The following is a 72,089-nucleotide window of genomic DNA, read 5'->3' as shown; positions in this document are numbered from 1 at the left end:
GCAAGCTAATGAACTTCCCTAACTAACTTCTTCTAATCATCTTTAACGTGAGCAACACTACCCATAGACAATCTACTTAGGGTATCGGCTACTACATTGGCCTTGCTCGAATGGTACAAAAAACTCATATCATAATCTTTCAACAATTCTCATTACAAAAAATTGATCAAATTGTGGGGGTTGATTTTACGATTTGCGGGGGTTTTAAACCCTCACAAAATGTAATTTCAGCGGTTCCCAAAACCACCACAAAATGAGTCGTCACAAACACTTTGTGGTGGTTTTTTCTGACCCCCATAATTAATTTATGGCGGTTATTTTGCGGGGGTTAACCCCCGTTACTCTAAATTTAATCATTTGTATAATAAATTTTTATTTAAAAGTTGTGGGGGTTTAAAACCTCTGTAATTTTTTTAAGAAAAAATTTGTAGGCCCATCAATTTTCAATAATTAATTATAGATTCTAATTTTAGCTCAAATTTAATTATTTTTTAGACATAATCTACAATCCAATATTTGTTCAATTCATATATCATTAATATAACATGAGTAATTAAACATTCTAATTAACAAGCATATGAAAAATACATTGTGCATTAAACTTCAAAATTAAATTTTCAACATTAACATCTTCAAACTCCAAAATCAAATTTAAACACAAAAACATCAATATTCTAAGATCCACTCCAACCACACAATTACATCATCATAATTGAATATCCAAGACAAATGCAACAAAATCAAAGAATATCATTAGGATCATTATCACGTGATCTCTTTGCATGCATGAGCTAAATAGGTCCACTAGCCGCATCACTTGGCTACATAAAAATGCAAAGTATAAAAATCAATCGATAAACCGCTTTTAATATAAATGAAGAGAACATTAAGCGAGTCAGACTTAGCAATCTGAATAAATATATTATGCAAACAATATAATTATTTATAAGAAATTCCAAAATAACACCAAGAAAAATCTTTATCAGCCACCACAATATGGACAACAAGACGGATCCTTTATGGTTAGTTATCTCACAAATTTTATAGAAAAAAACTATATGTTAAAGCAATGAGTTAAAACATTCCTAATTTGCGGCTAAATGGATAAAACATAGGGAACATCAAAGATGGAAAGCATGGGACAGAAAATCTAGATGCAAAGGTACAAATAGAGGGAAAAGAAGACCTATTGCATTAGTACAGGCACTTTAAGGAACCTTTCTTTCTAGGTAAAGATGCCAAAGTTTGATATCAAGATATATACAATCTTCTCCATAAGAAATAAAAACCCTGCCATTAAATATTATTTTTTATAAAAAGAAGCCCCAAAGATGACGACAAGAAGGTGAAAAGGATGAGAAGGAGGCGATCTAACCTAATTGAAGGAGAGAATTTGGGCAGACAACAACAATAATCACATATAAGTTGAGACAGTCCTTGTTTGTTAGTTGAAATTAAAAAAAAAAAGTCACTCATTAAAGGTCCAAGAAAAATGACAAAATGTTTCTACTGTTTTTTGTCCATGTTCTTCTCTTGGTATCAAACTACCTAGTACTCCACTTACTATGTTTTTGTTTTTGTAAAATGTTTGTTGGCTGCAAGGGTAGTTTGTAGTATCTGTCCCTGATTGTATGTAGTTCTTGTCTTCTTAGTTGTTATCTAAATGCAAATGAAGTTATTTTGCTCTAAGTGAACTGTTGAGTTCCTCTTTCTGCAAAGTTGCGTGAATCTTTTTTTTCTATCAAGCTTATCCATTGATGAATAAACTGTCCAACACATGTCACAACAAGCATAAAAAAATCACCATTAGCTAGTTAAAATTAATTCATTTGACATAAAAAGTATTGAAGTTAAATTCCAAACAAAATACTACAGGAACACCACCAAACTAGTTAACTAAAGGATGTATACTTCGTTCTTTGGTCATGGTCAAGACTAAGACTCCTAACAACTCACACCAATAGTGTCATTGAGTGGTCGGAGATAGATGAAAAGGTAGCCACACCCATCCGACCCGAGTAGTTCAAACAAAATAGTACATAGAAACTGATACCAATCCTTTTCAAAAAGAAAAGTCATAGCATATCTTGTTCTACCTATTTCAAACTACCCTCAAGTTCATGTATTGTGTGTCCAAATTAGTTAAGATTGCATCAGTGTGAATTAATAACCAAAACTTGGAGTTCAATTCACTAAAGCCTAAGTATCTTTTGTTGAAAGAAACATAGTGTTTAAATAAATTAAAGATGAACAATAATTATCAGTGTGGTTAAATTTCACTCTTCTAAATAACAACTTGGTTATTTTTAGTCTGAATGGATAACCCTCAGTAAAATACTAACTTAATACTGAATTCAATAGCATAATATTACAATTAAACTATGACTATACATGTAAATTAACAGTAGGGAGATACTGTGAAAAGGTTAAAATCAAGAGATCTAACCTATTTCTTTTTCTAAATAAAAGGTTGAGATGTCCAAATAAACTCATTGTTTTCTACTTGAACTATGATTCAGATCATGTTCATTTCCAAAGGCCTATTTAGAGTGATTCCCAGGAAAATATATATCAGAAGCTAGGAATTTTGCTATTAAAGTTGCTCTTCAATCAACCTACCTACCAGAGAATTAGTGGCATGAGTAATAAGGTTAAGAAAGTTAATGAAAGAACTGATGCAATACTAGAACATATTATTATCTCCGATAATAGTAAGAAAAATCCATTGACGCATGACAATATCAAAGCAGTCCTCATGGTATGCACGTTCATCTGTACGCGAATCCAAAATTTAAACTTGTATCTTTTGCAACATCCAAGACTAGATTTTTATGTTTGTTATCTATCTTTTAGGACATTTTTCCTCAGTAGCAACTACTGTTGGACTTTTACCCAAAAAAGAGAGGGCCTTTTCTAAATTACCTTTAACAGGCATCTTCGTCGCCTTAACTGCTTGTGGTGAAAGTGATTAATCAGCATGCGCTCCTCCCATAATTTCCACAGCTAGCTCAAAAGAGGACAAGTTTAGATGGGAAAGTTAATCTTTATTATTTTCTTTCATGCTGATATTTGACAACTCAAAAGTTGGGTGCTATTCTTCTGTATTTTGTTTTGAAAATAAATTATTGGTCTCCTCCTCGGCATCTGACAAAGATGCAGGGAGTATTTCTTGAATAAACTCTGAAAAGAATTATTTTAGATTTGCACCCGCCATCTGGAATTGGTTTCCAATAAAATCAAGTTATTCCTTCCAACACACAATTAACGAACTAATCAAAAGAATATCAAGGAACACTAAAAGCTGACAGAAACTTAATTTTAATAGCCAGAACTAAAACAAAAACTAGAGGTTCACCATTTTTAATCGAGAAAAAAGAAAGCTAAAAGAAGTAACAGGCTATAACAGCCAAAGAAACAAAATGGCACTTGAGATATATAAAAGGCCAGCTAATGATATATAGAAAAAGTTGCAAAGAATGTTACCAGCTTCAGAGTTCACTACTCAGCTAACTTCATAGCTTCATGAGTAAAATGCATTTTCATATTAGATAAATTAAATGGACTTGAATGTTGAATAAAGAATTGAACAAGAAATAAACACTTATCGGATTGAAAGTTCTTGTTGAAGTTGCCAGACTCCTTGTAGAGCTGCTAAAAAAGAGGCTTGCAACACAGAACACCTTCTATTGACGAGTAATTGCTCAGCTAAGTAAAGATCACAAATACATTAACATCAGTTAGTATGCACCAAAACACCATAATCTTTCCACGTTTGAACTATACACATACTACATACACCAAGACAACAATAACATATCTAGTGTAATTCATAATTGGGGTTTGGGAAGGACAGTGTGTACGCAGACCTTACCCCTACCTTGGAAAGTAGAGGCTACTTCTGATAGACCCTCATCTCAAGAAAAACATACACTAAGACAATTATTCTAAATTATTGAGCCGGTAGTGACTCAAACTACAACTCGTATTCCATCATGCTCCAACATCAGAAACAATAGAAGATTACCCTTTTACCAATTTTCCAACTCAAATAAGAAAAATACTAGGATTAGCTCCTACAGCAAGTTCCCTTAGTATAAATTATTCTATAAAAAAACAAGACTTGACCTAATTGCCTAGTTTCTAAACAGTTTCACAAAGCGCAAACAATTGTAACACAACAAGACTGAAATAAAAAATCAAGGCACAAAACATACAAGGCCCAATTAGCAAGTCTCTACCAGTTCACAACTATCTAAAATATGCATCCAATCAAAAACACTGACAGATTGGTAAACAAACACCAAAACATACAACATGTAAATCTCCTTCCAAAAGATAAGCCATCGTGTAATCCACTGACAGAACATACTTATCCTAATAAGTTTAACCGTTGTATAGATTAAAACCCCAATATAGCCTAGCTCTTAGTTGCCATAACTAACAACAAAGTGTAATCTACAAACGTGATCGGGAAGGGTAGTGTGTACACAAATCTTAGCCTACCCTTGACTCTTGGCTCAAAAAAAACATTGTAAAAGAAGTTATTAGCAAAAAATAGGAACAATAACATGACAAAACAGCAATCGAAGCTAACGAAACAATAGGTAGTAATAAAAATCTAAGATTAAATAATCAATTTCTTGGTAGACAAAGCTATAATAACAAAATTAACATAGTAAACCTAGAAACCAAGCCAAAAAATTTTGCAATACCAGTGACCGCAGTAGGTTATTCGAAGGGAAACAAACTTTCCAATTCCAACAAATAATGACTGCAACACCAGTGACCGCAAATAAGGATCAAAAAAATTTCCAAAGAAAGAAGGGAAAAATTGTCAGTAAGTTCTTCCAAGATGCCTCATTTGGGGGAAAAATGAAAGAAGGGTCAATTTGGGGGAAAAAATAAGAGGAAGGGTCAGTCACCCTATACAAATAATGCCTCCAAATCTTTAAGGCAAACACAACATCTGCTAACTCAAGATCGTGAGTTGGGTAACTTTTCTCATGGGGCTTAAGTTGTCTAGAGGCATACGCCACAACCTTACCCTTCTGCATCAAAACACACCCCCAAACCAACTCTGGAAGCATCACAGTAATCAACAAATCCATCTGAATCATCTAGCAATGTCAAAACTAGAGCTATGGTGAGTCGAGTCTTCAACTCCTGAAAACTCTTCTCACAAGAATCTAACCACTGAAACTTAACTTTCTTCTAAGTCAATCTGTACATAGGGGATGCAATAGATGAAAATCCTTTAATAAACCACTGGTAATAGCCAGACAAACCCAAGAAACCCTTGATATCTAATGGAGAGATAGGTTTGGGCTAGTTTTTTACCACCTTGATCTTTTGAAGATCCACTCTAATGTCATCACCAGAAATAATATGGCCAAGAAAAGCTACTGATCTTAGCCAAAATTTGCACTTGCTAAATTTAGCGAACAACTGATGGGCTCTAAGAGTCTACAATACTATTTTGAGGCGGTTCACATGATCATTTTTGTTACGGGAGTAGACAAGAATGTCATCAATGTAGACTATGACAAACATGTCCAAGTACTGCTTGAACACTCGGTTCATCAAGTCCATGAAGACTACTGGAGCATTAGTGAAGCCGAAGGACATGACTAGAAACTCAAAGTGACCATGCCGAGTTCTAAAAGTTATTTTTAGAATGTCACATTCTCTGACTCTGAGCTGATGATAGACGCATCTGAGCTCTATCTTAGAGAAATAATTGGCACCCTGAAGTTGGTCGAACAAGTCATCAATTCTGGGAAGTGGATATTTGTTTTTGATTGACTTTGTTCAACTGACAGTAGTCGATACACATCCTAAAAGAATCATTTTTCTTTCACATGAATAGAACTGGTGCGCCCACGGGGAAACAGTGGGCTTGATAAATCCGTTATCTAGGAAATCTTTCAATTATTCCTTTAATTCTTTGAGTTCAACTAGGGCCATTCTATAAAGGAGAATAGAGATAGGCTGAGTATCTAGAAGAAGGTCTATTCCAAAGTCAATTTTCCTTTTGGGAGGAACTCTGAGAAGATATTTAAGGAACACATCTGGAAACTCCCTCACTACTGAAACTAACCCAAGATTAGGAGTCTCAAAATTTGAGTTTTTGACTCAGAAAAGATGGTAAATACACCCCTAGAATATCATTCTTCTCGCTCTAAGATATGAAATAAGTTGAACCTTAAGTGTTGTGGTACTACCCCTCCATTCAAGGACTCGTTTATTTGGAAACTAAAAATGAACTACTCTATTTCTACAATCAACTGAAGCATAGAATGAATGGAGCCAATCCATGTCGAGAATGATGTCAAAATCTATCATCTCAAGCTCTACAAGATCTACTAAAGTAACTTTTTGAGACACCATAATCGGACAGTTCCTATAGACTCGTTGGGCTATGATAGACTTACCCACTGGGGTAGAGACTGAGAAAGGCTCTACTAAGATTTTGGGACTTACTCCAAAGTTGACAGCTATATAAGGAGTTACGAAAGACAGAGAAGCTCCAGGATCTAACATAGTATAAATATGTAAATGATAGATTTGTAATATACCAGTAACCACATCAGGAAAACTCTCCTGATCTTGCCGGGACTAAAGTGCATAGAGCCTATTTGGGCACTGCCCACTGGTGGCACTGGAAGTGGCACCTTACTGAGACGAACGACCTAACTGAACTAGGGGACGATTATACTAACTCTTTGAACCCACCTGAGGACACTCCCTAATTCTATGGCCTGACTTACCGCACCTAAAATGTATATTACTATCGGCTCTGCAAACACCCTGATAGTTTTACCATATTTCTGACAAAGAGGATTTCTTCGGGTACTGTTTACACTACCTTGAGTTTTAGAGCCTGGCTCCCTATCCTTATTATTATTCCTGAACTTGGGCATCAGCACACTAGATGAAGAAGGAGCTGGGACTAAAGATTATAGGCAAAACTGAGAAAGGTTACCTCCTTCTGACTTCGGCTGAGGGAAACTAAAACTACCTGTTCTAGCTCTCTTGCTCTCCCTCTCTTTTTCCTTAGTCTTCTGTTCCTTAATCTATTAAGCATAGACCATAAACCTAGACAAGTCCATCTCCTTAATCAGCATTGTGGTCCTACACTCCTTGACCACACTATCAGATACGCCCAACACGAACTTACTTATCTTAGACCTGCTGTCAGTTACCATATGAGGAGCTTACCTAGAAACCTGAGAAAACTTAAGGAAATATTTTTTCACACTCATGTTGCCCTACTTTAGGTTGATAAACTCTAATAGTTTAGCCTCTCTCAACTCTAACAGATAGAACCTATCTAAGAAAGTAGTAGCAAACTCTTACCACTCTATAGGTCCTGTATCTGTGCCTTTCTCTACCTTCCACTACTTAAACCATGTATGAGCCACATTATCCAACTGATAGGCATTTAACTCCGCACTCTCACTAGTGGTTACCCCCATAATGTCTATTACCTTTTGCACTATGTCAAGGAATTCTGATAGGTTCTCCTTAGACTTAGACCCTGAAAATGAAGGAGGCTTCATTCGGGTGAAGTCCCAAATTCTAGCTGCAGCAGTATTGGCTACTAGGTTAGCCTGAACAGCAGTTGGTCAAACATTTTAAGCTACCATAAAATAGGCTAGGGTGGTGAATGCAGCTCTAAATTCTACGTGAAAAACGTGCTCATTTAGGGGATTTTCCTGAACAGGCGGAGGTGTTGGATGGTTCCCAGTTCTTCTTTCGTTAGTCTTTCTGGGATGCATGTTCTATAAATGGAAGGGAAAGTTGACAGAGAGTTCAACTTGAGCTCATGATCACTCTCACGATATGAATACTTAAAAAAAGGCACTTTTCCTAAAATTCCTCATAGCCTCTTGCCCATAAGTGTGGTGTGCTACACACCCATGCATAAGACTCTACTTGACGTGGATTTCAGACTTCCTAGGATAGTTTAGAACCTTAGGCTCTGATACAAAGTTTTTAATGCCCCAAGACTACACCTTGGGCGTCATATGGTGCTTATGGCTATAAAGGACCACAAGCTAGCCCATGACTGGTACCTACTGTGAGCACTGAATAATATTCATGAAACATATAATGAAGTAAAACTAATAATGCCATAAGGTTCATAATACTGAATCAAAACTAAATATATCTGTAGAATGACTGCTAATTGATAATGTCTGAAAAGCCTCTAAACATCTTAAATAAAAGAGTTGATGGGGACAGGCCTACAGCTAACTCACAACTACTATCTAAAATAACTTAAATAATGTAATGGCTAAATAAATATCATGTCCTCGATGGATGAGGACTCACTACTGTAGCTGAGACTGATCTGGCTAAGTACGGTCAGGAACCCGAGCATTTGAACCTATGATATAAGACATTATAGCGTAAAGAGAGAGTATAAGTTAGTACTTTAAATATACTGGTATGCTAGGTGAGGTTATGCTGATACGCATGGGCTCATGGGCATGAGATGATAACTGACTGAATGAGTATTATGAAGTAACTAGATGAGAATACATGCAAAACTGTAACTACTAAACATACTAAATATTTAACACTGCGTCTATAGGTATACATTATGTATCTAAGGTTATACTAAGACTGAGTACTAAATTCTAATGGCTGAGTAATCGATAACTGATAGCCATGGTCCTGTATAACTGACTGAGTTCTTTACTGATTACTGAGACTGAAACTTTAACTGATAGCCTCCCTTTCCTCAAGAATAAATCCTAACCCATTCTTAAGCAATTAAGGAATTCAAGCTCCAAACCTCAAGAAAATCCCAAGAATCTTCAGGAATTTATCTAGTAAGGTATGTGTGATGTTCATCCATAGGTTCCTTTCACCCATGGACTCCAAGAATTCCTTTTTGGTTTTAAATTATGAGTTTTCATGTTTAAGTTGAAATATCTCCATGAATATCTTGTTAATTCAATTACAAGTTATGTTTATAAGTGTTTTCAAGTGGAGTGAGACATTACATATTTTAAATGTTTTAATCTTCACATTAAAAAATATTTATATATAAAGAGAGATAAATATAAAAGTGGATTAAAATTGATTATTTTTTATCCGTCTGGTCATTTAATAGAACAGACTAAACATAACAATAAAAAAAATAAATAGATGAATAAATAAATACAAATAATTAAATATATAGAGCAGATATATACATATAAATTATAGGGTTGAAAACTTCAAATTTTGGGTTAAAAATAAATTGACCGGCTAGATTGATGGATGTCAGTTGAATGAAAAAAGGCGGAGTGGATAGGGAAATTATACTGAATTTCGGGCTCTTGTTTGAAATTTATAAAGTAAGAGTTGGTTTCAAAAACTGAGATTGGATTATTGTTGGCCCAAATTCTCTTTTCTACTGAAATTAATTTTACCGATGCTTCCTAATATCCTAAAAATTATTTTTAAGTTTAAAGTATATAAATTACAGACATAATTTGTATACGCGTCCACTTTGATATCTTTTTTGTGATTTAATATTAACAATATATATATGTGTGTGTAAAAAAAAAAGAATATAATAAAATATATGTAAAAAATAAGAATAAAATATTTGTTTTATATAACAAAATATATATGGTCACAATATTGCCTAAAAATAAAATTAGAAAAATATGAATGCGAGTATCAAAAGATATTATGTGATTTTGATGTTAAAATATTTAATTATATTTAATTAAAATATTTTATAATATGATAGAAAAATAGATTCCCCTTTATTATTGAAAAATTTGTAGAAATATAGATAAAAATATGAATCTTATTTTTTATTTAATTTTCAAAAATTATTTAGGGCCATGAAACATCGAAAAAGTAATTAAAGGAAAAAGGGTGAGCCAAAATTAGGTGTCAACAGCTGCCCCTAAGTGACCGAAGATTTGTATGAAAATCCTTGGGCACTCACGTTGACGTAACCAATTTTGTCTCAAAAAAAATAAAATGTTTGCAAGATTATGGTCGGGCTCCGATTTTTGAGCTGCCTATATATCTCGGGCATCACGAGAAATCAGGTCATTTATAGTTTGAATTGTAGCTAAGATTTTGGCAAACACCAAAATTTATCCTAGTGTAGAATTATGGTGACACTAGGTTTCTTCGAGGATGATAATAAAATTTCAGCACGAATGAAATGGGTACGGGTGCAAGTCTCGAAATTGGCTATTTGGAATAGCTGGGGATGAAGAGACATTGGATAGCAATATCTACTGAGGATCTTGAGCGAAAAGGAGATTGTGGATTTTCAAAACTTTTCCAGTGTCAGGTTAAGACGGCACTAGGTGGTGACACTAAAAATTGTAAAAATGAAAACTTTGAGTCGAGTTGGGTTGAGTTTCTTTGCCGAAATCCTTGACGTGGCTAAGGATACTTGAAATTCTGCTAGCTTACCCCAATTTGCTGCTAAGAGAGTAGTTCCACATTGTATTGTATGTTCCTATAAAACAGGTAAAAGGGTGAAAAGAACCTATTGTTCAAAACTTGTAAATTGAAATTGTAATGTAAAAAGTAAAGTTCAGATATTCAAACTAGTATTGTCTCCATTTGTAGAGGCTTCCGACTGGCTGGGCAGTAACTGAAATGTAAATTGCCTCCATCGGCTGAGTAGTTGCTTGAAAGTAAAAGCCTCCATCAGCTGAACAATAATGAAATGTAATCCTCCGTTGGATGAAATATAAATAGCCTCCGTCGGCTGAGCAACAATGAAATGTAAATAGCCTCTGTCAGCTGAAATGTTGTTTGCTATGGTGTGGGCCTCTAATTGGCAGGTTGTGCTCTATTTGCTGAAATGTGATTCTTCGATATGGCGGAGTATTTCTTTGCTTATGTACATTTTTTGATTTGTGGAGGGGCGTCCTCCTTGCTGGTACATAACTCCCGATATGGCGGAGAGTCATATTGATCATTTATATCCTCCGATATGGCAGAGGATCGTTTTGCTTGCTTATGTGCAGTCTTCAAAATGTCGAACTCAATTTTGTTTGCTTATGTACATATGTGGAAGTTCAACTTTGTTTTCTTATATACAGTCCTTGGCTTGTGGAATCTGGACTTTGTTGAAGTCAGACAACACTCTCTGATTTGCAAAGTTTTTCAGCATAAGCAGGTGCTTGGCTCTGATTTGCAGAGTTTATTGGGAGAAGTAAATTGCCTAATCTTCTTATGAGGATCCTTTTTCTTTGTTTCCGACCCGGGTCTTCAAAATGTACCTATGAAAGAATTCGAATAAAACTCTAAGAGTTTGTGAGGATTGGCATAAATATATATAAAGAGAATAAAGTAAGGGAAGAATATTTGGCTCGTGTCATTGTGGTAAGTCGCATGATGCCCCTGATCTTATCCCAAAGCTTGACTTGATGTCGTCTTCCAATTCCTTATTTCCTGCAATCAAAGAAAAATTCTTAGTTAGGAGGGGGTGTTGATTTGTGTCAACTTGGGGATCCTGGCTTTGTTTATGGAATTCCCCAACACTCCCTCGGTTGCTCGATCACTCCCAAATCTACAGTCTCAGTAGGTGGGAAAGTTGGAAAGTATAGTGAAAAATACATATATGTATGTATGTTTTGGAAAATATATTACGTATATAGATTAAGTTTATATAGTAATCCTTTATCGTTTCTAGATTATGAGACGTTCGAAAATCTGTTAAGCCTCCACTTATTGATCGTGAGCCATGTACCTTTTTCCTTTGGGTGGAACTTCTTTAACTGTCAATGCTACAATGATTCTAGTGGCAAGATCTCCTATATCCTGAGGTTATACTATGAACGATAGGGGATTTTCCTAAAGGTAAGACCGAACCTTTCAGGTTGCATACATATCTTTAACATAGGAATCAGGTTTGTACGTAGTTTGAAGGTGGAGAATGAAGTATGAAATGCAACGATCAAGTCTGACTCAGACTGCCTATGTATCCAAGTGGAATCAGGTCATGACGTAGTTCAAATATAGTGAAAAAATGAAAATACGGAATGCAACGACCGAGCCTGACTCAGGTTGTCTACATATCCTAAAAATAGGAATCAGGTCATAACATAGTTTGATGGTGGAGAATGAAGTATGAAATGCAACGATCGAGTCTGACTCAGACTGCCTACATATCCAAGTGGAACCAGGTCATGACGTAGTTCAAATACAGTGGAAAAATGAGAATATGGAATACAACAACCGAGCCTGACTCAGGCTACCTACGTATCCTAAAAATAGGAATCAGGTCATAACGTAGTTCAATAAAAAAATAAAGTATAATAATGTAGCGACCGGGCTTAACTCAGGCTGCCTACGTATCCAAGTGGAATCAGGTCAGGCCGTAGTTCAGCACAATGAAAAGGTAAAAATATAAAGAGACCAAATCCGATGAGGATTGCCTAGGTATCCCTCGTGGGAAGTCAGGTTGAGCATAGTTCTGAATACATAAAAGATGGTCTTTTAGGTTTTTCTAAGGAAAACCAAACCCTATGTGGGCTGCCTACGTATCCTGCTGTGGGAAGTCAGGCTAATACGTAGTTCTATTGTAGTAGAGAAAAATGCAAAAAGTACAAAGAAACAACTAGTCCTAATGTCTTCAAATGTAGTACTTCTTGCTGGTGTCTGAATTGATCGGCTCTATGCTTACTGTGCCATCTATTTCTACAAGGATCACTGTCCCTCCTGAGAGTACTCGGTATACTATGTAGGGACCTTGCCAATTTGGTGCAAACTTCCCTTTGGCTTCAGCTTGGTGAGGGAATATCTTCTTCAATACTAATTGTCCCGGTATGAATCGATGAGGCTTGACTTTCTTGTTGAACGCCTTGATCATTCTATTTTGATAGAGTTGACCATGATATACTGAATCCAATCTCTTCTCATCAATGAGCATCAACTGCTTAATCCTTCTATGAATCCATTTCAACTTCGTATAGCCCAACCTCGTGGATGATTCTGAATGAAGGTATCTCCACTTCTGCATGTATTACTGCTTCCAACCCATAAACCAACATGTAGGGAGTTTCCCCAGTAGAAGTTCTGATTGTGGTGCGATATTCGAGCAAAGCATATGGCAGCTTCTCATGCCATTCTCTATTACCATCCACTATCTTCCTCAAAATCTTTTTGATATTCTTATTTACAGCTTCAATCGCTCCATTCATTTGCGGTCTATATGCCGTGGAATTTTGATGAGAGATCTAAAACCTTTCATAAATCTCTCTTATCAGGTCGCTATTAAGATTGGCCCTGTTATTTATTATAATTGACTCTGGAATTCCAAACCAACAGACTAAGTTATTGCGAACGAAGTCTGCTACTACCTACTTGGTTACGGCGTTATGCGTTGAGGCCTCAACACACTTTATGAAGTAGTTAATAGCGACCAAGATAAAATGGTATCCATTAGACGCAGGAGGCTCTATGGGCCTTATGACATCCATGCCCCAAGCAACAAACGGCCAAGGAGAACCTATCAGATTGATTTTGTTTGGCGGAACTCATATAAGGTTTCCATGGACTTAATATTAGTAACATTTTTGCACATATCGGATGCTATCACTCTCCATGGTCATCCAAAAGTATCCAGCTCTTAAGATGTTCTTTGCAAGCATGAAACTATTCATGTAAGGTCCACATGTTCCTGCATGTATCTCCTCTAACAATCTTGTGGCCTCCTTGGAATCGATGGATCATAGCAATCCTAGGTCTGGATTCCTCCTATATAGGATTTCCCCAATGAGAAAAAAATGATTGGCCGTCTTTCTTAAAGTCCTCTTCTGCTTGCCAGAAACGCCTTCTGGATATTCTCCTACGTCGAGTAGCCTCTTGATGTCGTAGTACCATGGCTTTCCATCTGGTTCTTCATATACCTGGAAATAGTACGTTTATTGGTCGTATATCTCTACCTTAATAGGATTGATGTAATTCTTATCTGGATGTTGAATTATTAAAGATAGTATCTCCAAGCCATCGGCAAACTCCTTTTGAATTCGAGGGACATGCTTGAATTCGATCTTCGTAAACCTTTTACTCAACTCCTTAACACATTGTACATAAGAAAGGATTTTGATATTCTTAGTGGTCCATTCTCTTTGCACCCGATGGATCAACAAATCTAAATCTCCTCTCACTAATAGCTCTTTGATGTCCATGTCTACTGCCATCCTAAGCCCGAGAATACAAGACTAATATGCTGCTATGTTATTAGTGCAGGGAAACCTAATATTCGCCGAGATTGAGTAATGTTGACCTATTTTTGAAACTAGAACTACTCTAATTTCGACTCTTTTAAATTTCGTTGCTTCATCAAAGAACATTCTCCATCCATCATACGACTCTGAGATGTTTTCCCCTGAAAACATCACCTCTTCATCTGGAAATTAGGTATTGAGCGGTGTGTAATCCTAATCCACTGGGTTTTTGCGAGGTGATCAGCTAAAGCTTGCCCTTTGACAGCTTTTTGCATCACGTATACAATATCAAACTCGCTTAACAAAATCTGGCACTTCACCAATTTTCCAGTAAGTATTGGCTTCTAAAAAATACACTTGAGCGGATCCATTCTTGAAATCAAGTTGTGGTATACGCGGACAGGTAGTGCCTTAACTTTTGAGCAACCTAAGTTAATGCACAATAGGTCCATTCCAACAATGTATACCTTGCATCATATGGTGTGGACTTCTTATTCAGGTAGTAAATGGCTTGCTCTTTCCTCCCTGTATCATCATGTTGCCCTAACACATATCCAAATGCATTATCCATAACGGATAGATATAACAACAATGGCTTTCCCGATTCTGGGGGAACTAATATGGGTGGGTTAGACAAATACTCTTTGATTTTGTCAAAAGCCTTCTGACATTCTTCAGTCCATTAGGTAGAGGCATCCTTCTTCAATAACTTGAATATTGGTTCACAAATTATTGTGGACTGGGCTATGAACCGACTGATGTAATTGAGTCTTCCCAAGAAAATCATTACTTTCTTTTGGTCTTAGGAGGTGGTAAGTCTTGGATTGCCTATCTTGGATAGATCCAGTTCTATACCTCTCCTACTAATAATGAATCCTAATAACTTTTCTGCGGAACTCCAAAGGTGCACTTGGACGGATTCAACTTTAAGTCGTACCTTCGTAGCCTTTCAAAGAACTTTCTTAAATCATCCAAATGGTCCAAACTCCTCTTAGATTTGATGACGAAATCATCCACATACACCTCGATCTCTTTGTGAATCATATCATGGAAAAGGGTGGTCATAGCCCTCATATATGTTGTACTGGCATTCTTGAGTCCAAATGGCATTACCTGTAGTAGTACACTCCCCACGGAGTGATGAAGGCTATTTTTTTGCATCATTCTCGTCCATTAAGATTTGATGATATCTCACAAAACAATCAACAAACGACTGCAACTTATGTTTTCCGCAGTTATCGATGAGAATGTGAATACTTGGGAGAGAAAAATCATCTTTTAGACTACCCTTGTTGAGATCCCGATAATCTACACATATTCTTATCTTTCCATCCTTCTTTGGTACTGGCACGATATTGGCCAACCAGGTGGGATAAGTTGTGACCCTCACGACATTGGCTTCATTTGTTTGGTCTCTTCCTTCTTAATTCTCAAACTCAAGTTAGGTTTGAATTTTCTCGTCTTCTACTTCACAGACGGACATGCGGGGTTAGTCGATAGTCATTGCGAGATGATATCAGTGCTCAAACTAGGCATGTCATCGTAAGACTAAGCAAATACATCCATGTATTGCTTAAGTAGTCTTATCAATCCCTGCTTCTTTTTATCCTCCAAGTGTATGATGACTCGTGTTTCCTTTGTCGTTTCTTTATTGCCCAAATTGACGACTTCAGTTTCATCCATATTAGGCTTTTTCTGACCCTCAAGTTGCTTGATCTCCTGCGGTAGGTTTTCAGGCATCATGCTTTCATCGTACTTCTTGTAATCTTGCTCATCGCTCATACTTTACTGAATGGATTTGTTACATGTCATAATCATGGAACAAGGATTTTACTAATATTTGTGCTGAAAAGTATAAAAAGCGAGTAAAGTAAATAAATATTGGAAATAGAAAAATAATTTTTTGAAAATAAGGAATTTTATTGATAAAAGCACTGGGCTTTGGCAAGAGTCAAGTAGCAAAAAGAGCTTTAGCATGATTCAAGCCTCAATTGATCATGCAACCAAAATAATTTTCAAAAAGCAACAACAGTCCTGAACTGCTCTTTCAATTCTCTAAGTTTCACTGGTGCTATTTTGTATGGCAGAACTGATATAGGCTGAGTATCTGGAAGAAGATCAATGTCGAAGTCTATTTCCCTTTTGGGAGAAATTCCTGGAAGATCTTCGGGAAAGATATCTGAATTTTCATTCATGACTGGGACTGAATCAAGGATGGGAGTTTCAGAACTAGTGTCCTTAACTCGAACAAGATGATAGACACATCCTTAGATATTATTTTCCATGCCCGAAGGTAGGAAATAAGCTAACCTCTAAAAGCGGATACATTACCCTTCCACTCTAGGATGGGTTTATTTAGAAACTGAAACTGGACTATTCTGTGTCTGTAGTCGACTATGGCATAGAGGAATGAGGCTAATCTATGCCAAGAATGATATCAAAATCCGTTATCTCTAATTCGACTATATATGCTGAGGTGACTTTTTGAAATATCTTAATCGGGTAGTTCCTGTATACCCATCGAGCTATGATGATTTTACCCACTAGGTAGAGACTGAAAAGGGCTCTGCTAGAATTTTGGGACTGACTCCAAAATCAACTGCTATATAGGGAGTAATGAAAGACAGCGAAGCACCTGGATCTAGCAAAGCATAAACATGCACATAAAAGATTTGTAATGTACTAGTAACCACATTAGGATAGTTTTCCTGATATTGTCTGGACTGGAAAGCATAGAGTCTGTTTGGGTATTGCCCACTAGTAGCACTGGAAGTGGCACCCTACTGATTTGGGTGACCGGACTTAGCTGAGGAACGGTTCTGCTGACCCTGAGGACCTGGCTGAGGACAGTCTATGACTCTGTGGCCTGGCTTGCCACATCCGAAACAAATACCACTGCCAGCTCTGAAAATACCCTGATGGTGCTTGCCACAAGTCTGGCAAAGAGGATAGGTGTGGGCACTGCTAATACTGCCTTAATACTTAGAGCCTGGCGCTCTATCTTTATTACCATTCCTGAACTTAAGAGCTGGAGTACTAGCTTAAGAAGGAGCTGGAATTGATGACTTAGGATGAAACTGAGAATGGTTTCCTCCTTCTGATTTAGGTTGAGCAAAGTTGAAACTACCTGTCCTTGCTCTCTTATTTTACTTCCCCCTCATCTTAATTTTTTTCTCCTCTATCTGCTAAGCATGAGTCATAAGCCTGGCTAAAGTTATATCACTATTGAACATCGCAGACCTACACTCGCTGGCTATATTATCATTTATCCCAGAAACAAACTTACTCATCTTGGCCCTACTGTCTGCAACCACATAACGGGCATATCTGGCTAATTGAGTAAACTTAAGAGAATACTCTTTCACCATCATGTTGCCCTGCTTGAGGTTAATGAATTCTAACACCTTAGCCTCTCTCAGCTCTAGGGGAAAGATCCTCTCTAAAAATGCGGTGACAAACTCCTCCTACTCTATAGGTGCTGTATCAACCGACCTCTCTGACTTCTACTTCTTGTACCAAGTGTGAGCAATATCCTGCAACTGATATGCAGCTAGATCCGTACTCTCAATAGTTGACACCCCCATAACGTCAGTAACTTTTTGACCCTGATCGATGAATTCCTGAGTGTCTTTATCTGACTTAGACCCGAGAAAGGATGAAGGATTCACTTGGGTAAAGTTCCAAATTCTGGCTGCAGCTAAATTGGCCACTGTGTTGGCAGGAATGAAAGTTGGTCATTCATTCAGAGCGATAACTAACTGAGCAAGAGTAGTGAATGCAGCTCTAAACTCTGTATAAGAAACATGTTTTCCCAAAGGTTCTTCGGGTTAAGGGGCTAACTGATTCCCATTTCTTTTTTTAGGAGGCATGTCCTGTAGAAGAAAGGGAGAAATGGATTAGACTGAAAGATTGACTTGAGATTATGTTCACTGGCACGACATGAATACTAAAAGAAGGGAAACTGTTCCTAAAATATCTCATAACCTTCTGTACATAAATGTGGCACGCAACACACCCATGCACAAGACTCTACTAAATATGGCTTTCAGACTTCCTAGGACACTATTGAACCTTAGGATCTGATACCAAGTTTGTAATGCCCCAAATATGGTACCCGAAATGCTACACGGTGCTCATGACCCCGAAGGACCACAAGCTAACCCATGACTGATATCTCCGCCTGTATACTGCATGATATACTATATAATACAGAAACATAAACTGAAAGTCCATAAGGTTCAAACTGTAACATAATATTCGATAAAATATAACATCTAGGATGGGGTATAAATGCCCAAAATAAAACTATCTAAACATACTGTAGTCTGAAAAGCCTCTAAAACATAACTGTCTGAACAAGGAGACGATGTGACATATCCCCAACTAACTCCAACTAATAAAATAATTAATGATATAATAAAGAAATGATCATGTCCTCGAAAGATGAGGACTCACTGCTAACTCTGACTGCGGAAATTGGAATGCTACTGATGCTCTGGAGCTTGTGCTTCTGAACCTATGGTATAAGACACCATAGTGGAAATGCATCAGTACTTTGAATATACTAGTATCCATATGAGGTAGGCTGAATGCAAAGGGTTTATATGCATGATCTATACTAACTGACTAAATAATATGAACGTGAGAATACATGCATGAATACATACTAACTGTAACTAGAGTCGTGATAACATAATTACTGAGTCTGAGTACTGATAACATGAGATACTGATAATTGTATAACTGAAATAACTGATACTGAACGACTGTATCTGACAGTCTAGTTTCTGATAGAACTAGCTGAGTTTCATACTATTCTGAGTTGACTATAGCTGAAAGCCATAAATTCTATAGATCTATCTGAGTTCTATTACTGAGACTAAATGACTGTATCTGATAGTCCTATTTCTGTAAATGAAACTTTGGAAAGTAGTCAACTAACCGAATGTCCCTAATACACCATTATGACTGAGTTGGGGTCTAATCTATAACCCTAATTGGAAAGTTGTCAATACTGCACCACTGGTAAGGACAATCTGTGAGTAACCCTCATATAATAGGTAACTCTAGTGAGAACGGTGGAAACCCTCATATAACAGGTTAAGCCACCCCATCTACCCACATATAACATTCTATGATGTCTCAACCTACGTTGGCTACGTAGTTCTGGAACGCAAGGATTGCTTCTAAGAATCACACCCTCATATAACAGGTGAGTTCCCATCCTTGGGTTCACTCGGTGCTAATTCCTACTCCCATCTGAATAGACATTGAACATGATTAACTAAACTAGACTATACTGAATTTATGGAGTTTCGTTAGCTGATGGAATACTATTAAGATTACTGAGTTACTGAGCTTTCCTGAGTCACATGACTGACTGGGTTCTATGGACCATGGCTTGACTGAGGATATCATGAAAACGTGACACTAAATCTAGGCACACAACTATATTATTTGGGTACAAGTACCCCCCGGACTCGATGGAAGGAAACTAACAAGGCATGACATTATTGAATACATGACCAACATCAACAATCCATAATACAATAGTTGGAGATATTTCATGGGCATTTGACTATCATAGCTTGATACGTGAATAAGATAGCATGTATACATAGCATAATTTCATAAGGCTAACTCATGAGCAATCCCACAAGCAATTTCAATACATAAGAATAACATGGAAGTCATTTTAAACATAAGATTAAAGCATATATTCTCATTTGGTTCACAATTTAGCTATAGTGCATAATTTCTATCCCTTTAGGCATTTTATCAAACATCTTACATACACAACTTAAGGCATAATTCTATAAGAGAAATTGAAGAGATATGTGGATTTAAATAGTTAACTATAATTGTTTGTGAAGTAAATAAATATCTTATGGCGTGAGAGTTTATTTGTGAAACATACTTTCAAGAGTGTGAGAAATAGATGCTGAATTATGGATGTGTCAAAACTATGTAAATAATAATAATAATAATTATGATAATAATAATAATAATAATAAATTAAAATAATGACGATAATTTCAGTATAAACAATAATGACAATAATAATAATATTGGTAATAATAATGAACAATAATAGTAACAAAATAATTATTATAGTATAAAACAATATACCTTGTATGCGGTAGCGGATGAATATATATACCTTGCATTTCTATCCTTTGTTGGCGCAGCAAACCAAGCTTTTCATCGAATGTTCTGATGAGCGAACTCAACCCCGATTCAAAACTTAGGAACTTGGATTTTCTCACAAATTCCTTTTGCTCATTTTTTTTTACTTTACTTCTTCACAGATTTTGCTCCTCCCAATTAAACCTTTTCCCGAATTTCCTCACGAATCTCTTGCCTCTTCTTCTTTGATTTTTTTTTAAACTTCTTTTACTGATTTTTCTTATTTTTCCCCAATCTAAAACTTCTCAAGATTTTTTTAACACTTTTTTTTCTTCTCAATCTTGAACCCATTTTTTTGTTTTCAAAATCTATCCTTCAATAGGTGAAGAATACCCATATTTATAGGTGCCAAATCCAGACTTCAAAGTCCGAATTTGAAACCTTGAAATAAAAAAAGGGGAAGGAGGAAGGACGAAAAATTTAAATTCAACAAAAAGATCTCCAAATCTCAGCTCTTTCCAAGCCATTAATGGCGGACTTGAAACTGAAAATTATTATAACACCAATTTGAGCCACCAATTTGAGCCTGTTTTTTCATTCCTATTCGAATTCGCGGGCTGGAGGGGCTGATTTTAGGGGGATTCTCGGCAGGTGTGGCAGCCGTATCTGCCATGGCCACAGGCTACGGTGATTTGGGGTTTTTCGGTTTGAGGGGTGAAGGACATAGGTGGAGAGGAGAAGGAAAAAAGGAAGGGGTGGTTTAGGTTGCTGTTTAGAGAAAGATGGAATTGAGACTGCACGCTGATTTTTTGGGATATGAAATACGAGTGAGTCTGCTTCTTTTCAGAAGGATAGAGACAAGTGAAAAAGAGCATTTAATGCATCAACTTTGAAAATTTGAGCAATTTCGGTCCGTCCGATCACTTTCGGTCCGTCCGATCACTTGATCAGATGGATAAAAATAAATAATAATAATAATGGTAAAAAAATTAATTTTTATATATAAAGAGAGACAAATATAAAATGGATTAAAATTGATTATTTTTTATCCGTCTGATCATTAATTGGTGAATTAAACTTAATAATAATAAAAAATAAATAGATGAATAAATAAATAAAAATAATTAAATATATAGAGCAGATATATACATATAAATAATCGGGTTGAAAACTTCAAATTTTGGGTTAAAAATAAATTGACCGACTAGATTGATGGGTGTCAGTTGAATGAAAAAAGACGGAGCAAATAGGGAAATTATACTGAATTTCGAGCTAATTTTTGGGCTCTTGTTTGAAATTTATAAAATAAGAGTTGGTTTAGGAAACTGAGATTGGATTATTATTGGCCCAAATGCTCTTTTCTACTGAAATTAATTTTACCGATGCTTCCTGATATCCTAAAAATTATTTTTAAGTTTAAAGTATATAAATTACAGACATAATTTGTATATGCGTCCACTTTGAAACTTTTTTGTGATTTAATATTAACAATATATACATAAGTGTGTAAAAAAATAAGAATATAATAAAATATATGTAAAAATAAGAATAAAATATTTGTTTTATATAACAAAATATATATGGTCAAAATATCGCCTAAAAATAAAATTATAAAAATGCGAATGCGAATATCAAAAGATGTTTTGTGATTTTGATGTTAAAATATTTAACTATGTTTAATTAAAATATTTTATAATATGATAGAAAAATAGATTCCCTTTTATTATTAAAATTTTATAGAAATAGAGATAAGAATATGAATCTTATTTTTTATTTAATTTTTAAAAATTATTTAGGTCCAAGAAACATTGGAAAAGTAAATAAAGGAAAAAGGGCGAGCCAAAATTGGGTGACAATAGTGGCCATCAAATATTTTCTGGTTGTTGAGATACTACTCTAGGAGGAAAAGATTAAGGTTTACGACTGCAACTTACCTGTCTTCGACAATGATGTTTTTTTATCCACATGCAACCACTGTTGGAGTTGTTCCCCAACTTGTTGAGGCAGAGTGAACTGATGGATCATTTGTCAGTGGAAGCGTTGATGCAGAAAGCATGAGGTTTTGAAGGTTAAAACAAGGACATGGACCTTCTAAAAAATAAAACCGGTGGCGTGTACGGGTCGTACGTACTTGCACACATCGAATGTTTGCTGATCGGTACAAAAATGGCCAAGCCAACGACTGCTCTGTGCGACGAGGTTTTGGCAGGCATGCAAGAGGTCTGGGCTTATGGGGTACTAACTGAATGGTTAGAGCCTGCGTATAAAGAAGAAGATGCAGAAATACAAAAACCCTAACAATTTTTTATTTCAAGCCACTTCACTTTACATGTAGTAGCAATTTTTTATGTTTGATGAAAGTTGAATTTTTTATAATGCAATAGATTGTCTATCTATTGCAACAGATAGTCTACCTGTTCTGACAGATTAATTATCTGTTAGGTCAGTCATTTGTTGCATTATGCAGATGTTTCTAAGTCTATCTGCCATAATAGATATACAATCTGTTACAATATATAGTCTACATGTTGCAACTGATAGGTAATCTATTAGAACAAATCAAAATAGTAGGAAGACCTGTTTGATAATTTCCAACAAATATTTTCTCTGTTGCAACAGATGAATTAATTGTTGCAATAAATGTATTATCTGTTGTGATATTTGAATCTAGTTTTCCATTTCAATTAATAAGTTCAAATCTAAGGATTAAATTAAATTCATAGACAACATAAAATAAATTGAAGCCTTCATAAATTACATGAAATAACTCAACAAATAAATGAAATGTAAAAAAATTATTATGGGTACAGATAATCTACTTAACAAATAAATCAACAATTTAAGCTCTGGTGCCAACAATTCCTAAGGAGGGGCCAGGTTATTACTTTGACAGACTCAAGCTATAAATATCTACTCAATATGGACAAGTTGTTCTTCATCCGATGCTATGAAATTTGACTTTGATCGTCGTGGATCTTTAATGTCGCTTTTGTACGATTTCTGAGCTTTTGTTTCTCCGTATTTTCATAAAAGAGTAACATATCTTTTACGGAGAAATCCGGCATCAAGTCCATCATTTGGTACTAGTAATCCATCACTCAAATACTCGACGTAAGCGGCAACAAAAAGACTGCAAATCCCAGATTTTTAAAAATTAGATAATCTATATCTTGCAATTCATGTAAGCATTGTAAAATTTATGAAATGAAACTAAATCGTGATACTTACAGGATACCAATAGGTTGTTGAGCAATTCCTTTAGCATATTCTGCATCAAATGGATTACCCATTTTATCCCAGTATGCTTCAATCATCGACCAATCAGTACGAACCTTTTGGTCCAAAAAGCCACTTATTAAAGGTAAGTAGGCAATATTTTGGTCATCTTTTGTATCTCATACGACAGAACGGAACGTCTCCTCCTCGAGATTGAGTCATAAACTTAGATGTGCCTCCCTTTTAGAACGACGACAACTAACACTCAATGAAATTCATCACCATAATTGATTGGGATGTACACTTCATCAACCAAATGCCAAGGTAAGCCAGTTGAAATGCTAAAACCTTTGATGATGTTGATCAAGCATTCCTTAATTTGGAAAACTTCCGGTTGTTGTTGAAAATATCTATCGTATGCATTATTGATGTAAACTTTGTAAAAATAATTTCCTGTCGTGTATCTGTATTGTTCTTGTATTTGCAACTTGGCCTTCTTTCAGAGGTAGTAAAAAATGATATCGATGTGTTGCATATATTATCAAACATTACAGATTACGTGATGATAAAATTAATACACAGATACAATTAAATAAAGTATTAATTAATAGTTATATGTATGACATTTAAACCTCACCATTCCAGCAAGTTTGGGGCTGTGACGTCAAATAGAATCAATTCTCCATTTCAGAATGTGCAACAACAAAGTTGAACATATCAAAATCAAGACCTAATTCGTTCACTTTATAGTGTTCGTCATTTTATTTTCTACATGATTTATATGTGTTAATGTCATGTTTTTTCAACCAAAATTGTATAAATTAATGTCTTTATAAATGATTTATGTACCTGCCGGCATGATGCTTTAACAGCCCATCAACAATCCATTCTGAATAGTCGTTGATCAACTTTGTTAGGTTTTTGGAGCCTCGTCCGAGATGTTGAACCCTTCAAACGGGTAATTCATTCGTTCTTTCAAATTGACAGGATCCACTTTTTCTTCTTTTTTGAAAGAAATTGATGGATTATCAACTATGATATTATGTTGTTCCGCAGTATCTTCTACTGTGACATCTATCTAGAAAGCCAAAATTATCAATGCTAATCACAGATATACAATATATTATCTATCGGTTGTAATAGGTAGATCATCTGTTGGGACAAATTTGAATAGGTAAAAAAGATTTATACGATAATTTCCAATAGATGACCCATCTGTTGCAACATATGACTCATCTATTGGTATAAACTAAAATAGTATGAAGACCTGTTTAATTTGTTGAAACAGGCGGACATATGTTGCAATAGATAACGCGTCTGGTGCAATAGGTTAGACTATTTTTGCAATAGATAACACATCTGATGCAACAGGTTAGACAACTATTATAAAATATAATGCATCTAATGTAACAGGTTAGACAATTGTTGCAACAGATAACGTATCTAATGCAACAGGTTCGATAACTGTTGTAACAGATATATCATCTATTGGAACAGATATGTGTCTACTTATTTGTTGAAACAGATGATATACATTCACCTTCATCAGCTCATACTGCTCTCCTGTGGCCTTTGTACATTGATCAAAGGTGCAAGACAAAGACAGGGAAGTTGTAATTTTACTTTTTTTTATGCTTGATGATGCCTTGGAAATTTCTTTCCTTCTCCGCTTAGCCACCTTAATCTCTAGTGGAGTGTATGGATATGAAATCCTCTTTGATGGAATGGTACCCCTCTTAGATATCAATTCATTTACAGAAGTAGTTAATGCATTAATAGTATCAATCACCCCATCATATTTTGCCTTGCAATCTTGACATTTGCATGCAGAACATTTGCTAGAAGGAGCAAAATTTGTATAACCCATATGATCATAATCATAATGGTTTGTTGTTTCAAAAATTATAAGATGAGTATCATTAGCCCCGACTGCAGCACCACTACCACTACCACCATAAACAACAATAAGCCCACCCTCCAAAATTATTTTTCTTATAATAGTTGTTGCTCCAAACAATTTCTTTTTTATTTTGTCAATGACCTTAGGGTCCAAAAAAGTTTGCACAGACCGTAAAGTAAGAAAAAATAGCATCTTCAATTCTCGATTGGTCGGAACAAGCGACGAATGCACAATCTAACATAAAGCAGTACATATATTAGAATGATGATTCGGTCATTCAAAAATATCATTAATTAAAATAAAAGCTTAATCAAAATTAGACTTACTGCATCCTTTGGGGGTTAAAGATTCAAGAAAGTTTGCATTTTTATCAGTTTTGACCGACAATCATCTCAGGATTCTTGGACAGGAAACTTCTTCCTAGTAGTTCACTTGTTGTCTCAAATAAAGAATGGCTTCAAATGTCCAAGTCTATAAAATAACGTTAATAAATCAAATCATTATTGAATAAAAAAATGAATAATATCCTAATAAAAAATATTTACCATGAAAGCCCATGGAAAGCCATATAAGTTGACTGTCTTTGGCGTTAACGGAGTCAACAAACATTTGACAGTTATTTTAAAGCTTTCATAACCCCAAGGATAGCTATTAAATGACTCCAAATCCTCGAAGAGCTTTACTAAACCAAGTGGTATGTTGTTGTTAACATATCTCGCCCAAAGAATATTATGTACAAACCAAACCAAGCACAATGATTACTTGTGCTTCTTTGAAAGTTTTTTACCTTTCAACGCTTCTATTAAATTTTTATTTTTGAAGCTTGGACCAACAAAGGACACCAGTTCATCACAATCACTCGACTTGCCTTTGCCTTTTTGGGGTGTGTGGGGTGCTTTTTTGGGTTAGAATAGATATAACTTGAGAAGTAGGGGAGAATAACATTTTAGTCCAGTAGCTATGGAAAACTCCTTCCAACCAAAACAAACAGACATGCCATAGTAATTTATCCACACCTCATCCATCTTATCTTTGTTTTCATACATAAACCTACACTTGAGAAGATCATATGTCATTTTCATTTGAAAATGAGTTTTATTGTCCTTCGGCAAATCAAGATATTGCCCAAAGCAGCTGTCCCTGAAATAAGCATCCAAATTTTATTCACGAAGTATTTTTTTGAAGGCGTTGAAAGATTTTTCCATGGCTAATTTAACCATGAAATCACCTGTTAAATTTATGGTACCATCGCACTGCATTCTCACATGGTAACTATCAATGCTGAAGGTTTTAACCAAATCTTCGGTGGAAGGGATATTAGCATTTGGATTATCTCTTTTGAAACATTCCTCCTCCCCATGTTCATCATCCTTCTGCTCCTGATTGAGATAACGCTTGTAAAGCAAGCTCGCATATAGTGGTGGATGTAGCCTAGATGCTTCACTTGTTCCTTTACTTGGATTTGATTTGTTTTTTTTCTTGTAGGATTCGGATTATCTAAAATTAACAGAAACATAAAATTGATTATAATTGATTAATACATCATTAAAAAGGAAAAATAGTAAATCTAACATGCACAACAGTAAAATAATAATTCCAACATATCACACATCTGTTGCACCAGGTAGGTTATCTGTTGTAACATATAACTAACTTGTTACAATGGATGAGTAATTTATTCCAACAATAAAAACATATCAATCATCTGTTGAAATAAATAATTAGTCTGTGCAACAGATCATACATCTGTTGCAACATATGAGTGATCTGTTAGAACAATTATCAACAGTCAATATTGTTTAGATTTCCTCCAACAAAAGGGTCGTCTATCACTATAAATGAATGATCAGTTGGAAAAATCAAGTCTTGGACATGTCTTGTTGGAGTAGTTAATAGGATTTTATCCAACAGAAGGTTTATCTGTTGCATCAAGTTTTTAATTCAATGGTTCCTCCGTTACATCAGATGGTAAATCTATTGCATCATATTTTTAATCTAATGGTTTCTTTGTTACATCCGATGGTAAATCTATTGCATTAGATAGTTAATTTGTTACAGCAGATTTTTTATCCGATAGTTCCTCTATTGCATCATATGGTAAATCTATTGCATCAGATGGTCTATTTTTTGCATCAAATGGTTAATCTGTAGCACAAGAAGATTAATCTTTTGCATCAAAAGATTAATTTATTGCAAAAAAAAAAATAGTAGCATGATTTTGTTCAATAGAACAACAATAATATCACCATTTTTATCAAGAATAAATCAACCTAGCAACTGGCGCAACACTAAAAACACAAACATCATTGTTTTGTTTGTACAAAACAAACAACAAAAGTCAAACTTCAAAAAATGCAACAAACAACAAAAAATCATATTTCATTCCAAAAAAAGAAAAGATAAAAAATACCAGAAATTAGATTTTTCTTCAGTCCCCATTTCAAATTTAAGTAGTAAATATTAAAATTGTTAACCAATACTGGAAGAGAAGTTGGTTCACGTTTATCTTTTTCTTAATAACTAAAAAGCCCTAATTTTTTACCTGTGAAAGAAGAAAAGAGACGATGAAGAACTCAAAGTTGTTGTCGCCGAAAAGCAATGTGTGACCTCAATTGATGGTTGAAAGTCGTAAAGGAACTCGAAGCCCAATTATTTTTCGCTAGGGATTAAATGGAGAAATTTGCAGAACTGTTGGTTGGGAGAAGCTTGAGAGAAACAATGGAGATAGAGAGATAAGTGTGCGCAAAGAGTGACCAAATACCTAATATTAAGAGATTCTTATTCCCCAATTTATGTTTTTCCAGGTAAAACATTGTTGTTTATTGTAATACTAGATACCGAGACCAGCACGGGCCCAATATAAATTATTTTTTTGCCTCAATCTATGTGACACAAATAAAACTTAGATAATTTATCACATTTTTAATATGTTTTCAGATATTTTAAGTTGTTAACTATTGTAATTTTTAATACTTTTTTGCTTAATTTTTAGATAATATTTGTTACTCTCCTTGTTCAAATTTTTGTGATATTGATAGTCAATTATATTGTTTAAATAATTTAAATTTTAAATTATTGTGATTTATAATATTTTTTTCTTCTATTCTACTAATTATAAGTGACATGGTAAAATTATTAAAAAATACCTGTAAAAGAATTAAGTGGGCTCATATAAGACGTCAAGTTAATTTAAAAGATCAAGAGTTAATTTATCATTTTATATCTATTTTATTTTTTATTAAATATTATTATTTTTTTAATACTTAGATGACTTATAATAATTAATTATGGGTGATATAGTAAAATCACGACTGAAACAGCTGAAGCAGTCAAGTGATTAATGTCTATTTTACTTTATTTATTTAATATTATTATTTTCTAATACATAAATAACTTATAATAATTAATTAGGCAATATAGTAAAATTACGGTTAAAGCAGCTGAAGCAGGCATGTCGACCATGAGCAACCTGCTTTAGCTGCTTCATTGTCACTTATTATACAGGAGAATTACTTTAAAAAATAGCTGTGAAAAATTTAAGGTTTTATATAAGTCGTCAAGTTAATTTAAAAATCAAGTGTTAATTTTTATTTTATATCTATTTTACCCTTTTTAGTAAATATTATTAATTTTTTAATACTTAGATGACTTATAATAATTAATTAAGGGCTATACAGTAAAATTACAGTTGAAACAATTGAAGCAGACATGTCATAAATGTCTATTTTATTTTTTTATAATTAAACATTATTAATTTTGTAATATGTAAATGGCTTATAATATTTAATTAGGGGTATAATGATTAATTAGGGATGATATGGTAAAATTACGGTTGAAGTAATTGAAGCAAACATGTCATAAATGTCTATTTTAATTTTGTTATTAAACATTATTAATTTTCTAATACATAAATGACTTATAATAATTAATTAGGGGTGATACAATAAAATCACAGTTGAAGCAGCTGAAGCAGGCATATCGATCTCGTGCCTGCTTGAGCTGCTTATTACTCTTATTATATAAGAGAATTAAAACAAATTACCCTAGGGAATCAAAATTAATTCTTGGAAGTATTTTTTCCTGTAAAACTTCCTAAAATTATTCGGTTGCTATGATATATATCAATTATAGTGAATGTCTATCAAGATTTATTTAATTTCTATGAGGATTTGATGTATCTATCTTTTAGTGTGAAACTAGAGCAAATTTTTCCTATAAATAGAAAGATTTCTTTCATTGTAAATCATCCCTCAAGAGAAATAAGAATTACTCTCTCTATTCTCTCCACTCTTCTTCTTTATTTTTTCTTGTTTTATAACACTTATCAGCACGAGACTCTGCCGTCTCAAATTTGAAGGCTAAAGTATTATAATTTTTCTTTCCTTTTTCACATGTCTAACAATCTTACAAAGTGTGAGTTCGTTGCCCTTCAAAGTTCGGATAGGAACTATATTTCATGGGTGTTGGATGCTGAAATCCACCTAGATGCTATGGGTCATGGAGATGCCATAAAGAAAGAAAATACAGCATCTAGTCAAAATCGTTCTAAGGCTATGATTTTCTTGCATCATCATCTTGACAAAGTATTAAATACCTTACTACTAAGGATACACTTGTATTGTGGAATAGCCTAAAAGAAAGGTTTGACCACTTAAAGATGGTCATCCTCCCGAAAGGATGATATTAATGGACGCATCTAAGGTTTCAAGACTATAAGTCTGTTCATGAGTACAATTCTGTCATGTTCAGAATTTTTTTCTCAATTGAAACTATGTGGAGAGACGGTCAATGATAATGATATGATAGAAAAGAGGCTCTCGACTTTTCATGCCTTGAATGTGCTATTACAGCAGCAATATAGAGAAAAAGGTTTCAAGAAGTATACTGAATTAAGTTCTCATCTTCTCGTGGCTGAACAAAATAATGATTTGTTGATGAAAAATCACGAGAATCGACCTACTGGATCTACACCATTCCCTGAGGTGAATGTGTGCATGCTCACCATGCTAGGCATGGAAAAGGTCGCGGCCCTGATCGTAGACGTGGTCATGGTCGTGATGACCTAGAAAGAAACCTTGTTTTGGGTGTTAATCATTCATAAAAAAAAGATGAGAAACGTGAAGAAATTACTTATTTCTGATGTGGTGGAAAAATACATTATTCATGTGACTGTTATGCTCTGAGGCACTTGGTTGATCTTTATCAAGCATCACTAAAGAAGAAAGAGAGAAATCCTGAGGCTAACTTTCTCTTTGAAAATAATGTTGATATCACAAGCTTGGATGTAGCAGACTTCTTTGAGCACCCTGAAGGAAAGATTGATCACTTGATTGGTGATAGTTCCATGAATATGGAAGAATGAACTATTTTTATTTAATTTTTTTTAGTTTTGATAGTAATAATTGTTAGTGAATAAAAGATCGTGTAAAAGTAGTTGTTTACATGAGTACTACTTTATCTTTTAAATAGTATTGATTGCTTTGGTATTGTCATAGTTCATTAGATAATTGAGTTGAATTTTATTTTATTTCAATGATAAAAGACTTTTTAATATGATCTCCATTATAGTATTTTAAATATTATCACCAAGTCTATTTGCTGGAAAAAGAAAAAAGAAAAAAATTCGTGACACGAACACTTCGTGAGATGGATCTGCGTGCAGATCTGCTACTTAGATGAGCAGTAATGAATGGGTCCTAGTAAAGCAACTTACTTTCTCGTATTTGTCAATTGTGTGATTTTAATATACTTATATAATAATATTATTATATAATTTGCATGTTATGCAACTATTAATATTCTGTGCTCTATTTATGATTCCGTTGCAATTGTGCTCATGTAGCACAATATTTGCTTATTATTTATGTCTGAATATATTTTTCTGTCAATACATATATATGCTATCATGTTATTTTAATTTTGGATTAGTACCACATATTATACCAATGTCAATGGTAGCATGTTTCAAGGTTTAATTATGGAATATAATATAGGGACATCATGATACAGGAAAATACGTATTTTATATGTTAATCTATATAATAATGTTTCATAATGCATTATTTGTTGTATAACATAATTTAACAACTTGTTAAATATATCTCATTGTGTAAATGAATATATTTGTAGTTTTGGTATCTTTATCATTTTCACTATTAAATTAATATACTGACATGGTGTTGTGTTTAATTTTATGTTTTAAAGTTGTCTTAGGACTCATTTGTTTGCACTTAATGGAGGTCTGAATCTAAATGGTTCAGACTTTAATCTATTAAGTGCATTTATTTTTTTTATAAACTGCCTCTTAATGTATCTGAAATCCTCTGAATCAGTCAGATATAAAAAGAGTTTGAATACTATTCAGACTCTTTTTAAAACATAATATATTCCCTCAATACTATTCAGATATGCTTGTATATGAAAATCTGATCGATCTTTCGAACTCAACATTTTTTATATAAACTACAAATTTATATTAATAAATGATAATACGTCTAAATCTATAATTCTGAAAGCATAGTGCATTCAATACTATAAATCTTATAATTTGCCTCCATCCACCAAGATTATATATTGTATAATAAAATCAGCACGTCAAGATTATACTTCGAAGTTGGGTGAATAATAAAGAATCGTTTGGTAGAAGAGATAAAAAAAAAATTTAAGATAAAATTTAAAATTAATTTTATTGAATATTTAATATAACTTAATTTTTAATATAATAATATAATGTTTTATTACTTTTTAAATTTGAATTGCATATTTATTATAAATAAATAAATTACATATATTCAGATGTTAAAAAAACAAACAGTCTTAATCATTCAATATTCAGATCTAGAAATGTCTTAATCATTCAGACATTCATTCAGATTTAGATGTCTTAATCTTAAAAAAAATAAATGAGGCCTTAGTACCCTTTTCATCTTGTTTGTGTATTAATGATATAAATATCAGTTTACTGCATAACATAAGCTTATATAGCATTGTTCATTTTAATCTAATTTATTGTCTTCATTCATTTTTAGTTACAACATAAACTTAATCATTTGTATTGCATGCATACTAACTTATATAATTATTAAATTAAAGTTGTGCTAAGCTACAAGTATGTACTAATTGTTTAACTATTGAAAAATAAATTATTATTTTTCTCCAGTAAAGTATTAAGGTATTTGAAAAATTATGAAATTTTGAGTTGGACATACTTTATTTAATTGATTAGTAACGGGAGATTAACCATTCCTTATAGTATAAGCTTTCACTTTGTACAAAGATTTAATATACATTTTATTTGGTGTATGTCATTTTATTTGAAGATATGGATAATTTTCAAATAAGCTGTCCAATTATGAAGATATTTGTTTGATTGATTCTGGCACTACACATACAATATTCAAAGACGAGAAATATTTCTCTCATCTAAATATGGGCAAGATTAATGTTACAACAATTTCTGGTAGTGCTAATTTGATTGAAGGCTTTGGAAAAGCCATTATAATCTTACCCAAGGGAACTAAACTCATCATAAATAATGTTATGTTTTCTCCTAAGTCTTGGAGAAACTTGATGAGTTTTAAAGATATCTGTGAAAATGGTTATCATATCAAGACAATTGATGAGATGAATCTTGAATATCTTGGTATCACTAAGAATGTCTCTGGACAGACATGTGTTATAGAAAAGTTCTCTGCTTTATCTTCTGGCCTTATTGGACAAAGATTTGTGTAATTGAGGCACATTCTATAGTAAACAAGAAGTTTATTAATTCCAATACTTTTGTACTTTGGCATGATCGTCTGGGACATCCTGGATCTATAATGATGACACGAATCATAGAAAATTCAAATGGGCATCCATTAAAGAACTTAAAGGTTCTTTCGAATGGTGAATTTTCATGCCTTGTTTGTTATCTAGGCAAGCTGATTGTGAGGCTATCGCCAATAAAAGTTAGGATTGAATCACCCACGTTCTTGGAACGCATACATGGGGATATTTGTGGACCCATTCACCCACCTAGTGGATTGTTTAGATACTTTATGGTCCTAATAGATGCTTCCTCTAGATGGTCTCATGCGTGCCTTTTGTCATCTAGCAACTTGACATTTGCAAAATTATTAGCACAAATAATATGATTACGGACACAGTTTTTCGATAATCAAATTAAGTCTATTCGCCTTGATAATGCTGCAGCATTTGCATCCCAAGCATTTAATGACTATTGCTTATCGATTAGGATAAGAGTAGAACATCCTGTACCCCTTGTTCACACTCAAAATAACTTTGCCGAGTTATTAATTAAACGTTTGCAGTTAATAGCAAGACCATTGCTTATGAAAACTAAGTTGCCCACTTCTATTTGGGGTCATGCAATTTTGTATGCTGCAACACTTGTTCGTCTTAGATCGATAAATTATCATAAATTTTCTCCGTTGCAATTGGTTTTGGGTCAAGAGCTAATATATCTCATTTGAGAATTTTTGGTGCGGTGTATATGTGCCTATAGCACCACCAAACCGTACCAAGATGGGCCCCTAAAGAAGGTTAGGAATTTATGTTGGGTTTGAATCACCCTTCATTATTCGCTATCTTGAACCATTAACAGGAGATATGTTCACTGCTCGATTTGCAGATTGTCGGTTTGATGAGATAATTTTTCTAAAATTAGGGGGAGAAGATAGTGACATCAAAAGAAAAATTTTGTGAAAAAATCCATCACTATCTCATCTTGATCCACGTGCTTCTATTTATGAGCAAGAAGTACAAAATATTATTCATCTGCAGAAAATTACAAATCAAATGCCAGATGCATTTACAGATTTAAAAAAGATCAGTAAATCACATATTCCTGCAGAGAATATCCTAATTCGAATTGATGTCCCTAAAGGACCATCCACTCGTGTCACAGTTAATGAATCTAAAGCACGCTTGAAGCGTGGTAGACTATTAGGTTCTAAGGATCAAAATCCTAAAAAAAAAACAAATGGTCAAGATGGTACTACGAAAGATCCTCATATAGAAGTTTAAGATTTGAGCAATGTTAATATTCCTGAAAGAATTAATGAGCTTGAGACTCAAGAAAATGAGGAACTATCCATAAATTTAAGTGATGTTGAAACTAATTTGAATCGATCGTGGATTATGTCTTTGCATATAATGTTACAAGGAAAAATCATGCAAGATAGTGAGGATCTTCAACCTCGATTTGTCACAGAATAGAGGCAATTCAATCTGAATTGAATTCACTTACTAAATGTGAAGTTTTCGGATCTATAGCTCAAACACCTAATGATGTTAAGCCTGTTTGCTATAAATGGGTCTTTGTACGAAAAATAAATGAGAAAAATGAAATACAAAGGTATAACGCGCGCCTTGTTGCACAAGGTTTTTCACAATGGCCTGGTGTCAATTATGACAAGACATATTTGCTAGTTATGGACGCAATAACATTGCGTTATCTTATTAGTTTCACTGTCCATGAGAGACTTGAAATGCATTTGATGGATATGGTAACAGCCTATCTATATAGATCACTTGATAATGAGATATACATAAAAATTTCTGAAAGATTTAAAATGCCGAGAGTATATAGTTCAAAGCCTCGGGAAATGTATTCCATTAGATTCCTCAGATGGGGAACCGTTGATGGCTCCTACTGCTCTACCTCCTCAAATGAATCCTGGGAGCCCTCCTTATACTGAGGGTCTTGAGCTACAACCTATGGAGTAGACTCAAATTTTGCCTCCTCCTTATCATCATCATCATCATCATCAGTTGGATTAGTTTGTGGAGGTGACATCCTTGCTGACTTTATCCTGGGTTGGGCTTCAACTATCTAAGCATTCTGGCAATTCTGCCCTCTCCTAACTCTGCAGCATCTCTATATCGTTGCCTCAGGTACTCCTCTACTGAACCAATGGGCTTTAGAGACTGTTCCTGTCTTCTCAAGGTACCGGCCTTAATCTTCTTCGTAGATTTAGGTGCCATATGTACCTAAAAGCTAATTGTTAGTTTCCAACAAAAGTGAGCGATAGCAAAAGTTGAAGAAAAACTCAAAATTCAAAAAGTTTGAATTTTTTCTCAATTTTCACACCCTTATAACCTATTTGAGATCCCAACAAGTCCAATGTGCACACACCCATCATAAATCACAGCTTTCAAATCAAACAAACATGCTCAGTTAGTGGTATTACTTTTATTCAATTAAGTTCAACTTTCGGTTGGGGCCTAACTTTATATTTTTATCTAAAACAAGGACTTACATTATGATTTTAGGCTTCTTCAAGGATACTACAGACAAGCATGATAGATTCTATTTATTTTTCAATGGAATACACATATCAACTTATTTAAAAAGTAGATAGATCAATACATATCCATTAGGAGCATAGAAAGTTACCTCTTTTATGAAGAACCAGAAGTGAATAATAAAGAAGTCAAGCAAAACCAAAGTTGAAACCTGTTATTAGCGTGTTGGGACAAGTTGGTATCTCAAATAAGTGTCAATTTAGTCTTTACTTAAGTGTGGGTTTAGTTTGTATTTTAATAGGGAAGTTTGAATTCAAAGAGAAGTGAAGTTTTGAGGAATAGAATAAGTTAGAATGAGGTTAAGGTTGTTTAAATATAGGTGGGGGGCTATTTTAGGTCATATATAAGTGTTGGTTATCCCAAATTTTGAATTAAAAAAAATTGGCCCATGTTTTCACCTAGCCGCAACTTGTACCCATGTCTTCCACCTGCGCCCTAGCATGAGGTGTAGGTGCCACCTGTGGCCAACAGGTGAAAGGTGCAAGTGCCGAGCCAAGAATTTTGGCCCACTTTCCTACAATCCAAACTTAGTGATTCAACATTTTTTCAGATACTTATGGTCCCACAACCTAAGTTTGAGGTTCCAAAAGTAAAATTTGATGCCAAAGTCCATAACTTTCCATTTTTCATCCTCAAAATTTCAACTTTTCAACTTATTACTCAACTTAACGTGTAGGACTTGTGACCATGATGGGTTTATCATAAAGCCCCTTACCTGGAAATCGATGAATGTAGAATTTTTTACCATATTGCAGATAAATCCAAGGGCTACAAACCTACAATATAGAAAACACCAAAAATATGGACACTAATAATAGTGGGTTCTCTCCAACTCAGTACTTGACTTAATGTCGCGGCACGACGTGGCTATGTTTGTCATATAGACTTCACCAACAAACCATGGGTTGCCTCTCATGCATCGCTTGATTTAACATCACAGCACAATGCGGGTAACTTGACTACTCAGAATTTATCAAGATACCCATAGGAGTATCCTCCAGGGTCATTAATACAATCAATCACCAATACTACCCTCATGTCAGTTGGCTGCTTTATTGACTTTTGGATTTTGAATGTATTCTTTTCACCGTTGACTCTGAATTTAAGTTCACCTTTCTCCATGTCAACCATAGCTCTGCCTATGGCCATAAATGGTCTTTGAAATATAATGGGCATTTTAGCGTCAACCTCATAGTCTAGGATAAAGTTATCCACCCTCATGATCACATCAAAAGAGATTCCTATAGGCTTTTAACTGTGCGGTCAGCCATCAACCGCCGCATTAAAGTCGGTTCCAGAGGGTTCAAGCCAAATTGCTTAAATATAGTTAGTGGCATAAAATTAATGTTGGCTCCTAAGTCGCATAAGGCTCTGGAAAATTAGGAGGAACCAATACTGCGTGGTATAGTAAATGCTTTGGGATCATTCTTTTTCTATGCCAAAGACCTAGTTGTGACTGTACTCTAATGGTTCACACCATCAACAACTTTAAATATCGCCCCTTTCTTACTTGTGACCAGTTTTTTCAAGAACCTGGCATATTGAGGTATCTGCTATAATGCCTCAAGAAGAGGTACGTTCAAGCTCAATTTATTCATCATCTTAATGAATCACTTGAACTTACCATTGTCTTTTCTTTTCCTCAATTTTTGAGGAAAAGGTAGGGGTGATCTTAGAGTTTTTCAAATTTCTTGCTCAATGACTGAACCATTACCTTTGTGTTCAACAACTTTACCTTTATCACATGTTTACTTTCTTGAATTCAACAACAAGAGTTTGTGGGGGATCCATAGCAGCGGTACCTCTCCTTATGGTAATAGCAAGTATATGACCATTATTTTTCGGATTTTGCATTTTGTTTCTTGAAAAGGTACTTGGCTACCTTTGGTCCACAGTTGTTGACATCAACCTGAACTGATGCTCCAACTACCTCATAGCAGCGGTATGTGACTCGACCTTTTGGGGAAATCTTGAAATATCGACCTTAATCTCCTTTAGGCCAATCTCTTGATTTTCCTGACCCTTTACCAGCTTAGCCAGTAGCTTTTTCGTTCTAGATTCTACATCTCATATTCTCTATGGAATGTACCTATCTCCGTTCTCTCTATAGTCATCTTTCTCCCTACAGTCACCATCTCACTCTCTGCTATGGTCTCTTTATCTATCATAGTAGTTCCTACCTTGGTTACCTTACCCTTGGGCTCAAAAACCCATAAACTGATGATCTAGGTAACTTACTTCCTCCTTCAATTTTGATTCGTAAGCTTAGGAAGCTGACCCTATGCTCCTACTGTATTTACTTTCTCAGAATTCGCTGCTGTAAGCTGATTTTCTATTACCCTAAGATCAGTTCTTAGCAATGCAATATTTTGCGCTACTTTGTCATCAGCTTCATTGTGGTTATAGGAGGAACCAATAAAATATTTTCCAGATCCTCTCTCAGCCTCCCAAGTTTTCTACCCTAAGTTAGTAAGCAAGATTTGATCTAATATCTCTTAAGCTTCCTCCCAACGTAGTCTCATAATATATCATCCAGATATGGAGTTTTCCATGGCTCTAGAGCTGATGGTCAAGGCTCGATAAAATATCTCTACTAAGCTCGTCCATAACAATCAATGATTTGGAACCATGCTCGGCTTCTTCTTAAACCTGAACCATACCTCATACATAGATTCTGACTTTAGCTTTCTAAAATTATAGATCTCATTCTTAAGCCACAACATCCTGGATTAAGGAAAGAACCTATTTAAGAATTTTTTTCGCAACTCCTTCCATGTAATGATAGAGCCTCTTGGCAGTTCTTCTAACCATAAAGATGCTTCTCCTGTAAGTGAGAATAGGAACAACCTCAGTCAGAGTGCTTCTTGATTCACCCATGGATTTGTATATAAACTGTAGATCCCGATGAAATATCAAGGTGAAAGATTACATCATCTGTAGGCAGACCTACAAACACCCTCTTCAAATTTAAGAGATAGATCATTGCATTTTTTATGTCAAACGTAATTTTTAGGTATAAAATAAGAGAAACTATGGCTCCAGTCACTGCTGGATCAACATATCCTAAGTCTTCTTCATTATCTATGGCTGCACATATTGATATGCTGGGATTACTTGAACACGGGCACCTCTAGTTCTGGTTTGATTTCCATCGAGTGCTGCTTAGTGGTCTGTTGATTGTCTATACTCAGCTAGCTCTGCCTCTCTAGATACTTACTAAGCTTATTCCATTGCCCTCTTCTCATTTTTATATTGAGATAATATTTCACCAATCTGCTGATCTACAATATCCTGTACCCCTTTAGGAGGAGGGAGAGGTACAACATCACTAACCCCTTTAAGAAGTTAATCTCTTTTCTGCTCTGACATCCTTTTAGGTATTTGTAGGATCCTCTTTAGATTCGGATTCAGTGGGAGTAAGGGATTGTATGTACTCCATGTGCTAGGCATACACCGGCATATGCCTAACTAAGAACAAAATAAAAAGAAAAACCCAATTACTGCAACAACTTCAAATCACAAATCAACACTGTGTTCCCTAAAACCGACGCCAAAATTTTGATGATGTCCATACTATAGCTCCTCTTAAAAGATGATACGATTGCTGTCAAAATATAGTAACTGAACAAAGGTTGGGGCAAATTCCAAGGAAACACATGGAATTGTGGATCTTAGCAGTTGTAGTCGGGAGGCAGAACAAGAAAAGTAAATGGGGGGTTTTGATATAGTAATCTCAAGAAAGTATCTATATTAACTTCTATTATAATCAGTATTACATAAACACTAGGGTTGTGTTCCCTCTGGATTCTCAAATCCGTAGGCAAACTATGCTTTGTTCAACCAACCTGATACTTTGCATGCAGAATCGATAAGTTATGTACCTTCTATATTCTTTTGGACGAGCAGAAGGATTTTACCCTTTACCTTTTGAATCTCAGGATGTCACCTTACTAACACTTATCTTGATCCCTGTTAACTATTACCTTTTAAGACTCTAGTTATTAGATGAAATCTAACTATTTTACTTAGAAAAAATCTAGAAGCATGGTTTAATAGTTAAACTCCTAATTATTGTTGTCTTTACATTTTCCTAGTCACTAATCCTCTGTTATTGTAAGCAGCAATATCTAGGTGGGATCCTAACATGTACACAGATTAAGAAAACTATTATAATGAAGATAAAACAATGCATGCATGGGTATCGGTTTAGAACAACAAAAGTACTTCCCCTATTTCGTCAATCCACCCAGGTTTCCACAACCCTAGCTATGGTTTTTAGCTACTCATGCTTGTGAATAAATCAATATCATTCATAATCAAAAGCATAGATGAAATCATAATGATAAAAAGTGTAAAAACCTACAAACATAACTGAATTAATCAACTAAAGTCAATACAAGATAATCCCAAGATCAAAATCAAATCTTGGAATTAAAATATGTTTGTGAGTATCAAAAGTGCATAACTCCTACTAAAAACATATAAAGGGTATTTATAGTATATGAAGAAATCCTAAAATAGAAGCTCAAACGAAGTAGGAGAAAATATGATCGGTGGCTACATGTGATCTATACCTACATCCTGACCCTAGGCGCAAGTAGTACCTATGGTCAGCATAGTGAGCATAGGTATAGGGTGCAGGTATAGGATGACAAAAATCTTGTAAGTCATCTTTCGAGATTTTGGACTTTTTCCTCTTTTTTTTGTTTACTTATCATCCGTAGGTCCTACATACGGTTCATAGGTTGACTTAGAAAGTGTTGGGAGTCATCTTTTCAGCTCTTCTTCAATTCTCAAACATGCTTTGATCATGACTAAGACAAAAGGTGTCCTTATCATCCAAAACATAATTTCCTACAAAACATACCCAAAATGCATAATATCTAACAAAATAACCTCAGAAACTTACATATTTTCCTCATTTTAAGCGTAAAAAATGCTATATTTCTATAGCACATCAATAGTGTTATGCTATACTAGCCAGACTTGAGGCAGAGGCTTCTGATATTGTGATTACAAGTATTATCACCGTTTGTCTCAGACCTGCATCTATATTATTTAATCTCGAATTGACTTTCTCCTATGTGTCTTTGTATTTTGCTTTGGGTTTTGATTTTGTTAGCAAGCCTCTTGCCATGCCTATTAGTGTGTGCACCTTTGTAGGTGATTCTTTAGTGGTACATTGGGTGTACCAATCTTATGTTTTGACTTTTACTGGGTGTGAGACTTTGGTAGATCTACTTGTGTTATATATGGTTGATTTTGATGTCATTTTAGGCATGGATTGGTTGGATCCTTATCATGATATCTAGAATTTTTTCTAAGACTGTGAATTTAGCTTCGCCAAGTGTGCCAAGGATAGCTTGGAAGAGTGTGCTTCATTCAGATCCTAAGAGGGTCATAACTTATGGTCATGCTTGTAGATTGGTTGAGGGGGGATGTTTATCTTATTGGCTAATATTTATGATACTAGTGTTGGTTCACCTTCTTTTTTATATTCCATTCGTGTTGTCCATGAGTTTGTGGATGTGTTTCTCTATTGATGTGCCTAGTATGCTTCCGGATTATGATGTTAATTTTGTTACTAATGTTGAGTCGGGCACCTAGCCCATTTCTATTCCTAATAGGATGGCCCCAGCCGAGTTGAGTGAATTGAAGAATTACTTGTAGGAATTACTAGATAAGGGATTTGTCTGACCTAGTGTATTGCCTTAGGGTTCACCTATATTGTTTGTGAAAAAGAAGGATGGGTCTATGTATATGTGCATTAATTATCGATAGTTGAACAAGGTGATGGTTAAGTATAAGTATCCTCTTCATCGTGCAAATGATTTATTTGATTAGCTTCAGGGGCTGCAGTGTTTTCGAGGATTGATTTGAGATCCAGTTATCACCAGTTGAGGATCAGATCTTTGGATATTCTGAGACAGCTTTTCAGACTTTGTATAGTCACTATGAGTTCAATGTCTTTTGGGTCTATCAATGCCTTATCTGCGTTCATGGAGTTGATGAATCGAGTATTTTGACTGTATCTAGATTCTTTTGTTATTGTGTTTATAGATAATGTCTTAGCTTATTCCAAAAGTAAGGCTGATCATGAGGAACATTTGTGGATTATGCTTCAGAGGTTGAGGGTTGATAAGTTATATGCCAAGTTCTCTAAATATGAGTTTTGGATGGAGTTTATTTTTTTCTTAGGTCATGTGGTGACTAAGAAAGGTATTAGGGTTGATCTAGCCAAGGTATAAATGGTTCGTAATTGGGATAAACCTACTTCACCCATTGAGACTTAGAGTTTTATTTACTTGGTATATTTTTATTAATATTTTGTTGAAGCTTTCTTATCTATTGCAACTTTATTGACCAAGTTGAATTAGAACAAAATTTCTTTTCAGTGATCCGATGCTTGGGATGCAAGCTTTCAAAAGCTCAAGGATTTGTTGACTTCAACTTTTATTTTGGCTTTTCCTAAGAAGGGCATGGGCTTTACCACTTTTTGTGATACTTCAGGTGTTAGGTTAGGTATTGTGTTAATGCAGAAGGGTAAGGTGATTACTTATGTGTCTCGTTGTTGAAGCCACATGAGAAGTTTTACCCTACCCATGATTTCGAGTTGTGCACAGTTGTTTTTACTTTGAAGTTGTGGAGGCACTACTTGTATAAAGTCCATTGTGAGATTTTCTTGGATATCATAGCCTTCAGTACTTCTTCACCCAGTGACATCTTGATATTAGGCATGATCGTTGTCTTGAGTTGCTTAAGGACTATTACTTAACTATTCTCTATCATCCGGGCAAGGCTAATATGGTTGTCAATGCCTTGATCCAAAAGTTGACTAGCATTGTTATCTTGGCACATCTTTTGACCCAGGAGAGGCCTTTGGCCTTGGGGGTTCAGTCTTTAGCAAACCATAAGATTAGGCTTGATATATCAACACCTAGGTATGTTTTGGCATTTGTAGAGGTGATTTTTTTATGGAGCAGATTCAAGCTCATTAATTTAGTGATGTAAGTTTCAGGTCGATTTGAGAAAATGTGTTGAGTGGAGAGGCTAAGGAAGCCTTACTTGATTCAGAAGATGTTTTGAGGATTGGTGGCTGAGTTTGTGTGCCGAGAGTGGGTGATTAGATTAGATTTATTTTGGAGGAGGCCCATTGTTCTAGATATTCTATCCATCCTGGTGTGACTAAGATCTATCGTGATTTGAGGTAGCATTACTGGTGGGGTTGTATGAGGAAAGATGTAGCTAACTATGTGGCTTGCTGGCTTTGCTGTCAGCAGGTGAAGCCTGAGCATATAAGACCTGGTGGTTTGGTTTCGAGTTTACCCATTCCTGAATGGAAATGAGTGATGTGCTATAGATATATAGCACTTTTGATCCTTAAAACGAGGAAAGATGCAAGTTTCTAAGGTTGTTTTGTTAGATATGATGCCTTTTGGGTATGTTATGCAGGAAATCATGTTTTGGATGATAAGTTCGTGAAAAGGTAGAAAGTGTTTTTGGCCATTTTTGGAGCAATTATGGATATCCGAGATGTTTTCCAGCTTGTTCGTGATCAAAGCATGTTCGGGAATAAAAGAAGAGATAAAAAAAATAACTCTCGACACTTACCAAGTCAACATGTTCCCGTAAGTAGGACCTACATACCGCATGTAGGCATGATAAGTACAAGAAGTCCAAAGTACCGAGAGTTGAACTCGCTGGATTTTTACTCCCGGTTCCTGCGGTTTGTACCTGCGCCTAGTGTTGGGACCGCAGGTACTACCTGTACCCGGTACTAGACCGCAAGTACAGACCATATGTGGCCATCGACCTGGCGTTCTCCTATTTTGTTTGGGCTTTGATTTTTGGGTTTTCTCTTATACAATAAGTACTCTTTATCTATTTTTTAGTTGGAGTTATGCACTTTTTATATTAACAAATATATTTTGATTCCAAGATCCGGTTTAAATCTTGGGGCTTTATTATATCGACTTTGGTTCATTAGTTTAGTTACGGTTGTGTATTTTATTTCTTCTTAACATTTTGAATTCATCTATACTTTTGAATATGAATGTTATAGATTTCTTCACAAGCATGAGCGGCTAAAATGCTTAGCTAGGGTGTGGGAAACCCTAGAAGATTGATGAAGTAGGGGAAGTGCTTTCATTGTTATAAACTGATACCCATGTATGTATTGCCTTGTCTTTGTTATGATAGTTTTCATAATGGGTGCACATATTAGGATCCCGCCTAGATATTGCTACTTACTCCTAAATAGGAGCACTGACTAGGAAAAGATAAAGACAATAGTAATTTGGAGTTTAACTGTCGATCCATACTTTTGTGTTCTAACTTAGTAAGATGGTTAGGCTTCATCTAATAAATGGAAACTCAAAAGGTAATAATTAACTGGGATCAAGATAATGGTTAGTAATGCGACATCCTGAGATTCAAAAGGTAAAGGGTGAAATCCTTCTTCTTGTCCAAAAGACTGTAAGAGGTACATAACTTATCGATTCTGCATGCAAAGTATCAGGTTGGTGTAGCGAAGCACGATAAGCCTACAGATTTAAGAATCTAGGGGAACAAAATCCTAGTGTTCACCAACACTGATTACAATCGAAGTTACTACAATTACTTGCTCTAGATTACTACATCAAAACCCTCTATTTACTCTTCTTGTTCTACCCGCGGACTACAACTGCTGAGATATGAAAAGACAAGTGTTCCCTTGGTATTCGACCCCAACCTTTATTGGGTAACTATATTTTGACAGAAACTATATCATCCTCTAATAGGAGGTGTTGTTTGGACGTCATCAAAAGTTTGGCATCGTTGTCGTGGAACACGATATTGATTTGTGATTTGAAGTTGTTATAGTTTTTGGTTTTCCTTTTTGTTCTTAGTTGGGCATGTGCCTGTGTATGCCTAGAATATGGAGTAGAGGCAATACCTTACTCCTACTAAATCTAAATCCAGAGTGAATCCTACAAACACCTGGTAGGATGTCTGAGCACAAAAAAGATGAACCTCCTGAAGGGGTTCGTAATGTTGTACCGCCTCCTTCTCCTGAAAGGGTACAGGATATATTTGATCGACAGACTAGTAAGATATTAGCTCAAGTTGAAGCCGAGAGAAGGGATAACATGACCTAAATTAGGGCCTAGTCATGTTGGGTGCCTCAAGTCCAACCAGGACCGAGACCACCCCCAATACCCAACCATAACTGCTTTGTTCCCTATGTCAGATGAATTCCGAATATATAACAAGGTATAATAATAATTATAATAATAATAATAATAATGTAAATACCTTAAGTAAAGTCTATAACCGTGACCAATCAGCCACAACCAAATGTCCAACCAAAACCAATCCTGATGCCAATTCTTACACTAAGGCTGACACCAATACTGACACCACTCATGCCTATAGTAGTCACACAAAGCCTCTACCTAAAAACAAGGAATATTAGGTCGAGAAATGCCCCCTACCATATCCAAAACCAAAGTCCAAGAAACAAAAATAATGTAAAGAAATTCGTAGCATGAAATAGAGTCTTTCGGAGTATGGAAGCTCACCACTTCAGTCTGACTCTGAGCTGTCCCCGAATCTAAGTCACTGAGTAGGAGGAGTAGTATGGCCGGTTTCTGCATTGCTTGGGGATACATCACCTGAAGATTGTTAGAGTGATGAAAGCTAGCATGTACTCAGGAATAAGGATAAAAAAATGCCAATATTCAAAACCAAAGTAAGCAACCCTGTGTAAGAACATACATATATACATGTAAACCATGCCGGGAAAGGGAATAGGGTTTAGCATGTATTTAAAACCTTAACCTAGGTTGTACATCTTGACCATCCTAAGACCACCCACCAGCTATATGGGTCAAGTTTTACCTTTGAAATGAGCCCCAGTGCTTGTAGCTGCACGAATCGGAGATATCATAGGGGCCGGGGATTCCCATGTACCCTTCGCCATCCATGATACCTATATACAAGTATAAACTTAGGGGATTCCCGTGTACCCCACAAGTATAGGGTCACCATGACCAACCCTCTTGTCGGCAAACATGAGTTTCCATTGTCCATCCATCGGACTAACACCTTCATGGTTAGCTATCACAACCCATCATGATTGCCTAATAAAAACATTTAACACATCATCAAACCACCAATTCCAAAATTTAATTACCTAGGCATTATGAAGTGGTATCGTAATACCGACTATAGCTTGCAACCAGTGTCATTAGCCAACACTTAGGGGATTCCTATGTACCCCACTAGGTTTCCAATTAAACCAAATCTATGGCCAACAAGGCCTTTCAAAACCATGTAAAACTCAACCAAACCAATTTAAGTTCCATTACCATATTATGTAGTGCAAAGATTTCAATAAAAGTCAAAATATATGAAAAAAATCATTCTGATTGGCATTTTATCAAACATGTTTAGGACATATAGTTTCCAAAACCAGAACCAAGTATCAATTGACTATTATCATGTAACCACATATTCAAACCATAATTATAACATGGGAAAACATTATCCAACCATAAACAACCAAAAACCCCAACATCTATTTCAAAACAAAAACAAATCCACAATAATACGATGAAAACCCTTCATTAAATCATGCTTTTAGTTGAACAAACATTGAGGGAGGAGTAACATGCCTTATATGCTAAGGAAGACGGAGAGAAATGACCTTCGAAAGACCTTAATTGATCACCTTAAAGAAACCCTATCCTTTTCGTGAACCAAGAGTTTGAGAGAGATTTAGGAGTGTTTAGAGAGTGCTTGATTGAGAATATTAGGTTATGAGAGCCTTCAAAGGTGTTTTATACGGTGGGGTTAAAGGGAGTTAAGAGGGGAAATATCTAGAATGACCCTAACTTAAAATGTAAAAATCTCACAAATCATACGAGTTGACCCTCCAACTCGTCACCACATCATACAACTGGTACCATCTAGTCGTACCCAGAATAGAAAGTTGGACACCATATTTTATCCAATATACAACTCACTTACCTAACTCATGACCAGACCATATGATCCATATGGTCCTATCGTACCTAGGACAGAATACAAAGAGGTTGACACTCGACAATACAGGACTAGACTATACCACTCGTGCCCTATCCTTATGACACTTAGTGAGCCACTCGTACTAATATCCAAGTCAAGTCACTAAGTTTCAGATTAAATGAAGGACCATCCCAATGGCCCGTCACCAAACCATATGACCCATACCCCCAAGCCATAATCATAACAGAAACCTAAGAACCAAACACTAGACAACTTACAAGTTGGGTCACCTTACCCATACCCACATCATATGAATTATATGGTGAGTCGTATGATCAACAGAAGGCTCAAAACTCAGGAAATTTCCAAGGACCAAAACCCAGGGTATTTCAATTCTCTCCCACTTGGATCATTCATCCACGAATAATGGAACAAGGTAGTACAAGCACGGTTTACACCCCAAAACTTCCACTCTTAATACGAATACGATCACGATAATGGACAGTTTTTGAGTATTTTGAAGACCACCTAAAGAGTGCACAAGTCTAAGTGTGAAGGAGGCCCAAAACCATCCCAAGCACACTCCATGGGCTATTTTTGGAGCCCTTTTCATTAAAGGGTCTTTTAGTATTTTGTCTTTTATTTTGTAATGTAATATAAATTGAATATTATAGGGTTTTAGTTGGTAATTTTTATGAATGTTGAAGAAATAACACTCCTCTTAGAGAGAGAGAGAGAGTCCACAATAGCACATAGCGTAAGGGTGGATTCTCTTGTGTGTTGCATTTTGCTTGATATGTTGGTGCTTGGGTGGTGGACGCCTCCCTTGTGTCAATTGTAAGAGTTAGGTGTTTTTTGTGTGAAGTGTTAGAGGTCCAAGAGTGGAATATGCTCTTGGTTGTTAAGACTACATCAACACTTGTCTAACTATCTATCTTGTATCTTGTTTTAGTTTCGGCTTCTTGTGTTATTAATGTAACCCATTTGTTCTTGTTGCTATTGTAATATTGTGGATCTTCATCTTGTGTTGATAAAATTGTTGTTGGTTGGCTGTTTTGGTGTATTAACACCTTGTATCCTCTTCTTTCTTGTTCTAGATAGTGAATCCAAGAGAGGTCCCCATTTGGTCCATGATTTGTTGTGATTTGTGGACTATTTTGGGGTGTGATTTCGTGTTCCTTTGTTTGTTCCGTATCAACTCTGACCTTTAACTAAGTTAGAAAACAAAGATGCTATAAAGAACACATACCTTCCGCATGAATTTCTGGAGCAGAAAATAGGAATGAATACTTGGACTTTATGTCCTCTTCAGCTTCCAAAGTAGCCTCTACAGCCTTGTGGTTCCTCCATAGAACCTTTAGCGATGCCAAATCCTTGGTCTGCAACTGATGAACCTACCGATCCAAGATCTTAACCGAGATCTCTTCATAAGACAAGGAATCAAAAAATACCAATATCCTTGATAGGTACAACTTGCGACGGATCACCCATATACTTCCTCAACATAGAAACATAGAACACCGGGTGAATGGAGCCCAAACTAGAAGGCAACTCAATTCATACGCAACATTGCTAACCCTCCTAAAAAATAAGTATGGACCAATATACCGGGGACCAAGATTTACCTTCTTCCCAAAATTCATCACTCCCTTCGTGGGAGATACCTTTAAAAAAAATTTATCCCCAACCTCAAATTCTAACTTCTTTTGCCTTACTTCCGCATAGAACTTTTGGCAACTTTGGGTAGCCTTAAGTTTATCCCGAATCACCTTCACCTTCTTCATGGCTTGGTGGACCAAATACGGCCCAAAAATCTCCGCCTTACCAACCTCGAACAACCCAATAGGAGACCTACACCTCCGACCATACAATGCTTCAAACAGAGCTATCCCAATGATAGAGTGGTAGCTATTATTGTAGGCAAACTCTATATAAGGCAAATGCTCTACCCAACTACCACCATAGTCAATCCCGGAAGCACGAAGCATATCCTCTAATGTTTGAATAGTTATCTCCATTTGTCCATCCCATTGTGGGTGAAAAGCAGTACTAAGACTCACCTTGGTCCCTAAACCTTTCTGAAACAACTGCCAAAAGTGAGATGAAAACTATATACCACGGTTTGAGATAATAGAAACTGGTACCCCATGCAACTTCACAATCTCATGGAGATATAACCTTGCATAATCCTCAGTCGAGAAATTAGTACTTACAGGTAAAAAGTGAGCTAACTTCGTCATCCTATTCATTATGACTCAAACCGGATCAAACTAATTTTGAGACATGTTCTTTCAAGAAACATGGGATATTATTGGAGAAGATATTCATCAAATGGTTAAAGTTTTTCATTTTGGAGCAGAATTACCAAGGTTTTTTACTTATAAAAACCTTGTGCTAATTCCTATAAAGGAAGTTGTGAGTACTTTCTCTAATCTTAGACCAATCTCCCTTAGCAATTTTGTAGAGGAAGACTGGTAACTAAATCCATACTAATCACTTCCCACTTCCACACAGGCAACTCAATCTCTTGATACAATTCTCCGGGCCTCATGTGCTCAACTTTCACTTATTGGCATACCATACACTTCACCACAAAACTAGCCACATCATGCTTTATATTATTCCACCAATACATCTTCTTAAGGTCATGATACATTTTTGTCGAACCAAGATGAACAACATAATGAAACTCATGTGACTCATCCAAGATCCTCTCTCGTAGCCCATCTATATCAGGAACACATAACCTCCCTTGGTAAGTTACTATCACTACTAATCTTGAAGGCCATCACCCTTGATCCTCATCAACACAGGATTTAACACTTGCTTCTCCTTATTTCTGCACCAAGATACGACTGTGCCACCTCCTGTATAATCACACCACCATTCTCGGAGTCCAAGAGACGAACTCCAAGGTTAGTCAAATAGTGAATGTCCTTCACTAACTCCCGCTTCTCCTTATCTACATGAGCTAGAATACCCATGGATAACCTGCTAAGAGCATCAACAACCAAATTAGCTTTACGTAAATGGTAGTGAAGACTCATGTCATAATCCTTGAGAAGCTCGACCATCTCTTTTGCCTAAGGTTAAGCTCTTTTGGGGTAAACACATATTGCAGGCTCTTATGATCAGAAAAGATATCCACATGCACTTCATACAAATAGTGACGCCAAATTTTAAACACAAACATCACAACTAACAATTCCAAGTCATGAGTCGGATAATTCTTCTCAAGCACCTTTAACTGCCCAGAGGCATAAGCTATCACCCTGTCATGCTGCATCAGAACATAACCAATCCCCACACGAAATGCATCTTAATAGACCACAAACACATCTTTGGAAGAAGGTACTTATTCTTTACTGTCACCATATTCAACTTTCAGTAATCAATATACATCCGAAAGGAACTATTCCAATTCTTTACTGGTGCACCCTATGGGGACACACTCGGATATATGAAACCCTTCTCTAAAATATCCTTGAGTTGCTCCTTTAGCTCCTTCAACTTTGCTGAAGCCATTATATATGGAGAAATAGAATTGGATGAGTGTCCAGAACGAGATCAACCCCAAACACAATCTCCCTATTAGGAGGAACACTAGGAAGGTCATCGGGGGAGACCTCAGGAAATTCATTTACCACCAGGATGAAATGCAAAGAAGGACCCTCCGAGTTAGAATCTTTAACCCATACCAGATAATAGAGACACCCCTTGGAGATTAATCTCCAAGCTCTAAGATATGATATGGATCTTTCCTTAGGAGCTAGGGAACCACCCTTCCGCTCAATAATCGACTCATTAGGAAAATTAAATGCAACCTTATGGGTCCAATAGTCTAGAGATGCATAGCATGAGTGAAACCAATCCATCCTTAGTATGATGTCAAAGTCCACCATATCTAATTCAAACAGATCCACCACAGTTTCTTTACTGCCAATAGATACCACACACACCCTATAGACTCTTATAACAATCACAAAGTCACCTGCTGGGGTAGAAATAGAAAAAGGGTATGAAATAACCTCGGGACCAAAACCAAAATGCATATCAATAAATAGAATCACGTAAGAGAGAGTGGACCCTAAATCAATTAAACAATACACATCATAAGAAAGGAGTATGAACATACCAGTCATGATATCAGTTGATGCCTCAGACTCCTGGGGTAGTGAGAGCATAGAGACAGTTTTTACTAGTGCTGGAGCTAGATGGTGTACCCTTTGGTGTCGAAGCTGAAGAAGACAATCGAAACTTTATTTGCCCTCGAAGAAACCTTGGACACTAGATAGTTTCTAATCATGTGCCCTGACTGACCACAATTGAAGAACTTATCCCTTCCTTCTTCTAGTAACCCCAATGCAATCTACCATAAAATCAGTAGGAATGATATAATGGAGCTGATTAGGCCCCACTAGCTTGAGATTGGGAACCCTATTCCTTAAAGTTGTCGCTACCTTGGAAACGCTTGTCACCTAACAACTTTTGGTAGGCAGAACTAGAAGTCAATAAGACCCAGAATTTTCCCACTTATTCTTAGGCCATTTACCAACATCCTGACCACTTAACTATTCGCCACCACCCTGCTAAGAAAATCTAAATTTCTTTCTCTGTCTTTCTACTGTATCAACCTATTTTTTCTTCTTCTCCACTTGCTGCATGTATACAACCAACCTGGAGATATCCATGTCCTTTATCAACAAGGCATCCTTAATCTCCAAAATAAAGTTTGTAGAAAGCCAAGAATCAAACTTTCTCATTCTCTCCCTCATGCTAGAAACCAAATCTGGAGCATACCACGATAACAGGTGAAACTTTAAGGAACATTCCTTGACTGACATTTTACCTTGCTTCAGGTTAACAAACTCTTCTACCTTCGCTTCCCTGAACTCCTGAGGAAAGAAACATTCCAGAAAAACATTAGAAAAATCTTTCCACAGAGATAACTCAACATCGTCACCCCTTGCCTGATCCTATTCCTCATACTATTAGTACGCCATATCCTCCTCAACCCTAATACCCATAAAGGTTGAAGAATTCAACCTTATGAGTTATCCAACCCTTATGGCCTCAGAAGATGGAGTAATAAAAACACCACACTTAGATTAAAAAGCTACCAACTATGCCAACATATGAATAGACTGATGAAACTCAGCATTTGTCACTTCAGCCTGAGAAGCTCGGGAAGGACTAAAGGGAACCTATAGAACTCTAGGACAATCAAGAACTAGACCCCTAGATTGAGTATTAAACCTATAAGTAGCACGGAGCCCATCAACATTGTCCACGGGTAGGGAAGAGGAGTTTTTGTAAGCTTTAGATCATCAAGAAGGCATGATCTGAAAGTGAACTAACAGGAATTAGAGGATAATTCAGTACCTTAGACTCTATAACTCAAAAATAGAACACAAGAAAGAGAAACATCCTTAAATACCTCAGAGCCTCTCCCTTATGAGTGTGGCACGCTACACGTCCTTAAAAGAGATTCTACTCTACACGGCTTTGTGAACTCCTAATTGACCATGAACCTAGGGCTTTGATACCAATCTGACATGACCCAAACCAGGGCCTAGTCGTGTTGGGTGCCTCAAGTCCAACTAAGACTAGAGACCACTCCCAACACCCAACCATAATCACATTGTACCTTATGTCAGATAAATTCCGAACCTATAACAAAATATACAAATTATAATGTAAAGACATTAAATAAAGTCTATAATCATGACCAAACAGCCACAACAAAATATCCAACCAAAACCAATCTCGATGCCAATGCCAATACTAAGGTTGAAACCAATACCGACATTGCCTATGATAGTAGTCATATAAAGCCTCTAATCGATAACAAGGAACATCCGGTTGGGACATGCCCCCGACCATAGCCAAAACCAAAGTCCAAGAAAAAAATAATGTAAAGAAGTCCAAAACATAAAATGGAGTCTTTTAAAGTATGGAATCTCACAACTTTAGTTTGACTCTGAGCTATCCTCTAATCCAAATCACTGGGTAGGAAGAGTAGTATGGTCGATTCATGTATCATGTGGGGGTACAATGCCTGAAGATGATTAGCATGATGAACGATAGGATGTACTCAGGAATAAGGATAAAATAATGCCATTATTCAAAATCAAAGTAAATAACCATATGTAATCACATACATATATACATATATACCATGCCCAGAAAGGGAACTGAGTTTAGCATGCATTTAAAACTGTAACCTAGGCTATATAGCTTGACCCTCTTAAGACAACCTATGGGCTATATGGGTCTAGTATTACCCCCTGAACGGGTCTCAGTACATGTAGCCGCATGAATCAAAGATATCATAGGGGTCGAGGATTCCCGTATACCCTTTGCCATCCATGATACATATATATAAGTATAAACTTAGGGGATTCCCGTGTACCCCACAAGTATATGGTCACCATTACCAACCCTCTTGTTGGCAAACATAAGTTTTCAGTGTTCGTCCATTGGGCTCACACCTTCATGATTAGCTATCACAACCCACCATCATTGCCCAATAAAAACCTTTAGCACATAATCAAACCACCAATTGCAAAATTTAATTACCTAGACATTATAAAATGGTATCGTCAGATTGACTATAGCTTGCAAGTAGTGTCATTAGCCAACATATAGGGGATTTCAATGCACCCTACAAGGTTTCTAATTAAACCAAAGCTATAGCCAACAAGGCCTTTCCAAACTATTTAAAACCAACCAAACTAATTTAAGTTCCATTACCATATTATGCAATGTAAAGGTTTTAGTAAAAGCCAAACTATGTGATAAAATCATTTCTCATTGGCATTTTATCATACATGTTGAGGGCGTATAGTTTACAAAACTAATACCAAGCATCAATTGACTATTTTCTTGCAACCACATGTTCAAACCATAATTATAATATGAAAAACAATAAATAAGACATGGGAAAACATTATCCAACCATGAATAACCAAAACCCCTAACATCTATTTCAAAACCAAAATAAATCCGCAAAAATACCATGAAAACCATTCATTAAATCATACTTTTAGTTGAACTAACAATGAGGGAGGAGTGACATGCCTTAAACACCAAGAAAGACAGAGTGAAACCACCCTATCACCTTGAAAAACCCTAGATTTTTCTTGAACTTAGAGTTTGAGAGATATTTAAGAGTGTTTAAAGAGTGTTTGATTGAGAATAGTAGGTTAAGAGAGCCTCTAGAGGTGTTTTATATTGTGGGGTCAAAAGGGATTAAATGTCCCCAACTTAGACTATAAAAATCTCTCAGGTTGGTGTGAGTTGGCCATCCAACTCATCACTATATCATACAACTGGTACCATCCAATCGTACCCAGAATAGAAAGTTAGACACGACATTCTATCCAATATACAACTCACTTGCCTAACTCATGACCTGACCATATGACCACGATGATCCTATCATATCTAAGATAGAATAAAAGAGGTTGACACTGGACAACATACGACTAGACTATACCACTCATACCCTATCCTCACAACTCTTAGTCAGTAACTTATACTCAGAGCTAAGTCAAGTCACTAATTTTTAGATTAATGTAAGGACCAACCCAATAACCCACCACAAACCATATAACCCATACCTACTAAGTCATAACCACAATAGAAACCTAAGCACCAAATACAGGGCACCTTTTGTGTTGGGACACCTGACTTGTGCCCACATCATATGACTCGTATGGTTAGTAGTATGATCAACAAAATGCTCAAAACTCAAGAAATTTAGAAGGACTAAAACCTAGGGTATTTCAAGGGAAATGAAAAAAACTTAGAGGGTAGCTAGAGAGGTAACCTAACTTAGTAGAGATAAGTAGCAGACCACCAAGAAGAACTCGGTAGAAATTAGAATAGAGCTAGAAGTTCTCGTGTTCTAGTAATCCTAGCTTATCAGTATGTACATCCATATATAGATGATAAAGAAGACTTGGGATATGTTGAACCAATAGAGACTGGGGTGTGTTTGCTAGTCTTCCTACAGATAATGCAAACTTTTACCTTGCCAATTTCCTTGGGATCTGTATTTCATATACAAATATAGGGGTAAATCAGGAAGCACATAGACTGAGGCTATTCCCCTTCTCACTTATAGGATACATGTATTTGAGGTTAAGGTAACTATCAATAAGCTTTATCACTACATGAAACAAGTTACACACGTAATTTTTGAACAGGTTCATTCCTCCATCTAGGATGTTGTAGCTCAAGGATAAGATTTATAACTCCATTCCACTATAGACTGAGTTTATGTATGAGGCATGGTTAAGGTTCAAGAAGAAGCTAAGCATGATTCTCAATTATCTATTATCAGGGATGAGCTTATTAGAGATACTATACCAAGCCCTGTACATCAGCTTCAAAGCCATGGAAGACACCATATCTAAAAGATCTTTTATAAGACTATGTTGAGAGGTAGCTTCAGAGATATTAGATTAAATCTCGTTTACTAACTGAGGGTGGAAATCTCGAGGGACTAGGAGGGGATCTGGCACTTATTCTATTGGTGCCTCCTGCAATTAGAAAGTAACTGATGGCATAGTAGTGTAAGAGATTATGTTGCTAAGGACTGATCTTGGGCTTATTACAAAGCATCTTGCAGTAGTAGCTTTATAGAAAGTAAATGTAGTAGTATCATAGAGGTCAATTTCCAAAGAGTATGAGTTATAATTAGAAGAGGAATCAAATTATTAGGATCTTCAGTTGGCGGGTTTTTGAGCCCAAGCGCAAGGGAACCAAGGTTGGAACTATTATGATAGATACAGAGACTGTAAAAAAAAGTTAGATAGTGACTGAAGAAAAATGAATGACTAAAAAGAAAAGGGAGATAGATACATCCCACCTGGTAGACAAGATATAGAATCCAGAATAGAAGAGATGCTAGGTAAGTTGGTGAAAGGTCAGGAAAATCAAAAGATTAGCCTTAAGGAGATTAAGGTCGATTTTTAGGAATGACCTAGAAGGTCGAGTCATATGCCACTGCTATCAAGAATTTGGAGCACCAGTTCTGGCATATATCAGCAACTCTAAACTAGAGGCATCCAGGTACCAATCTAAGCAACACGATGAAAAATCCTAAGAGCGATGATCACATACTTGTTATTACCACTAGGAGTGGTATCACTACTATAGATCCCCCATGACTTGCTATGGAAGATACTGATTATGAGACACCTGTTGTTGAGTTTGAGAAGGTAATACGTGATAAAGGTAAAGTGGCTAAAGACAAAGGTAAGGGTCCGATCATTGAGCTAGAAATCAGACAGATCCTGAGATTGCCCCTATCTTTTTCACAAAGATTGAGGCAGAATATAAAGAAAGGGTGAGTTTAATCAAATCATTAATATTCTAATAGAATTGAGGTTGAACATACCTCTTCTAGAGGCATTGGAGCAGATTCCTGGATACACCAGGTTCATGAAACAGTTGGTCACAAGGAAGAAAGGAGCAACATTTAAGGATGTTGATAGTATACACTGAAATTCAAGAAGGGGAAGAATTGAAATTCTTCTATGAGTGACTATTAACCCTTCACAGTCAACTCACCTACAGATCAGAATATTTCACAAGAAGATTAAATTCAAAATAGTTAAGCAAGGAAGTAATAAGAAGAAAAGTAACAACACAAACATTTATCCTGGTTTAGCGCACCAATTTATTGCCTACATCCAGTCTCCTTGTGCTTCGAAGTTTTCTTAGATCGTTGAAAATTTGGCTCGAGTACCATGATAGAAAATAAGTTCTGAAGACTTAGTTTGCTCTTCAGATCTCTTGACACAGCTTTAGTTGATGTTACAAAGTTGACTCGATCCTACTCTTTATATAACAATTGTAAACTAAAGTTCTAGAGCTTTGTAAGACTACAAATGAGACACTTTAAATTTTCTCATTGAAGTTGCATGACCCATGTCTGTCTTCAGTCACCTTCTTTTATAGTTTTCGGCTGTTATTCTTCATAAGGAAACCCAAGAGATTTCTTCTCAATCAAGGATTTGAATTGATTCCTTGATTGAGGGAGTTTGCACCTTATGGTATGTCCATATTAGATATGTCCATAATTGGTGCAATTTTTCTTTCTTACATCTATACATATCCATATCAGATATGTCCACGTAAGGAGTGAGATCTTTCTTATCTTTTTGATCTTGCTGTGAGGTGCATCCAATTGCCTTGTCTTATTGAGGTCTTCAGTTGATATGATTTTTGTTGCCTTGTCAAGTGATATCCTACTTTTGATATGGCTCCATATTTATCATGATATTTGAGAGAATATTTCTTACTTTGTGTGATATATTCTCCCATGATTTGAGATCTTAAATGTCCTTTATGTGAGATCTCTTTCCATCATTATGGATCTTTAATATCTTTGATGTGGATCCATATTTAGAATATTCTTTGCCTTGTGCGAGATATCCTCTATGATTTGAGATCTTCAATGTCCTTTGTGTGAGATCTCCTTCTATCATTAAAGATCTTCAATATCCTGCAAAGTTCACTTATTAGTTTATCACTATTAAAACATAAAACATAAATATAGGATGCTAACATGCACCACTACATTGTAGTCATGACTAGGTTTTTGGTGCAGAAAAAGGATGATCCTAGTGCATTCATTATACCTTGCACTATTAGATTATCCTGATTTGCCAGAGCCTTGTGTGATTTTGGGGCCAGCATTAATTTGATACCGCTGGCCATATTTAAGTAGTTGGGTTTAAACCCTCTGAAACCAACTTCAATGCAGTTGTTAATGGTTGACCATACAGTAAAGAAGCCTGTGGGAATCTCTTTTAATGGTATCATAAGGGTAGTTAACTTTATCTTTTTGGCTTACTTTATCATCCTGGATTATGATTTTGACATCAAGATGCCCATTATACTAGGAAGATCGTTAATAGCCATAGCTAGAGCTATGGTAGACATGGAGAAAACTGAGTTAAAATTTTGAGTTAATGGTGAGGAGGCTATATTCAACATTCAAAAGTCAATGAAGCATCCAATCGACATGAGGTTAGTGATGGTGATTAATTATATTGATAACCCTGGAGGATATTTCTATGGGTATCTTGATGAATTATGAGTAGTGAAGATACTCACATCGTGTCATGATGTTAAATCTAGTGTTACATGGGAGGAAACACACGGGTGGGTTTGTGAAGTCTAAGTAACCAACATAGCCACATCATGATGCGATATAAAATCAAGTGCTGAGTGGGAGGCAACCCACTATTTTTAGTGTTCATTTTTTTGATGTTTTTCTTTTTTTGTAGGTTTTTAGCTCATGGACTTACCCAAAATATGGTAAAATTTGCAATATTCATCAATTTCCAGGTAAGAGGGTCATGTGATCAACCTATCATGGTCACAAGTATCATACGATAAGCTGAGTAATATGTTTAAAAGTTGAAATTTTGAGGATGAAAAATAGTAAGTTATGGACTTTGGCATCTAATTTTACTTTTGGGTCCAAAAACTTAGGTTGTGGGACCATAAGTATCTGGAAAAATATCGAAACACCAAGTCTAGGTTGCCGAAAAGCGAGCAAAATTTTTTGGCTCAGCACCTAATGCCGCATGTGGTACCTGCACCCAGAGCCAGACCGCAGGTGGTGGCCGCAGGTACAAGCTATGACTAGGTTATATTTTGGGACTACCACCACTTAAATATGACCTAAAACAGCCCCCACCTATATAAAAACATTCTTACTCTCATTCTAACTCATTCAAATCCTCAAAACTTCACTTTTCTCTTTAAATTCAAACTTTCCACTTAAAAGACCAACTAACCCCACACTTAAGTAAAGGACAAATTGACACTTGTTTGAGATGCCAACTTGTTCCAACACACCAAAACATGTTCCTACTTTGGTTTGCTTGATTTATTCATTATTCTCTTCCGGTTCTTTGTATAAAGGTAACTTTCTCGGATCCTAATGGTTATATATTAGTTTATATATTATTTAAACAAGTTAATATGTGTATTCCATTGAAAAATATTTTAAAACTATCATTCTTGTATGTAGAAGCCTTGAAGTATCCTAAAAAACATAATGTAGGGCCTTGTTTTGAACAAAAATCTAAATTTAGGCCTTAACCGGAAGTTAAACTTGAATGAATGAAAGCAATAATAATAGTTGAGCATGTTTGTTTGCTTTGAAAGCTGTGATTTATGATAAGTGTGTACATTGGACTTGCTGTTGGGGTGCGAAAATTAAGGAAAAAATTAAACTTTTCAAATGCTATGTTTTTCTTCAACTTTTGTTATCCCTCACTTTTTTTTGGAAACTAACTAGTTTTTCAGATACATATGGTACCTAAAGTGGGAAAAACTATGAAGGCGGTACCTTGAGGAGATAATCAAAGTCTCCCAAGCCTAGAAGTTCAGTAGAGGAGCACCAAGGCAGCACAGTATAAATGCTACAGTTACGGTAACACACAGAGTTATGAGAGGATAGACTCACTAGACTCCACATGTTTAAGTCTACTCCACAAGTTGTTTTTCAGGTCCTCCAGTCTGAGGAGAGATCCCAAGATTTATCTGATAAGGTTGAGTAGAAGCGATCATCCGTGGTGTCCCAGTGTGAGGAGGGTACCACCACTTATGTACATCAGATAGAGGTACCCCAGTTTGATAAGGGTACCGAGAAGATTTCCCAAAATACACAATATAGTAAAGCCCCGCACCTGCACATACCTTAGAGGCACCTCCTGATGAGGGACCTTTGAGGTGTTGTATGGAAGGGATGCGGAATATATTTGAGCTTGATAGTCATGTTTGGGAGCTAGGTAGGCCTACGAGGTATATTTATGAGAAGCGTCGGATTGACCTATTAGGGGTAGATCGATTAGTACAGCTGCGTGTAACATTTGATAAATATCAGCTAGAGTGGATAACTAGGCCACTCAGTTCTTATATCCCAGCTATGGTAGGGGAATTTTATGTATCCTACTGAGCTACTGTAGTCCTTACTATGTTTCATCTCAAGGCCTAATCAGATTTGATAGGCAGCCACAGTTTGATCATACACTAGTTAGAGGGGTCAGAGTTGATATTATAGAGGAGACTATCTGCAGAGTTATGTTCGGCTCAGAGTACATTACTCCTACATCTACAGCTGAGTGCGACTACAGATTAAGGATCGCACATGATCTACATATCATGCGGGAGGCTGAGCACCGACGTGAAAGAATCGAGATGGCTAGATGGATAGCCAGTTATATTTCACCATTGGGTGATACAACCCTTTAGATCGAGGGGTAAGTTATTATCAAGAAGGGCCTCTTGACATTGGAGTCTAAGTTTTGGTGGTTTTTGATTAGATACCGACCGATACCCACTACTTTGGATAATACATTGATATAGGAGGGGGAAGCACTGGTAGCCTGTCTGATGGCTGGATATAATGTTTATTTTGATGCTATTCTTCATCATGAGTTACATGATAGAGCATTTAGGGAGTTGACTAATATTCCCTTCCCTTGCATGATTCATAGCCTGTGTAATAAGGCTGGTGTGCATGAGTGTAACACCCCAATTTTGTGAACCGAAATACTACATGGTGCTTATGACCCTGAGGGACCACAATCTGACCCATGACTGATATCTGTACCTGTAGACTGCAATTCATGACATAATAATACAGAAAACATGCACAATAGGCCATAAGGTTCAACTGAAATAATATAACATCCATATGGGTGAAAAATACCCAAAACAACTGAAACTGAATATGAAAGCTAAATCTGAGCATAAATTCGAAAGCCTCTAAGTACTTTCTGAAATAAGGAGTTGAAGGAACATGTCACCAACTAACTCCGTAAAACTGAACTGAAGAAATAAATGAATAAATCAAATAATTTTGTCCTCAAATGAAGAGGACTCACTGCAACTCTGTATGCTGAATGTGACTGCTACTGCTGGTCTGGGACTCATTTCTCTGAACCTATGGTGTAACATGAAAAGAAAGAACCATAGCGCAAATGCGTCAGTACAACTGGAGTACTGAGTATACGAGCGAGGTAGGCTAATGCAAGGGTTTACATACATAAATAATACTACTGACTGACTGATATGAATGTAAGAGTACAAACGTACATAGTAACTAAGATCGTGAGTATGTGATGGATAAATCTATACGCTAATACATGGCTGGAATCGTAGTTCTGATAACATGGATGACTGTATCTGACAGCCCTGAATCTAGTTAAAATCTCTGAGTTCTGTGCTATAACTGAATTTGACCGTATATAACAGTCCTGGTATATTGATATCTGACGAACTATATGAGTTTTTTTACTGAAACTTTGGGAGGTAGTTGTTTAACCGACACGCCCCATATATGCTATTATGGCTAAGATAAGGTCCAATCTTTGCCCTGACTGGAAGGGTGTCAATACTGCACCACTGGTAAGGAAAACATGTGAGAAACCCTGATATAATGGGTAACTCTAGTGAGAACGGTGGGAACCCTCATATAACAGGTTAAGCCACCTCATCTACCCTCATATAACAGGATGTGATGTCTTAACCTATGCTGGCTACATAGTTCTGGAATGTAAGGATGATTGCTAAGAATTACACCCTCAAATACAGGTGAGTTCCCATCCTTGGATTCACTCGGTTCTAACTCCTACTCCCATATGAAGAGACTAAATATGATTCAACTGACTGTACATGGATAGATTAACTGACTTACATTGACTGACGGAGTAGTACTATTATCAGAGAGTTAACGAGGATCATGAGATTTTTGAGGTCTCCTGAGTCACATGACTGACTGAGTTCTATAGATTATAGCTTGACTGAGATTATTGTGACAACATAACATGGCTCTAGGTACACAGCTATGTTTTTTGGGTACGAATACCCTAGGACTCAATAGAAGAAAACTGACACACACTACGTGACTTGATCATAAGATTGGAGTCCACAATTCGCTATATCATAAGTAGGGGATAGTACCTTCGTGGTAGGGCATCACAAATATGGTAAGCTACCACGGATGTCGTCATACAGTTTCCAGCCTGACATGCTGGAGTAAAATAGGAATAACTCTTTTCTCTGATATCGGATTTAGGTGAGATTGGTATTGTTGAAAATATAATTCAATTATATATCTTTTTATAGGTCATGAGATCAAAAATTTGACTATACCAATATCCTTCACAAGAATTCAATCGGTAAGGAATATTTTAATTCGTCTGATAGCTGAGAGTTATTTGAAGCCTTAATATACATATAACTTACTCATAAAACTATAACCATGATGTACTATTCATGAGCTTGGTACATGGATCTAATATTGGTTTGGATTTTTTGGGGTATTACAATATCTCCCCCTTGGAAACATTCGTCCTCGAATTATGACTGCTTAAGAGGGGAGAAAAGATAAATGACGCATACACTGATCATGCTCAACTAGCACATGATTTAGGATAGAATTGAATTCTAAACTGAATATAGCCCAACTAAACAAGCATATCTGATGCATGACCGATAAGCTGAACTCATGAATGCATGATAAGCTATGCACTGATACTTGATACCAATTTTATACTGGAATTTTATAAATGTAACTGAATAAGCTTAAGGAAAATTGTTACCTCGAGATAAGTTTGAATTAGCGGAGAAAATATGAGGGTACTTGGTTCGCATGTTTGCTTCTGCTTCCCAAGTAGCTCCCTCCATGGACTGATTCCGCCAAAGAACCTTGACTAGAGGGACTTCTTTGTTCCTCAGCCTACGAGTCTGATAGTCGAGGATTTTGACTGGAATATCTTCATAAGAGAGGCTATTCTAAATGTCAATGTTCTATATTCTGAATTTCAATGCTCTGAATAGGGACTACAACTGCTGGGTCACCTATGCACTTCTTGATCAAAGAGACATGGAAGACTGGATGAACTGAGGCTAAATCTGAAGTCAATTTGAGCTCATAGGCTACCTTGCTGAAGCGACTGAGAATCTTAAAGGGACCTGATAACGCTCAATCTACAGCTCTCGTGGGAGTGTAAAGCGGTCGTTAGCAAATATAGAACCCAACCTGGGTTGGGTATCGATCCCACAGAGAATAGCTTGGCCAACAAGCAAGAGAAATTACTAGACTTTTAGTGCAAGTCTCGTAGGAAAGGGGGGATTGTAGTATGTAACCAAAACAAGAATGTAAGAACTGAAAATAGCAAAATAAAGAGAGATTGTCACGTGTGTTGTAAACAATGAGAATTGAGGCGTTGGGGTTATGTCCACCTTCTGAGGTATACGTCTCTATTGGCTATGAGTGTGTAGAGTCTTGACATGTAATTGCTTATAGAGAATTGTAGTCGATGGTAAATCCAAGCGTCTCTCGACCTAAACAAGGACTATTTCACTTTAACTCTCTCGAGCTTAAAGCGTGACTAACGGTACGAATTCTCCAAGAAGTTAGTCCAGGTACGGCACTAGCTTTTTAATAGGAAAGGGTGTCCTACTACCTTGACATTATCTCTTTTCCAGACAAATAACTTTTCTCTCGAACAAGTCAGATGTCAGACTGGCGTTGGTCTATGCGTCTTCTTTTCTAGACAAATAACCTTTCTCTCGAACAGGTTAGATGTTAGAATGGCGTGTTCTTGTGTTTGAACCGCAAAGAATGTAGATTTAAGATGAAGAGAATAATGATATAAGCAATATACTTGTCTTGAACTCACAAACTCATAGCTATAGATAGTAACTCATTCGGCTTCCATAACCCCAACTAAGAGATTTAGTTACCCATGAATGCGAAGGATATCACGCTTTGCATGGTGGATGGCGTGAATAGTAGGTGTTTGGCGTGTGGTTTTAGTGATTCCGTAGCAAGTAACGATTCTCTTGTTGTGGAATTTAAGAGTAGAAGAATGAAGAATTGAGAATGGGTTGTAGGAAGATGTCTTAATTGTAAGGAGATGAATGAATTGTCAGAATGTCTCCCCCCCCTTTTTAAAATCTCTAACATGATAGGGTATTTATAATACTCCTATCCTACTCCTACTAAACTAATAAAATAAATAACCAAATCCTAATATACTAATGAAATCCTTGACCCAATTGTACTAGGGTAAGGTTACAAAATTATAATCCAAATAGAATGATGAAACACATAACCTAATTGCACTAGGTTAATGTATTATGGCAAAAATCCAGCTTTGTGTCTGTAAGTCCCAAAGTCTTCAGAAATGCTGTTTTAGCCCGGGACAGATTTTCCATGCAGCAGATTTAGTCCTTTATGCGTCCAGCTCCTTTCCATCTCGTTTGTGAGCTTTCTTTTGCGTCAAGTAAGCCATAAATTGCTGTATTTTGCATCATTTATACCTGAAACTTTCCTAATCACATTTGTTAGCTCATTTACAGGAAAAAGGACTAAAAGTGTACGAAATAGATAATTAGTTCTCGAAACTAGGCTAAAATATGGGCAAAATATATTGATATAGGCGCGTAATTTCGCCTATCATCAGGACCGACATATTGGGGACTGACCTTTTCCTTCTTGCGGAATCTCTTCACTCCTTTCATGGGAGAGATCTTGAGATAGACATAGTCATCGACCTTGAATTCGAGATCCTTTCTACAGACATTCGAATAAGACTTTTGTCATCTCTAAGCAGCCTGGAGTCTCTCTCTGATCAACTGAACTTTCTCTAAGGCATTGAATACTAAGTTAGGCCCTATGACTGCAGTTTCACTAACTTCGAACTAACCGATTAGAGACTACATCTCCTACCATAGAGATTTTCGAATGGATCTGTCTGAATACTGGAGTGATAGCTACTGTTGTATGCAAACTCAATCAAAGACAAGTGGTCATCCCAGCTTCCCTTGAAATCAATTGCACACGCCCTTATCATATCTTCTAGAGTCTGAATGGTCCTTTCTGCTTGACCATCTGTCTGAGGATGAAACGCTGTACTGAGATAAACTTGGGTACCAAGACCCTTTTGGAATACTTTCCAAAAGTGAGAGGTGAACTAGGATACCTCTGTCTGAGATGATAGACAGTGGAACACCATGTAATCTGACCAACTCCTTGATATAGAGTTTGGCATAATCCTCGACTAAGTAAGAGGTATGAACTGGAAGAAAATGAGCTGACTTGGTCATTCTGTCTACAATGACCCAAACTGAATCATATTGATGACGTGTTCTAGGAAAACCCATCACAAAGTCCATGTTCACTTCTTCCTACTTCCAAGTAGGAATAGTGAACTCCTGCATAGAACCACTAGGTTTCTAAAGCTCTATCTTAACCTGCTGACATGTAGAGCACTTAGCTACAAACTCTGCAACATCCCTCTTCATCCCACTCCACCAATAGATGTCCCGCAACTTACGGTACATCTTAGTGGCCCCTGGATAAATAGAGTATCACGCAGCATGCGCTTCTATGAGAATTCACTTCCTCAAGTCATCTACACCGAAAACACATAGACGGCCCCGACAACGAAGAATACCATCTCCCCCTTGGGAGAAAACCTCTACTTCTTAACTCTGAACTGATTCTTTTATCTTGACAAGGCTAGGATCCCTGTCTTGTTTCTCTTTCACCTCAGAAACTAGAGATTACTCTGAACTACTCTGAACACATACACCACCCTCTAAAAAGTCGACTAAGAGAATGCCTAGTCTGGCAAGCTGATGAATATCCTGAGCTAATTTGTTTTTACTATCCTCAACATGGGAAACACTACCCATAGACAGTCTGCTGAGTGCTTCGGCCACTACATTGGCCTTGCCAAGATGATAAAGGACACTCATGTCATAATACTTCAAGAGCTCTAACCACCTTCTATGACGAAGATTGAGATCTTTCTGGGAAAATACATACTAAAGGCTCTTATGATCTATGAAGATGTCTACATAAACACCATATAGATAATGCCTCCAAATATTTAAGGAAAATACAACTACTGCTAACTCAAAGTCATGAGTAGGATAATTCTTCTTATGGGGATTTAACTTTCTAGAGGCGTAGGATATGAATCTACCATGATGCATAAGGACACAACCTAAAACTACTCTAGATGCATCACAATATACTACGAATCCATCAGAACTATCGGGAAGTTCTAAAACTGGAGCTGAGGTGAGTCGAGTCTTCAACTCTTGAAAACTCTTCTGCAAGGCTCTGACCACTGAAACTTGACCTTCTTTTGGGTTAATCTGGACATAGGAGATGCAATAGAAGAAAATCCCTCAACAAACCATCGGTAATAGCCATCCAAACCCAAAAAACTCCTGATATCTGATGGAGAGATAGGGCGAGGCCAGTTTCTTACCACTTTAGTTTTCTGAGGATCTACTCTAATTCCATCACTGGAAATAATGTGGCCAAGGAATGCTACTAATCTTAGCCAAAATTTGCACTTATTGAACTTGGAGAACAACTGGTGATCCCTGAGAGTCTGAAGAACAATTATGAGATGGTTTGAATGATCACACTCTGTGCGAGAATAGACCAAACTATCATCGATGAAGACTATGATGAATGTGTCCAAGTACTTCTTGAACACCCGGTTTATAAAGTCCATGAAAGCTGAAGGGGCATTGGTAAGACCAAAGTACATGACTAGAAATTCAAAGTGACCATACTGAGTATGAAAAGTTGTTTTCGAAATGTCACATTCTCTAACTTTGAACTGATAATAGCCTGATCTGAGGTCTATCTTGGAGAAATAAATGGCACCCTAAAGTTGTTCAAACAAGTCATCTATCCTAGGCAGCAGATACTTTTTCTTGACCGTAACTTTGTTGAGCTGATAGTAATCAATACACATTCTGAGAGAACCATCTTTCTTGCGCACGAATACACTAGGCCTGATGAATCCCTTATCTAAGAGATCCTTCAATTGATCTTTCAGTTCCTTGAGTTCTAATGGTTCCATTTTGTATAGTGGAATAGAAATAGACTGAGTGTCTGGGAGAAGGTCTATACTAAAGTCTATTTCCCTTTTGGGAGAAATGCCAGAAAGATCTTTGGGAAAGATGTCTGAATATTCATTAACCACTGGGACTAATTCGAGACTAGGAGATTCGAAACTAGAATCTTTAACATGCACGAGATGATACATATACCCCTTAGAAATTATTTTCCTTGCCCAAAGGTAGGAAATAAGTTGACCCTTGAAAGATGAAGCGCTACCCTTTCACTCTAGGACGGGCTCATTCGAGAAATAAAATTAAACTGTACTGTTTCTACAGTTGACTATGGCATAGCAGGAATAAAGCTAATCCCTGCTGAGAATGATATCAAAATGAGTCATCTCTAACTCAACTAAATCTGCTGACATGGATTTTTGAAATATCATAATCGGGTAGTTCCTGTATACCCACCGAGCTATGATGGTTTTACCCACTGGGGTAGATACTAAAAAGGGCTCTGCTAAAATTTTGAGACTGATTCCGAAATCTTCTGCTATGTATGGAGTGACAAAATACAAGAATGTACTTGGGTCTAGCAAAGCATAAACATGAACATGGAAAATTTGTAACGTACCAGTAACAAAATCAGGAGAATTTTCCTGATCCTGTCGGGTCTGAAGAGCAGAGATTCTATTGGGGCATTTCCTACTAGTAGCACTGGAAGTGGCACCCTGCTGGTTCGGGCGACCAGACTGGGCTGTGGAACGATTCTGCTGATGCTGAGGACCTGGCTTAGGATATTCCCTAAATCTGTGGCCTGGCTTGCCACAACCAAAACAAATGCCTTGACCTACTCTACACACACCCTGATGGTGCTTACCATAGGTCTGACATTAAGGATAAGTACGGGCACTGCTAACATTGCTCTGAGATTTAGAGCCTGGTGCTCTGTCTCTGTTGCCGTCCCTAAACTTTGACACTGGGTCACTAGCGGAGAAAGGGGCTGGAACTGCTGACTTAGGATAAAAATGCGAATGATTTCCTCTTTCTGATTTGGGCTGAGCAAAACTAAAACTGCCGGCTCTTGCTCTCTTGTTCTGCCTCTCCCTAGCCTTAACCTTCTGCTTCTCTATCTGTTGAGTGTGGGTTATGAGCCTGGATAAAGTCATATCGTTGTTTAGTATCACAGACCTACACTCATTTACCATGCTATCATTCACCCCAGACACGAAGTTGCTCATCTTAGCCCTGTTGTCTGCAACCACATGAGGGGCATATCTTGCTAGCTGAGTAAATCTAAGATAATACTCCCTAACCATTATATTTCCCTGCCAAAGGTTGATGAACTCAAGAACTTTGGCTTCCCTCAGCTCTTGGGTAAATAATCTGTCTAAGAAAGTCGTGACAAATTCCTCTCACCTAATGGGACTTGCGCCATCTACGATATCAGACTTCCACTGTTTGTACCAAGTGTGAGCCAAATCTTACAACTGATATGCGGCTAACTCAACACTCTGAGAAGAAGTGACTCCCATGATATCAATAACCTTCTGGACTTGGTCAACGAATTCCTGAGGATCCTCGTCTGGCTTAGACCCAAAGAAGCATGGAGGGTTCATTCGGGTGAAGTCTCGAATCCTAGCTGCTGCTGAATTAGCCACTGGGTTGGCTGGAACGACTGTTGGTCATTCATTTTGGGTAGGTACAGACTGAGCAAGAGCGATAAATACAGTCCTAAACTCCGCATGAGAAACATGTTCGCCCAAAGGATCTTCGGGCTGAGGAGCTTCCTAATTTCTTCTCTTTGGAAGCATGTTTCTAAAATAAGAGAAGAGCGGATTAGACTGAGAGACTGACTTGAAATTATGCTTACTAGCACGGCATGAATACTAAAGAAAGGGTACTGTTCCTAAAACATCTCATAGCCTCCTGTACATAAATGTGGCGCGCAACACACCCATGCATAAGACTCTACTAGATACAGCTTTTAGAATTCCTTGGACTCTATTGAACCTTAGGATTTGATACCAAGTTTGTAACATCCCAATTTTCTGAACCAAAATGCTACACGGTGCTTATGACCCCGAAGGACCACAAGCTAACCCACGACTGATATCTATACCTATAGACTGCAATTCATGACATAATATTGTGGAAAACATGCACAATAGGCCATAAGGTTCAACTAAAATAATATAACATCTATATGGGCGAAAAATACCCAAAACAACTGAAAACTGAATCTGAAAGCTAAATCTGAGCGTAAATTCAAAAGCCTCTAAGTACTGTCTGAAATAAGGAGTTGAAGGAATATGTCTCCAACTAACTTCGTAAAATTAAACTAAAGAAATAAATGAATAAATCAAATAATGTCATCCTTGAATGAAGAGGAATCACTGCAACTTTGTATGCTAAATGCGACTGCTACTGCTGGTCTGGGACTCGTGCCTCTGAACCTATGGTGTAACATAAAAAGAAAGCACCATAGCGCAAATGCGTCAGTACAACTGGAGTACTGAGTATATGAGTGAGGTAGGCTAATGCAAGGGTTTATGTGCATGAATAATACTATTGATTGACTGATATGAACATAAGAGTACAAACATACATACATAGTAACTAAGATCATAAGTACGTGATGGCTAAATCTGTACGCTAATACATGGCTGGAACCATAGTTCTGATAACATGGATGACTATATCTGACAACCCTGAATCTGGTTGAACTCTCTAAGTTCCATGCTATAACTGAATTTGACCGTATCCAACAGTCCTGGTATACTGATATCTGAAGAACTGTTTGAGTTCTTTTACTAAGATGGATATTGAAACTGTGGGAGGTAGTTGTTTAACTGACATTCCCCATATGTGCCATTATGGCAAAGATGGGGTCCAATCTCTGCCCTGACTGGAAGGGTGGCAATACCGCACCAGTGCTAAGGATAACATATGATCAACCCTCATATAACGGGTAACTCTAGTGAGAACGGTGGGAACCCTCATATAATAGGTTAAGCCACCTCATCTACCCTCATATAATAGGCTGTGATGTCTCAACCTATGCTGGCTACATAGTTCTGGAACACAAGGATGACTGCTAAGAATCACACCCTCATATACAGGTGAGTTCCCATCCTTGGGTTCACTCGATGCTAACTCCTACTCCTATCTGAAGAGACTAAACATGATTTAGCTGACTGTACATGGACAGATTAACTGACTTTCATTGACTGACGGAGTAGTACTATTATCTTAAAGTTAACTGGGATCATGAGATTTCTAAGGTTTTTGAGTCACATGACTGACTGAGTTCTATAGATTATATCTTGACTGAGATTATCGTGACAACATGACATGGCTCTAGGCACATAGCTATGTTTTTTGGTACGAATACCCCCAGGACTCGATAGAAGAAAACTGACACACATTACATGACTTGATCACAAGATTGGAGTCCACAATTCACTATATCATAAGTAGGGGATAGTATACTTCATGTATTTAATCAACACCTCAAACATGGTAGGTAAAGCATAGATATAATTCGCACACAAAATTCATATTTCCATCATCATACATACTTCATGTCATCACCATAAGAATACATAAATAACATGGGCATTCATATTGAAGTGTATTTCTAACATGGACTTGTCATTTAGATATCATGAAATCATGTAAATATAAACTTCTAACATCCTAGGCATTTTATCAAACACCTTACATGCATTCTTTAAGGCATAGGTTGATTTCATACTTGCATTAGTTCAACCCACCCAAAGTTCATGATTTTCAACCAACAATCACATATATTCCATGAAAAACATCCTTAGATATCATCTTGAAACTTGAACAACAATTATCAATGTGTACATGCTTATATCACCACAAAAGTTTACACAATAACATTTAAAAGAATGGTTCTTAAACTCTATGAACGAATTGAATCCATAGATGAACACTACACATACCTTAAATCTTGATCTTGAAAGAGATCTAATATTTCTGAAGGTTCCTGAAGAAATCCGTAGGCTTGCCCTTGATTTTTCTTGACTAGGGTTTAACCCCTTTGGGAAAGATGCTCTTGTTCCTGAGGAGATGATCTTGAGAGAAAACCCTAATCTTGTGGTTGAAAGTGCAAGAGAGGGTTTTTAAGATGTTTTAACTAAAGAGAATAGAAGATGATACGTTCCTTAAGGGTTATAAGTCATGGGAAGTGAAGGGAAAAGACCAAAATACCCTTATGAAATAAATTCCCAGTTGCTGAAAATCATAGCTGACGATATTTTTGACAAGGCGTCAAAAGTGTGGTAAGCCATCAAAAATGTCGTTACACAGAAGCCGGAACTGATGGTTTCTTCCTAAGTCTAACGACCTTCGTGGTAAGGAGTCATAAATGTGGTAAGCTACCACGAATGTCATCACTTAGGAGCTGGTTTCTGCCTAAGGCTGACAATCTTCATGGTAGGGCATCACAAATATGGTAAGCTACCACGAATATCGTCACATAGGAGTTGGATTCTACCTAAGGCTGATGACCTTCGTGGTAGGGCATCATAAATGTCGTAAGCTACCATGAATGTCATCACACAGGAGTTGGATTCTACCTAAGGCTGATGACCTTCATGGTAGGGCATCACAAATATGGTAAGCTACCACGAATGTCGTCACACAAGAGTTGTATTCTGCCTAAGGTTGACAACCTTAGTGGTAAGGCATCACAAATGTGGTAAGCTACCACGAATGTCGTCACATAGTTTCCAGCCTGACATGCTGGAGTAAAATAGGAATAACTCTTTGCTCCGATATCAAATTTAGGCAAAATTGGTATCATTGGAAATATAATTGAATTATCTATCTTTTGATAGGTCATGAGATCAAAAATTCCAAGTATAATGAGAGAGTTTTCACAGAGCTGCCTACTAAGGCACATCGAGATGATATGGGTATTAGTTTTGACGTAGAGATAAGGAAGTAGAGAGAGGCTCCAAATTCAAGTTTACAGGGTGAGGGGACTCAGGCTACTTCTACTTCAGCCCCGGCTTCAACCTTACATCTGATGGGTGCATCTACAGAGCCTACTCGCCCATCTACTATATCTCCTACAACAGGTATAATTCTTATATCTAGTGAGTTTTTGCAGAGCTTAGTGGATAGCTAGAGGGCCACCAATGCTATAGTGAGGGTTGTTGAGACTGAGATAACTACCTTTTATGAGTAAATGAGATTAGGAGTTAGTACTAAATTTGAGTACGCACAAGCTTGATGGGAGGCCGTACTGAGTATTGCACTATTCGAGCTATGTGTTGACTTTAAAAAATGGCTCAATGAGTTTAAGAGATAATTTATAGCCTGATATACAGATATAGTTTCACCAGATCTAGCCCGGATGAAGGAGGAGTTTGATGTATTACGAGCATAGG

The sequence above is a fragment of the Capsicum annuum genome, chromosome 11, assembly GCF_002878395.1.
Source record: "Capsicum annuum cultivar UCD-10X-F1 chromosome 11, UCD10Xv1.1, whole genome shotgun sequence".
Lineage (NCBI taxonomy): Eukaryota > Viridiplantae > Streptophyta > Magnoliopsida > Solanales > Solanaceae > Capsicum > Capsicum annuum.
Note: the sequence above shows the minus strand (reverse complement) of the source record.